At 34.8% G+C, this 61,430-nt stretch overlaps 2 pseudogenes; both read right to left on the bottom strand.

Annotated features, from left to right (window-relative positions):
* Positions 1 to 13,039: 13,039 nt before the first annotated feature.
* LOC149555328 (putative receptor-like protein kinase At1g11050 pseudogene) lies at positions 13,040 to 23,667 on the bottom strand (annotated as a pseudogene).
* A 17,765-nt stretch (positions 23,668 to 41,432) lies between these two features.
* LOC149555327 (putative receptor-like protein kinase At1g11050 pseudogene) lies at positions 41,433 to 46,353 on the bottom strand (annotated as a pseudogene).
* Between the last annotated feature and the right edge of the window lie 15,077 nt (positions 46,354 to 61,430).

Genomic DNA, 61,430 nt, shown 5'->3' with positions numbered 1-61,430 from the left:
AAAAGTACAAAGCCAATGTTTTCACCGATCTTACCTAATAGTGAAACATTTCAATATTTTTATCTTGTAAGTTCTTTTGTTTTCGGTCTCTATCCAAAATATAGAAGGTAATTTTATGATCATTTCAATTGAGGGATAAAATCAACTCATTTTTTTATGTTGTAGAATTGTTACAAACCATTCCAAAAGATTTTGGAAAGCACTGGTTACCGAATGAGAGAATAAAATTAACATTTATTCATCACATGAATCTTGGAGAATGGTGGTATATGCTTGAAATAGGAAAGCATGGAATAGAATATAAAGCGCGTTGGAAAAGAGTTGTCATTGACAATAAGCTACAAAAAGGGGACAACTGTGCTTTTGAATTGATAAATGGGATAAAACACATTTTCATGATCTATGTAAACACATAGCTGGAGAGTGGATTTGTAATAATTCATATTTTACTATCATCTAATCAATAACTATACTTCAACCTTTTATTATTGTAGAAGAAACAATCCTTGGGAGCCATTAAAAGATGCTTCTAATATTAGTAGATGCATATAGATACTATCCCTCTTTAGATATTTTTGTAGCCAAAATTAGTTTGATCAACACTTTCTTCTTTATTTTTGGGTGGGAAAATTGATTAAAAATTTCAAGGACAAGAAATGCAAATAAACATACTTGAAAACTACACCCACGTGAACCAATTAGTCATTTATTTGTTCATAGTACTTTTGAAATGGATTCTTTTAAATCTATATGTTGTAAACACATTTTGACTTCATTGAACAAATTATTGCCAATCTCTTTGAAGTTTGATCAGCCATGTGTAGAAACTCATATTGGAAACAAGATACCCCTTTTCAGTGATATGGACAATACATGGGTAAAATAGTCGTCATTTTAATTTACATTCATTTTACAATTTATACCATCAGATATGTGAAGAAAGAAATGGAAGATAATAACTTTATATATGGGAATTCTTTTACATTATTTTATCTATTTAAATATCATAAAAAATAAATTAAATTAAAATTTGTTGGAAATTATTTGATTAATGATTTTGAAAGAATTTAATTTTCAAAAGTTAGAAGAAATTATCATCTTTATACTTATTTTTATTTTTAAGAAATTTTATTATAAAAAAGAGAGTTTTTGGGTTAGTTCAATAACTAATTGCACTATATAGCTTGGTCTTTGCTTAAGCAGCATTGATTTTCTTTTGGGCAATGTTTTTATCAAAATAGCCAATGTTTTTTTAACTACATAATTTTGTAAATATTTATTGATCCATATTTCATAAGTAGTAATTCACAAGAGCTATCTTTCACTATTATGAGTAGTAGCATACTTATATAAGTGGAAGATTAGAACTTCCCAAGAAATCACCCACTTTAGTACTACTTCAACTCTAGTAATCTCAAATATGGAATCTTACACAAGATAAGGTCAGCCTAATTGGCTATTCCATTTAAAAAACTTGCAAGAAGCATTGGTTTTTAAATGAATTCATCATAAAGCTCCCCTACTCATTCATTTACATTTAGGATGTATAGTTTATAATATATCAAATTATAGATATTTTAATCAAGATTCAACCTTGTAATTCTCAATTAGCCTTATCAACCTATATTTAATGAATAATGAGCTTAGAAAAGTGGTGCTTTAAGACTCCTTGAAATGTTTTCACCCTAGCCTCAAGCTCGTCCCATCCCATTGAGCGCTCGAACATTCTCGAGCACGCCAAACCGAAACGTCCCTGAGAGTCACGAAATGCCATAGGGAAATGATCTTTGACGGGACATATCTCGAAGCTCATGTGAGGTATGGATGTGATTCTAGGTGCTATAGGACCATGTTGCAGAGACCTACAATAACATCTCTCACTTTTTAGAGATCTTACTCCATTTTGATTTTATGATGCCATCTCGGGTGATGTTGAAACTTGTAGTGTTGGCTAGTACAAGTTGCCAACTGCCAAATCTCCCTCACCATTCATCATAGGATCAAACTATCTATTCCATTAGCTCCGGGTGGCTAGGTAAACCCTAGCCCTAAGCTCATCCCATCCCGTTGAGCACTCGAATGTTCTCGAGCATGTTGAACTGAAACATCCCTAAGAGTCACTATATTTCATAGGGAAACAATCTTTTATGGGGCATATCTCAGAGTTCGTGTGAGGTATGGATGTAATTCTAGGTGTTATAGGACTGTGTTGCAGAGACCTACAATAACCTCTCTCACTTTTTGGAGATCTTACTTCATTTTGATTTTGCGATGCCATCTCGGGTGATGCTAAAACTTGTAGTGTTAGCCAATACAAAATTACCAACTGCCAAATCTCCCTCACTGTTCATCATGGGATCAAACTATCTATTATGTTAGCTTTGGGTGGTCAGGTAAACTCTAGCCCCAAGGTTTTCCTATCTCATTGAGCACTCGAACGTTCTCGGGCATGTCAAACTGAAATGTCCCTAAGAGTCACTAAATCCCATAAGACAACAATCTTTGACAGGGCATATCTTAGAGCTCGTATGAGTTATGGATGTCATTTTAGGTGTTATAGGACCATGTTGCAAAGACCTCCAATAATTTCTCTCAATTTCTGGAGTTCTTACTCCATTTTGATTTTGTGACGCCATCTTGGGTGATGTTGAAACTTGTAGTGTTGGCCAGTACAAAGTTGCCAACTACCAAATCTCCCTCACTATTCATTGTTGGATCAAACTGTCTATTCCATTAGATCTAGGTGGCTAGGTAAACCCTAGCCCCAAGCTCATCCCATCTAGTTGACCGCTTGAACATTCTCAGGCATGTCAAACCAAAAGATCCCTAAGAGTCACTAAATGCATAGGGAAATGATCTTTGATGGGGCATATCTCACAGCTTATGTGAGGTATGGATACAATTCTGGGTGTTATAGGAACATGTTGTAGAGACCTACAATAACCTTTCTCACTTTTTAGAGATCTTGCTCCATTTTTATTTTGTGATGCCATCTCGAGTGATGCTGAAACTTGTAGTGTTGGCCAGTACAAAGTTGCCAACTACCAAATCTCCCTCACCGTTCATCGTGGGATTGAACTATCTATTTCATTAGCTCCAAGTGGCCAAGTAAACCCTAGCCCCAAGCTCATCCCATCTCATTGAGCACTCAAACATTCTCACACACACCAAACTATAACGTCCCTAAGAGTCACTAAATGCCATAGGGAAACAATGTTTGATGGGGCATATCTCAGAGCTCGTGCAAGATATGGATGAAATTTTAGGTGCTATAGGATCATGTTGCTAAGACCTACAATAACCTCTCTCACTTTTTGGAGATCTTACTCCATTTTGATTTTGTGACACCATCTCTTGTGATGTTGAAACTTGTAGTGTTGGCTAGTACAAAGTTGCCAACTACCAAATCTCCCTCACCATTCATCGTGGGATCAAACTATCTATTCCATTAGCTCTAGATGGCTAAGTAAACCCTAGTCCCAAGCTCATCCTATCCTATTGAGTGCTTGAACATTCTTGAGCATGCTGAACTGAAACGTCCCAAAGAGTCATTAAATGCCATAGGGCAGCGATCTTTGACGAGGCATATCTTGGAGCTTGTGCAAGGTATGGATGTGATTCTAGGTGCTATAGGACCATGTTACAAAGACCTACAATAGCTTCTCTCACTTTTTGGAGATTTTACTCTATTTTGATTTTGCGATGCCATCTTGGGTGATGCTAAAACTCATAGTGTTGGCTAGCACAAAGTTGCCATCTGCCAAATCTCCCTCACTATTTTTCGTGGGATCAAATTGTCTATTTTGAAACGTCTAGGTAGCTGGGTAAACCCTAACCCCAAGCTTGTCCCATCTTGTTGAATGCTAAAACATTCTTAGGCACGCCAAACTGAAACATCCCTAAGAGTCATTAAATGCTATAGGGTAATGATCTTTGATGGGGCATATCTCAAAGCTTGTGCGAAGTATGGATTCGATTCTAAGTGCTATAGGACCGTGTTGTAGAGACCTACAATAACCTTTCACTTTTTGGAGATTTTAATCTATTTTGATTTTGTCATGCCATCTCAAGTGATGCTGAAACTTGTAGTGTTGGCCAATACAAAGTTGCCAACTACCAAATCTCCCTCACCATTCATTGTGGGATAGAATTTTCTATTTTCTTAGCTCTGAGAGGCTAGGTAAACACTAGTCCCAAGCTCCTTCCATCCTACTGAGCACTCAAACATTCTCGAGCATGCTAAACTGAATTGTCCCTAAGAGTCACTAAATGCCATAGGGTAACAATCTTTGATGAGGCGTATCTCAGAGCTCATGTGAGGTATGGATGTGATTCTAGATGTTATAGGACCATGTTGCAGAGACCTACAATAACCTCTCACTTTTTGGTGATCTTACTCCATTTTGATTTTGTGATGCCACCTTGGGTGATGTTGAAACTTGTAGTGCTGACCAGTACAAAGTTTCCAACTGCCAAATCTCTCTCACCTTTCATCATGGGATCAAACTGTCTATTCTTTTAGCTTCAGGTGGCTAGGTAAACACTAGCCCTAAGCTCCTCCCATCCTATTGAGTGCTCAAACATTCTTGGGAATGCTGAACCGAATCATCCTTAAGACTCACTAAATGTCACAGGGCAGCGATCTTTGACTGTGGCAACTGGATATGTCATCTCATCTAATGATGGAGACTCGTGATAGAAGGTAAAGGGGTGATCATTAACATCATTTTGAACATGTTATTTTTTAATGGTAATAAGGTAATCCTTGTTTGTAAGGTCAAGGAACTTGAGGTCACCTATAAACCCAAATTGCTTTAGTCCTAATGATCTTCCTTTATATGTTGTTTTTGTTAATAAGTTGACTCAATAAGAGTTTTGATCTAGTCATTACACCTTATATAGATACATGTTATCACTGTATGGAGTTAGTGGAAGATGTTAATGATCTTCTTGGTTGTCTTAATAGTCATTTCATGGGTTTGAAACATAACCACTTCCCTTTGTGAAGAGTTGTCCAAAAATTAGCAAATTACCTGTTTTCTTAAAAAAATATTATTTAAACAAGTCGTACATGCACTGTTATTGAAATTATTCTCCCATCTTCAAAAAAAGAATGTTGATTTTATTTCTTGAATAATATGTGTGAGTTGGATTGTAATAATTTTGCATGACAAATATGTAAATCAATAAGCTTGTTTTGAGCAAATCTTTAAAGAACCATTTAATTGTTGCAATAAGTAACATATCAATACTAACATCATTAATTTGGAATCTGTTTAACAACTAAAAAATTAAGAAAACTCTAAAAAGTAACTTAAATGTGAAAATTATTTAAGACTTTTTAGTATAAAATTGACAATATCTATATTCTTTTTTTTAAAAGTCACATATTATTATTAATATAATTTATTTTCTATTAATTACAGATTTATCAAGTTAAAAAATATGTCAATAAATGTTATTTATTAATTTAATTGTATTCAATTTTAATATTGTAAAATGCACAAGCTAAAGCAATATTTTTTTAAAATAACTAACCCGATTATAAAAAGATAAAATTGATAAATGAATGAAAGAAATAAAGTTGTCATAATGAAATGACATCTTTTTATATGTTATGAAAAAATCTAATTAACATGTGGTAATTCTAAAAAGATAAAGTTTCCATTATTGGATGATATAAAATGTCATTAATGACATGACATGACATATATTTTGTATTATTTGTTGAAGGAAATTGATTTTTAACCCTACCAAAACTAGAATAGGCTAATAGAATTAGTGAAAAATGTGAATTATAAAATCTTTAAAATAAAGATAAAATATAAGCATTTTAAATTATATCATCTAATTGGCCAATTTAATTTAAAAAGTGTATTGAATGGATTCCTTTGGCAAGAAGTAACAAAGATTTTACATCAAGTTGAAGTTATAGAGCCTTCAAGTTGTATTTGTTTTGATTGATGATGTAGGGGAACTTAAACAATCACCAGAACCTTGGAGCGACTATGAAAGTAGAGGAGGCATTGAGAAAGCACAATGAATCAATTACATTCTACTAAAGCTCATAATGGCTTTTCAAAATGATAATGTATTATCAAATTGTCCAAATGGTCCTATAAGGACCATTGGACCTAAAAGTTGTAATAAGTGGGATCATGGGTAAAAAGGGTTAAAAGCCTCAAAAGATGTAAGGGGGCTTAAAAAGAGTCAAAATTACTTAGATTTGGAAGTTTGGAATTAGTTAGAATTTAAAATAAGCAAGTTAGCAATTTTGAATTCAAAAACCAATGATTAGTTCCTAGTTAGGTCAGGAAACTTGATTTAAGGCTTGTTTATGAGTGTTAAGTTATCAGACTGAAAACTTATATTACACAACGTAAAGATATAAAAGAATCTGAAGATGAATAAGTGAACTGAGATGAAATGATGTGTCTACTATTTTTCAATATACTGGAGAAGATCTGATGCTCTGAATATATACTGGAAGACTTATATGTATTTATGTGTTCGTTGTATATCCTGAAACAGAGGAGATCGATAGATTTATATATGCAGGCAGATAAGCAGAAGTCACGACTAATAGTCGTGACTCATATTTGAGTCACATCTATTAGACGTGACTAATATTAAGATAGACCAAAACACAGATTGTATTGTTTCATTAATATGATACTTGCACCCGAGAATCATATAGTAAACCAATGAAACTAATACAAGTGCCCGATAATATAAACTGAGGTTAATATAAACTGACATCGATAATGATTAATCACTTTTATATTTAACACTGATTAATGTGAATAAATATGAATTCATAACTTATGTCACTAGTTTATATTTAGAATAATATTATGTGTGTGTGTGTGTGTGTGTGTGTGTGTGTGTGTGTGTGTGTGCGCGTGTGTGCGTGCGTGCACGCGCGCGCGCGTGTGTGTGTGTGTGTGTTTATCAAATATCTTATATATAATATAACATAAGTGTAATTATAAGAGTTATAAATAACTTTCCAACTAATCTATACATTAACACTCCCTCTTAGATTAGTAGGGTATACATGTATAAAAGGTCTTTGATCAGAAGACTTCTTTTGTTCAAAGTAAAATATAAAACATTGTAACACATGAGAGTTTGGCCTACAAGAATATCAATTTCATGATATTCACCAATCTCTCAAAAGTAATGGCCTATCAGAAACATCAACTTAATGATGATGACCAAATGCTTAGTGTGGTAATGGCCTATCAAAATATCAAGGCATGATATACACCAAGTACCCAAAATATATCTGTACAAACAACTTGTAGATAATCAAATTAATGATATCAATTGGCTAGTTGTTTGATTTACAAGATAAAGCCCTTACATGAAACACTTTCACAAAAATGAATCATGCTACAAGTTATTGTAAGGACATCACTTTACAACAACTTCTCTTTATACAAGTGAAAAACCTTTTGAAGTTCTCACTTCTTAAGAATTTAACACAGGTTATATATATATATATATATATATATATATATATATAATGTACAATAATCAATTTCTCTGAGACATGTCCTCATATTTTACAATCATACCAAGTTCTTTACGAAAAAGTTCCACCTTTTTCTTAGCAAGTGGTTTGCTAAGAATGTCTGCAATTTGATCCTCTGTACTAATATACTCTAGCTTGATTACATCCTTCTAAACCATGTCTTGAACATAATGATAAGGTATCTCAATGTGTTTTGACCTATTATGAAACACAAGATTAAGAGATAGCTTGATGCAGCTCTAGTTGTCACAATAAATAGTAGTAGATGGAAGAGGTTTCCCAAATAATCCAAATAGAAGTTTTCTCAACCATACAGCTTTTCTTGCTCCCATAGATGCAACTATGTACTCGGCTTATGTAGAACTCTGTGCTACTGAGGACTGCTTCCGACTAAACCAAGATATCATTGCTGAGCCCAATGTGAAACAACATCCTGAAGTGCTTTTATGATTCTCTAAATTTCTTGCCCAATCAGAATCTGTATATCCCTTCAAATTTAATTCAATTTTAGAGTATTTGAGACCATATCCAATAGTACCACTGAGATATCTAAGAATATGCCTTATTGCCACTAAATGAGTTTGTTTAGGTTTGCTCATGAACTGACTAAGAACATTTATATCATAAAAAATGTCAGGTCTTGTGTTCACCAAATACATTAAAGAATCAATTATTTGTCAATATAGAGTAGGATCAACACTTTCAAAATCTTCAGTTGCTTCTTTTAGTTTCAGGAGATTTGTTTCCATAGGAGTTTTCATTGCCTTGCTATCCAACATGCCAAATTTGTTAAGTAGATCCATAGTGTACTTGCCTTGATTTAGAAAGATCCCTTCAGAATGTTGCCATACTTCTAGTCCTAAGAAGTAGTGTCGTATTCCTAGATCTTTCATTTCAAATTTAGATATGAGAGCTTGTTTACATTTTTTAATTAAATGATCTTCTCTTGTAATCAAAAGATCATCAACATATAAAACCATAGTTAACATATCCCCCTAAATTACTTTGTAATATAAATTTGGATCTGCAATGGTTTTAGAGAAGTCAAGTTTGGTTAGATGTCGATCTATCTGTTCATACCAAGCTTGGGGAGCTTATTTCAATCCATATAAAGCCTTTTTTGATTTTCATACATGAGTTTTTTTATTGTACACTTCAAATCCTTCTGGTTGTTCAAGATAAACTTGCTCTTCTATAACACCATTCAAAAATGCAATTTTTACATCCATTTGATTAATTTTCCATCCCTTGGATGTAGCAATGGCTGAAATAGTTTTGACTAAGGTATATCTGGCTATTGGAGCAAAATTTTCATCATAGTCTATTCCTTCCTTTTGGGAGAATCCTCTAGCAACAAACGTGGCTTTGTATTTGTCAATACTTCCATCTGTGGCATGTTTTATTTTGAATAGCCATTTGGAGGAGACAACTGATTTATTTTTCGGTCTAAAAACAATATCCCAAACATCATTCTTCAGTATAGAGTTATATTTTTCTATCATGGCATCTTTCCAGTGTTGATGTTATGGCTTCTTTTACATCAAATGGTTCAGATTTGGAAATTTCACTCATTAATGCAATGTAACTTGAGTGTTTATTAGGACATTTCCTCTCCCTAATGAAATCTGAAGGAATGGAATTATTTTCTTCAATTAGCTTTCTAGCCCATAAAGGTCTTTTCCTTTCCTCAAAGGTGTGCGTAATGTCCATAGGTTCAATTTGTTTATCTTCCTTCATTAGAGACTCCCTCTCATTATCATAGTTTTGTAATTCTAGAGTTTCTTATGAATTTGATTCATCTTTAGATCTTTTGTAGGCCAAATCTTCATCAAAATTACATCTCGACTTAGTTCAATATTCCTTTGTCCAGGGATATAGATGCGATATGCTTTTGAGGTCTCACTATAACCTAAAAAGATTCCTTTATTTCTTGAGGGCTCTAATTTGGTTCTCTTTTCTTTAGGAATATGTACATAGACGGGACAACCAAAAATTCTTAGGTGCTTAAGATCAGGTTTCTTCCCGGTAAATACTTCTTCAGGAGTTTTAAATTCAAGATAAGAGTGGGGACATCTATTTTGAAGGTAAACAATAGTATTTGAAGCTTCACCCCAAAGAAAAGTCTCAAGACTTTGATCATGAAGCATTGCTTTGGCAGAATGAACTATAGATCTAGTTTTCCTCTCAACTATCCCATTTTGTTATAGATTGTAAGGGACAGAACACTCCCTCTTGATCCCAATAGTTTTACAATAGTTTATAAAGATATCAAAAATGTACTCTTTACCATTGTCTGTTCTTAATACTTTTATTTTCTTTCTAGAAAGGTTTTCTACAATGGCTTTGAACTCTTTGAATTTAGCAAGTATTTCCTTATATTCTTTATTTTTAAGAAAATAGATCCATGTCTTTCTAGAGAAATCATCCACAAATATGATGTAGTATAGAGACCCTCCTAGAGATGGAACTAACATTTGACCACATAAGTCTAAATTAATAAGTTTTAGAATTTCTTTAGATTTGGTTTGACTATTATGAAATGTAGTTTTGACATTCTTCCCTAGAGCACAACCTTTACAAGTCCCTTCATGATATGGATTAAGCTTAGATATACCTATTACCATTTTTCCTATAAAATATAGTCCTCAAAAATGAAGATGACCTAATCTCATGTGCCAAATTTCATTTTCTTTGAAGGAATCATGAATTAGAGCTGAATGAGAGACAGAGTTAACCTGATAAATAAATCCATGTCTTGAGCCAATTTTGTATGCATTTTTAATGTTAGAGTTCCTAGGCCAAGCTAAGACTTTTCCTTCCATAAATATAATCTTGAGTCCTTCATCTTCAAGAGCAGAGATAGAAAGTAGGTTTCTTTTTATGCTGGGTACATATAGTACCTTAGTAAGTTCAACTATTTTCCTTGATTTCAGATGAATGGTACAAGTTCCTATTCCCATTATGGGGTAGCTTGAATCATCTCCAATGGTCACTTCATCAACATAGTCTTCTTGTAGAGAGTCTAACTACCCTTTAAAACCTGTGATATGCCGAGAGGCTCCACTATCAATTACCCAAGTGCTTGATTTGGATGATGTTTCACTAGAAAGTGCTGAATAGAAGGCATTATGTTCAAAATTCCCATTAGAGTTTTGAGTGGTTGCAAACGAAGTTTGAGTCTTAACTCTATCAGGACATCTAGATGTTGGATGTCCAAATTTATCACACCTATAACATTGCATTTTGGAGAAGTCAGTGTGCTTTTTCCTTCATTTGAATTTTGTTTTCTTCTTATTTACTTGAGTGGATAGAGCATGTACTTCTTCTTTTGAGGAGGAAACATTTTGACCTTGAGCAACTTGCATGCACTCTTCTTGTATATAGTCAACTTTTAGTCATTCAAATTTAGGTAACTTAGATTGAGAGCATACCCCTTGTCTAAAGGTATCCCATGATGGTGGAAGACCTTTTACAGCCATTATAGTTAACTCCTTTCCATCACATATATGTCCTACAGAAGAAAGTTGATTTCGAAGATCGGTTATTCTCATGAAGTAAGAGGAAATTTTCTCGCCTTTATTCATTTTAATATTTGACATTCTATCCTTTAATGTAATGATCCAAACATTATTGTTTATCTCAAACATATTTTCAAGAGCATTGTACATCTCATGTGCAGTGTCTATTTCTTAGATTACAGGAAGTAGATGAGTTTTAACACCGTCCACAATAATTTTCATAGCTTTATTGTTATCACTTTCCCATTTTTCTATTTCATCATTTCCTTTAGGTGACGAGTTAGATTTTTCAATAAACTTATTTAAACCATGTTTTTTAAGTATAAGTTTTAGACGTAGCTTCCAGCCTACAAAATCTAAATCACCTTCTAGCCTATCTTCATGTCTCATGTCATTCACAATGTTATTAACAATATCTAAAGCCTCTATAATTTAGAAAATTTATAGTCTGATATCAAGATACTTCTTTTAAGCCTGCTCTGATACCATGTTAACTTATCAGACTGAAAACTTAAATCACTCAAGGCAAAGATATAAAAGAATCTAAAGATGAATAAGTGAACTGAGATGAAATAATGTGTTTGCTATTCTGCAATATACTAGAGGAGATCCGATGCTCTGAATATATAATGGAAGACTTATATGTATTTGTGTGTTCGTTGTATATCCTGAAGTAGAGGAGATTGGAAAATTTATATATGCAGGCAGATAAGGAGAAGTCATGACTAATAGTCGTGACTCATATTTGAGTCATGTCTATTAGACATGACTAATATTAAGATAGACCAAAACTCAAATTGTATTGTTTCATTAATATGATACTTGCGCTCGAGAATCATATAGTAAACCAATGAAACTAATACAAGCGTCGAATAATATAAATTGAGGTTAATATAAACCGACATCGATAATGATTAGTCAATTTTATATTTAACACCAATTAATGTGAATAGATATGAATTCATAACTTATGTCATTAGTTTATATTTAGAATATATATATATATATATATATATATATATATATATATATATATATATATATATATATATATATATATATATATATATATATATATATATATATATATATATATATATATATATATATATATATATATATATATATATATATATATATATATATATATATATATATGTTTATCAAATATCTCATATATAATATAACATAAGTGTAATTATAAGAGTTATAAATAACTCTCCAACTAATCTATACATTAACAATGAGTTATAATCATCCTAACCAATTAAGATCGGTTGGAGAAGTTGAAATCCATCATATAAAGTATGTCAAAGGCTTGAGAACAATGTACCTTAAGGCATGAAAATGCGTTTATACTTAGACTGTGGTAAATAAAGATAACCATTTGTGCAATTCATTTGTGTAAAAATTGATCTTTAAATCCCATTGAAGAAGATTTGTTGCCTCGTGATAGTTTGTGAGTAAATATTTGATCATTTGAAGATTTTGAATATTTTGAATCAATATCATAAGAATTAAAATAATTTTGTGTTGATCAAATTCGGAAAATTGCTTAATCTTTAAAAATTTACTAGTATATTTATGGATTTGATTACCATTTTATAGATACAACCCTTGATTCCTATGAAATGGTTATCCTTGGATGTATTATAGAGTATACTAATAATATCATGCAGAGTTAGGTTGAATTGTGTTGGTGATCACCACTTTGAGCGTTGATAAAGGTATGGAATTAGTGGGTAATGTGCAACAATGGGAGATCTAATTGAAGGAGGCCCCTAATTTATGTTTAGAATAGTTAGGGAATTCTTAGGAGGTGTTGTAGGCACTTAGTTTGATTTTGAGAACCTTTGGGAGTTGATAGATTGAATAGAGCCCAGTTTCATGACAATTTGGTGAGGCTTTTAAACCAAATTTGGGGCTTTTGTATAAAATTAGTACCTAGGTCTGAATTCACCATGGAATTGACTAATTGGAGACATTAGAAGACACTTTTAAAAGGTTTTAGGGATTGAGAGTAAGCATTTCATACACTTTCTTTGGGAAAGTGGGTTGTTTAAGGCCTAGAAACTAACAATTTTGTCATTTTGAGGGTTATGATCCAAAACACCTTGCATAATCTTTTGATATGTTAGAATAGAGGAAAATAAGTATCTAAAAGTGCATTTTTTTGGGAATTTATTTGGCAAGTTTTTGAGAAAGAAAGTCAATTCAATTGCTAGAGGCCTAATTGGGCTACTGCACCTAATAGGCAAGGTCAATAGAGTTTGCTTAACAAATGAGCACCTAAGACCTTTAGACCTAGTTGTTTAGGTTGATATGACTAAGTAGAGGTCTTACAAATCCTTGGGGGTCATAGAGGAAAGTAAATCTATGTTTTGGGCTAATTGGGCATATTAAATGTATTGAGGAACATTGGGGATAAACCCTATTTGGTGCAACTTTTACAAATTTGACATAAACATCTTTGAGACTTCGATCCACCATCCTATCCTCTACATCAATTGATTATTCTTTTTTTTGGCTATATCTTTATTTAGTTTTTTTTTTTTTAATATTATACTTTTTATTAAAACAATGCAACAAGGGAAGACTCGCTGTATTCACCAAACCAATCTGTGGAGTGGGGAAGGGATTATAATCCTTTGAAACCCTAACAACCACTAAGGGAGTATCAACTCCTTCCACCCTTAAGGCTTTAGTCTCATCCCTAGGGGGCACAAAGGCAAAAAATCTAACCATTGGGTGGACAATAAGGCAAGACTATTTGTAACCTAGTCTGTGGAGTGGGGAAGGGATTAGAATCCTCCAGAACCTTGAGAACCACTAAGGGAGTCTCATCTCCTTCCACCTTTAAAGTCTTAGTCTCCTCCCTAGGAGACTCAGAGGCCACAACTGCACCCCCTCTATATGAAGGGATATTGCCCTCTTCAAGACAACCATTGGAAGCTTTTGCATTCCTGGGCTTCTTAGGAGAATAAACTAGCTTCTCAATATTTTCCACAAAAGGGTAACCATCCAGAGCATTAGCCTGACTCTTTGATTCCCCCATATAAATCATAATAATTTGGGGTCATTTCAGAGGAGCAGCTCGGGTCACTCTCCCCAAGGTCAATCACACCAACTAAGGAAATCTTCTCTTTCATTTTCCCATCTTCGTGATTAGTGAATTTGCAATCAATTATGACATGACCATACTTCCTACATTTATGGTAGTATAATTCCACATTCTCTTAGATGGGAGGTTGTGACCAAGATCCCCATTTAGATCTAAAGAAATATTGTTGGGGAGGGGTTTATTTATAGCCACATTAACACTAAATCTAGAAATCCATATGAAAATCTTTTCATCTCAGTATTCTAAGGAGAGCCTAGGAATTCTAACCCAGATTGGGGCCATTGTATTGAGATCAACATTGGGGTCAAAATTTGACTTCCATTTGGTCAGAGCCAAATAGTGCTTTCCGTAACTCCATGTTCCCAAAAAAACATGTTTTCATCCTCATCAACCACAAATTTGAACAAAAAGAGGGCACTCGCCATAATAACCACCTCCTCAAGCCTTTGAGTTTCTATTTTTTTGAAACCCATCTTGTGACCATATCATTGGTTGGTCTAATGACAAAAACTTTCCCACCAAGCTCAAAAAAAAACCCCAAGAAATATTTTTTACCACATAATCCAAGAGGAGGATCTTTGGTCCATTATTTCCATGTAAAACTTTTGGAAAATCTCCAGTTGGGGCACTAGAATCGGATTGTCCTACCAATGCACCTTTCCAGTTCAATTTTGGGATCTCAACATGCTCAGTCTTCCCCATGCTTTCCTTGCAGCAAGAACTATGAAGAAACACCAAGTCATCTAGTAAACATGTGGCTTCCACAAAAGTTGACGTTTGTTAAGGTCAACGGTGACCCGAGAGACAAGGGGGTCCCCATTAGAAGAAATGACAAGAAAAAGATCCAGACAACATTGTTTCCAATTTGGAGGGGATGGTTTGTCCATGATTGAGTCCATAATGAGTGAAGGTCAATGCTAGGTTGCAAAGCTCAATATTGAAAAAATGTAATTATATTTATATATTTTTCTATTATATTCACTTTTATAATCATGATTAATTATCTTAATTAATTATTTGCATAAGATTAAACATTATTTATTAATCTAATCATTAGTTACACCATCTTACCTACATATAAATTCCTTGTATGAAATCATAACCATTCATCCATTCATCTTATCTTGTCTTATAAAAGATACACCCTTTTTAATAACCTATGTAACATGTCATAGTCATTTCCTCAAGGATACACGTCACATTTTTTCTTTGCCACCTAGTCTCCTTTAATGTTTGAGAGGGTGTAATTTGTCATAACTCTTTTTTATTAGAGCTTTTCTTACTTAAATAAGAATTGTGATCTTAACCTTTTTATCTAAATAAGACAATCTCTTAGCCTACATCAATTCATCACAAAGTTCCACTAAACATCCCCCCCTATGTTAAATCCTCTCATAAATTCATATTCATTCATCCAATATCCTCGAAATCTCCAACCTTAATCCAAGACGCTCACAATTCAAAAATAAGAATAAGACCTCTTTTAGATCATTATAATAGAAGTACATGAATGCTACATATTATAATCCATGAATACTATATGTAACATGTTATGTTATGATATTAGTTTGAAAGCAATCACATTTTTAATCACTCTATCAACACATCCAAACAATATCAAGAGGACATTAAAGCACAATTAAACATGGGACGGGCTAATCTCTAGACAAAATGCGCTAAAGACAAAACAAAGCCAAACTTTTTTTTTTGAGATTCACGAAAGCGTAGTGATTTTTTTTCAAATTTTTTGTTATTTTCAACTACGAATTATGCAGATCATGAAGATTAAATGCTGAAATTTTTAGAAAAATCCATTATGTTTTTTATTTTTTGAAAATTGATCAACTATACAGTTTGTACAGAGGATAGCTGAATCTATAAAACACTAACAAAGAGTCCAACCATACATTTATTAAAAACCAAAAATAGAATTAAGTCACTATTAGCTTATTAACCGTTGGAACTTACTTAAATGTTTCACATAGATTGGGAATTTGAAAAACAGAGCGGAGTCATAGTATCCATCCTCCAAAGCCCCCTCATTCAGAAGGGACAGAGGCCTGTCGGGAATCTCTGGAATGTCGACCTCCCCTTCCAACATCTTCAATGCTTCCGCCATGCTCGGCCTGAATGCAACCATTACATGAGCACACAGAATCCCACAAGCACAAACCTCTCCATAACATCTGCAGACCCCTTCTCCCATATTCCAACATCTACAATCTCAGTCGTTTTCCCGGCCTTGACAAGCTTCCAAGCCCAATCTGTGATTAGATAATCAGACGGGGACTCCACAGACGTATCCAGAGCCTTTCGCCCGCTCATTATCTCAAGCAAAACAACCCCAAAACTGTAAAAATCGCTTCGATCTGTCAGTTGACCATACAGAGCATATTCAGGGGCCAAATAACCATGAGTACCCGCTATACGTGTGGTTAGATGCGATTGTCCTTCCGTTGTCATTCTCGCGAGCCCAAAATCTGCAACACAGGCATTCATTTGATCATCCAACAGAATGTTAGTGGCCTTTATATCTCTGTGATAGATGGCAGGCTGAACTCCAAAGTGCAAATAATAGAGTCCCTTAGCAGTGCCGATTGCAATGTTCTTCCGCTGTTTCCAATCTAATTGCCTCTTGCTCTTATTCTCCACACCGAAGATATTTTCGTTGAGGCTGCCATTAGCGAGGTAATCGTAGATGAGGAACCGCTGGCGGCCATCGGTATCATCGCTGGCAACACAGAAACCTCTCAGAACAACCAGATTCTGGTGCCTAATGTTGTTTATGATCTCCACCTTGTTAATTATTGTTAGTTGGACAGCTGTTATTTCTGACCTGGAAATAGCAGTAGTATTTATGGGTAGCTTGGACAGCTGTTCGTCTTTATATGTATAGCACCATCAGTTATGGGTGGTTTGGACAGCTATTTGTCCACTTGCCAAAAATTAGTAAATGGTTATTGCAAGGATAATTATTTACTAATTTTAGTAATTCTCTTTTGGACACCTTACAACCAATTCTATTATTGGCTTTCGAGTTGTCTTAATCTCAGTTGTTGGTTTGATTTAATTTCGGCCGTTGGTTTACCAACAAGAGTAGTATAAAAGGAGGTCAGGGGGGCATTTAGAGCATATGAAGTTTTGGAAAAACATTTGCAGTGTTAGCAAACAGTCTTGTAGTGTTAGCAAGAGCGCAGTGTTAGCGTGGGGATAGTAGTGGGGAATATCAACGGGATAAATTAGGAGATTGTTGAAATTCTGTCAGTAAGAGGCAAAGAATTTTTGTATCTCTTGATTTGCTAAAGTTTAATACAATTCCTCATCTGCAGAACTGGTTTTCCCTTAAGGATTTTCCCACGGACAATTTGTCCGAAAATATTGTATTCATTGTGTTGTTTATTTATTTCCATATTATATAAATGAAGTTGCAGTTGTGTTATTTTTCAATATTAGCTAGGAATTTGTTTTCAGCAGTTTAATAATTATTTAAGATATGAGATTAATAATCAGTGACTACAATAGTTGATTTTTCACATGGTATCAGAGCATTGTTAAGGGTAGAAGAGTTTTGCCCTAAGAAAGAAATTTTGATCTCTTTAGATTTATTATTGCTTTAAACCCTTGAGATGGCTTCAGCTGGTTTGAGAGATCACGATAGATTGGATGGTGCCTCAAATTTTGGTGTCTAGAAGGCCAAAATTTCTTTATTGTTGGAAGAGAATGGCATCAAGGATTATGCTACCAGTGTTGTACCTGTACCAACGGATGCAACACAGCTTGCAGCATATATAAAGGACGATGCCAAAGCGAGGAGGATTATCCTTGATGGTGTCAAGGATCATATTGTTTCACATATCTCGGAGCTAGATACGACGAAGAAGATGTGGGACGCCATTTTGAATCTTTACCAGAATGCTACTACCAACAGGAAGTTGATTCTCAGAGAGAAGCTAAAGAATACCCAGATGAATTAGGGAGAAGACGTCACAAGGTACCTCACTAGGCTCAGACTTGTCAAGGATGAGTTAGCAGCTATTGGAGATAACCCTAGTGATGACGAGCTAGTGAGAATAGCCGTAAATGGGTTTACTAAACAATGGAGTGTTTTTGTTCAAGTTGTCAGTGGATGAGATACTTTACCAAGTTGGGATCGACTATGGACTGATTTCACTCAAGAGGAGTTTAGACTAAGTCTTGTCAATGGGGCCAACAAGGGTCAAAAAAATGAGGTGGAACAAGAGAACATTGCCCTAGCAGGTAAAGGGAAAGCAAAGAAGGGATTTAGCAAAGGATCAAATTCACAAAGTGAAAAGAAGAAGAAGGACCTTTCTAAGGTCAAGTGCTTTGGATGTCATGAGTTTGGCCACTATGTCAGTGATTGCCCAAAGAGGAAGAAGGGTAAAAAGCAGGTGGCAGCTTCAGCAAGTGCGAAAGAACTCTCCAGTAGAATGGAAGGTGAGTTTGCACTTATAACTTGTATGGTTAGCTCAACCTCATAATGTGTTTGGTATATAGATAGTGGGGCGTCATTTCATATGACAGAAGTTAGAGAGTACTTCTCCAGTTACAAGGAGGAGGACACCAAAATCCAGATTTCTATGAGAAACTTGTCCAAACTCAACCCTGTTGGAAAAGGGACTATTCAGTTTTAGAAGGAGAATGGAAAGATAATTCCACTTCATGATGTGTTATATGTGCTAGGCTTAGGTGTGAATTTTATTTCTATATCTGTTCTTTAGGATAGGGGGTATAATGTACTTTTTAGAGGGAAAAATGTGTTGATTAAGCACAAGGATTGGAAATCACCCATAACTATTGGAGTTAGGAGTGGTTTCCTTTATAGATTGTAGTTTGATACTCCTAAGGCACTTATGAGCAACAGTAATCCTAGAGATCTTGGAGAGCTATGACATAAGAGGATGGGCCATATTCATCATGGAGCACTTAGATTGCTTTGTGAGACAGTGACATGTCTTCTAGAGGTGAGCACAAAGCATGACGATGTATGTAAGGGATGTGTGTTGAAAAAGTTTGCGAAAGCATCTTTTCCAAGGAGTGACACCAGATCTAAGGGTGTTCTTGATCTAGTACATTCAGATGTTTGTGGACTAATGTCGACGAAATCTCTCAGAGGATATGAGTACTATGTTACTTTTATTAATGATTTCTCTAGAAAGACCTGGATATACTTCTTGAAGACTAAGGATGAGGTTTTTAGTCGATTCCAAGAGTTCAAGGCTCTTGTGGAGAACTCGACAAGAAAGAAGATAAAGGTTCTTCGATCAAACAATGGAGGTGAGTACAAAGGAAATGTCTTCCAGGAGTTCTGCACCAGAGAAGGAATCAAAAGAGAATGGACTATTCCTTACAATCCACAGCAGAATGGAGTTGCTGAGAGGAAGAACTGTTCTATATCGAAGGCAACAAGAGCTATGCTACATGATCGGGACATGCCCCGTTACTTATGGGTAGAGGCGTGTAATACAGCAATCTACATTCAGAATAGAGTTCCACACAAGGTGCTAGGGAAGATGACACCAGAGGAGGGTTTCAGAGGGAAGAAGCCAGATGTTAGTCACTTTAGGATATTCGAGAGTTTGGCATATTACCATATTCTTGGAGATACACGTACAAAGTTAGATCAGACTGCAGAGAGGGGGAACTTTGTTGGGTACAGTGAGACCTCAAAGGCATAGAGGATTTTCATTCTGGGGACTAAAAGAATTATTGTCAGATGGGATGTCAAGTTCATGAAGGACAAGGCATTCAGGAGATCCAGAGATTTGCCAGCAGATGATCAGAGTGAGCAGTCAACAGAAGCTCCAAGACCAAATCAAGAGCAACAAAGCTCAAGTACAGTTACGAGTACGAGTGTAGACTCAGTTAGTGAAGATTCATAAAGTATGAAGCAACAGGTGCAATAGGAAATGCATCTAGAAGACTTAGAGGTTGACATTTCATCCTCTACAGTTGGCAGCAGAAACCATGTGGTTCCAGATGCATAAAGGGATACTCAGGAGTTTGTGGGAGCTCCTAGGAAGAGTACTAGACAACGAAGACAACCAGCCAAGTTCAATGACTATGTGGCATTAGTTAGTCAATTGGTAGATAGTGAGTCTTCTAGCTATCAAGAAGCTGCAGAAGATCAGGTATGGTAAGATGCTATGGTTGAAGAATATTCTTCAATAATGCAGAATGATGTGTGGGAGGCAGTATCTAAACCAACAGATAGGGCTGTAGTTGGATCACGGTGGATCTATAAGATAAAGCACAGTGCAGATGGTAGCATTGAGAAATACAAGGCTAGGTTCGTGGCAAAGGGGTTCTCTCAAAAGGAGGGAATAGACTATGAGGAGACATTTGCTCCAGTTGCTAGGTATACTTTTATATGAGCTGTAATCTCACTTGCAGCACAGATGGGATGACAGATCCATCAAATGGATATCAAGACAGCATTTCTTAATGGTGAGTTGGAGGAGGAGGTATACATAGAACAACCAGAAGGCTTTGTAGCACACAACAAAGAGACCCACGTGTGCAGATTAAAGAAAGCATTGTATGGACTCAAGCAGGCTCCTAGACCATGGTATGAGCGCATTGATACATACTTGCAGAAAATGGGCTTTGTGAAGAGTGAAGAAGATGCTAACCTCTACTACTTGATGGTTGGGGGTGAGATTCTCATTCTTGTTCTTTATGTGGACAACCTATTTCTTACAGGTTCACTAGGGCTCATAGTGGATTGCAAGAGGAACCTTGCAAAAGAGTTCGAGATGAAGGATTTAGGACTTATGCACTACTTTCTAGGCATGGAAGTGTGGCAGATAGATGGAGAGATTTTCCTTAGTCAGGGGAAATATTGCATTGAAATCTTGAAAATTTTTGGGATGGAGGATTGCAAAGCCATGTCTACACCCATGATCACGAATTGGAGGAAGGTAGATACAACTAAGGAGAAAGATGTAGATCCCACTTTATATAGACAGTTGATTGGTTCACTTATGTATTTGGTCAACATTAGACCAGATATAGCATTTGCAATAAACTCTCTTAGTCGGTTCATAGTTGAACCAAAGAGAATGCATTGGATAGTGGCTAAGCATGTGCTACGTTACTTGCGTGGTACAATCGAGTATGGGATCAGATATGTTCGAGGTGAAGGTATTAGGTTGATAGGCTATACTGATGCAGATTGGGTAGGAAGTACAACAAACAAAATGAGCACTTCAGGGTGTTGTTTCAGCTTGGGATGAGGAGTTGTATCTTGGTTCAGCAGAAGCAGAATACATAGCAGCTAGCATGGCGACATGTGAAGCTATATGGCTTCGGAAGTTGTTAGTAGCCTTGTTTGGTCAGAAGGTTGAGACTACTATGATACATTGTGACAATCAGAGTTGCATCAAGTTGTCTGAGAATCCAGTGTTTCATGATAGGTCTAAACATATAGATATTAGATATCACTTCATCAGAGATTGTGTACAAAGGAAAGTTGTTCAGCTACAGTACATACCTACAAAGGAGCAGGTAGCAGACATTCTGACTAAGGCATTGGGGAAGGCAAAATTTATCTTCTTCAGAGATAAGTTAGGTGTCCTGCAGAACAACTTCCTCGCTAAGAGGGAGTGTTAATTATTGTTAGTTGGACAGTTGTTATTTCTGATCCGAAAATAGCAGTAGTATTTATGGGTAGTTTGGACAGCTGTTCGTCTTTATCTATGTATAGCAGCATCAGTTATGGATGGTTTGGACAGCTATTTGTCCACTTGCCAAGAATTAGTAAATAGTTATTGCAAGGATAATTATTTACTAATTTTAGTGATTCCCTTTTAGACACCTTGCAACCAATTCTATTATTGGTTGTCGAGTTGTCTTAATCTCAGCCGTTGGTTTACCAAAAAGAGTAGTATAAAAGGAGGTCAGGGGGGCATTTGGAGCATATGAAATTTTGGAGAAACGTTTGCAATGTTAGCAAACAGTCTTGCAGTGTTAGCAAGAGCACAGTGTTAGCGTGGGGATAGCAGTGGGGAATATCAGCGGAATAAATTAGGAGGTTGTCAGAATTCTGCCAGTAAGAGGCAAGGAATTTTTGTATCTCTTGATTTGCTGAAGTTTAATATAATTCCTCATCTGTAGAACTGGTTTTCCTTTAGGAGTTTTTCCAAGGACAATTTGTCCGAAAATATTGTGTTCATTGTGTTGTTTATTTCTTTCCATATTATATAAGTAAGGTTGCAGTTGTGTTATTTTTCAATATTAGCTGAAATTTTGTTTTCAGTAGTTTAATAATCGTTTATGATAGGAGATTAACAATCTAATCGCTTATTGCCCTTATTCTCCACACCGAAGATATGTTCGTTGAGGCTGCCATTAGCAAGGTAATCGTAGATGAGAAACCGCTGGCGGCCATCGGTATCATCGCTGGCAACACAGAAACCTCTCAGAACAACCAGATTCCGGTGCCTAATGCTGTTTCTGATCTCCACCTCGTTAATAAACTCCGAATCCCCTTCCGAAGTGCAGTTTCTGATCCTCTTCACCGCGATCTGTTGACCGTTGGAAAGAGTTCCCCTGTACACCGTCCCGAAACCGCCCTCGCCGATGACATTGCCGGCGCTGAAATTGTCGATGGCTCCGTCGATCTGGTCCAAATTAAACCAGACTGCCCCTGTGTTGGGCTTCAAAAGGCCTCTGTTTGACTTCACGAAATGCCTGTGCTCGGCTTTTCTTTTAATCCTCGTCCACCAATAGTAACAAATCCCCAAGCTACAGATCATAAGCATAGCTAGTACACTGCCCGTACAGCCATACAAAACGATTTGCGTGCGAGTTGTCGGTTTTGTGTTCACGAAGGGCACGCGGAGAATACACCCTGCAGCTCCTCTGTTCGTAGGCCCAAATTCATTCACCACGCCAATTGCATAGAGGCACACAAAATAATAACAGTAGGTACTTATTTGCTCTGTAACCCCTTTGATCATGCTCAGCAGTTGCCTCTGAACAACTTGTCCGCTGTCATGGCATCTATGGCACGCAGAGATTGCAGAGAGATCCCCTTTGCAATCCATGTCCAATGCAGTTGTTCCAACTTTGTCAATCCAGTCCTTCTTGTTCTGAATGCCTCCACACGAGCTTGGAGACGACACAAACTCAGATGTGTTGTTGAAACAGAGTTGAACCAGATTTGGTCGAAGACCCAAAAATGTTAGCTTTTGCTGGAATGTAGTCAGGCATGCAGCAGCAGAGGCAGTGTTGGGAAGTTCGAAGGCCGATTGAACTCTGAGGTAATGCGCAAGGCCTACGCCCAACATGCTTCTTAACGTCATTCCACAGTTGTTCAGTTCCCCTGCTGTTTGAATGGATCGACTGGATGATGTGTTCCATGGCATTTGAGTTACATAGTCGAAGTTAATTGGGCATTCGACTGCAACATTTGTGTTAGCCCAATAGAGTAGTAACAGCAGCATCATGAATCCTTGCATTTCCATCTTCATTTTGTCTCAGAAAGACAATGGTGTATATCCAGGGGCCGGTCTGAACATACGTACCGTTTTGGAAACTCTCAAGTGACGTTTGATTCTTTGTATGGGCCAAACAGGGTGGGAAAATGTTTGATTCTCTGTCCAATATCATTGACCAGCTGTTGCTAACATTAATAACATTTATTGATTAGGATTCAAAGGACTTGGACGGTCCCCACGCGCACTTTCCCCCAACTAGATGCTCATCCAATCGTAATTTTCAATCCTTATGATTCTTAAAAGAAGTTTGTATATATTAAAAATCATAAACCCTGGTGCACCGCCTGCGAAGGTAGCCTCGAAGGTAGTAGGTAGTGGGTAGTTTAGTTGAACGACTAAAGCTGTTGACTCAATGGGACGTTGGTCTCTTTTTCTTGGAAACAACATAATTGGGTTGGATTAAACATCTCACGGATATGAACGAACATGGAACGAATTTTCATTGCCGTGGTACAAACCAACATAAATTTGGACGCTGTCCCAATTACCTTCTAAAACATTTAAGAAATTTAGTTTTCTTATAAAAAGGATATCAGCTTTCTTATAAAAAGGATATCAGCTTGAAAGCACTTTATTTAGGTTGTGAAGTATCTTACTATGTTGTTAAGGTATGATACTAATGTTTGGACGATTATGGTTTTGGGAAAGTTTTGGTCATGGAACTATTGCATTGAACGAATCAGGTTTACTGTTTTATTTTTTAAAGTTTGATAATTTTTAGTCGAGTAAAGTGGGTTTAATCATGGAGGAAACTCCGTAGTTAAGCGCGCTCAAGGGGAGTAGTGTTGAGATGGGCAACCACCTGGGAAGCCTTGGTGCTTCATCTATGTGAGCATCACCTAGATCTAATGAGTGCTAAACTTTGTTCCATTTATTCCCATGACAGATAGATTTGTGTCAATCACTACTCATGAAACATGGGTCAATGAGGTTGACTTAAAAACTACACATTTAAACCTTGATAGCAATATCATAATTTTTATATATTTTGAAATTTTAAATAATGATATTTATGTGTATTTCTATTGGTTATCATCAAAAAATGTAGGGAGAGAAATATGAATTTTAAAACTTTAATTCTAAAAAAAAATTAAAATTCATTCTCTAACTGTTATGGGATTTAATATAGGCCATACAAGATCACTAAACCAACTTAAATCTTACAATAGTTATGTCCTTTATCTCGTCCTTCAGAACTTGTTTGAGACATTAACCTTGTTATTAAACCTTGCTTCGTAAACAAAGGAAAAGTAGATTTTTTTGTGGCGGTGAAAGAATTTGACATTGTATGCTTTGTAACCCTTTTCACCTATATTCAGAAAACTCATTTTTTAACATTGAAGGAAAGCCCTTTTTTCTATAGTTCACACCACGAATTTTTTGTTTTTCATTGTATTATATTTATTTTAGACCCTACTGATGTTCATACATTTGAGTTTTCAAGCTTCCTTGGATATTAAAACCACTTGTACTTATTTTCTAATCTTAAATCTATATTTTTTTTGCTTCCTCCAATACCCATCACAAAAAGGACTATGCTAGCAAATGTGAAAGGGCTTAGATAGGTAAGAATTATGAAATTCATTTTATTTTTTAGCTCAATTAAAAAATTCATTTTTTCTTTAAATTCCAGTTGTAGGAAAAATATTCAATTTCCCTTGAAATTCCAATAATAAGAAAAACTCACAATTTTTCTTTAGATTCCATTTATTAAGAAAAAATACCGAAATTGTGTAATGCCCCGCCTGGAAATCCTTGGAAACAAGGATGAAATACAAGCCAATAATTTTTTTTTTACAGGTATGAATGCACATGACAACATCATACAGGGATCACAACGATCGCAACGGAAGACTTCACCACCATCCCGGCAAACAACGAATCTCCAAACGCCACTACCAAACTGACACACACAAACAAAGCCAAAAAAAATAATGCACTTGATGAGGGCACAAGAAACAACGACTCATCAATAAAACACCAAGCTGGGGTAAAATGCAGAATCCCGAAATTTGACTAAGCCTGAAATCCTGAAGCCTTGAAATTTTCTAGAATCCATAACTTATCTTTGAAAGGTCTGAAACCTATCTCAAACGATTTGTCGCATATATTAAAATATATCTTAAGTATAAGAAATCAACTTATACTTGAATGATATATTTTAAACCCCAAGAGACTAACACAAAAACACGAAAACTCAATTTCAAGAGAAACCAACAGAATTCAAAATGTAACAGCATAGGGCCGAAGAACTCCAAAAAGGGTATCCAAGACAACTCTCAAAAAGTTTGGATCACGAAGAAAAGTGCCCGCTGATGGCATGCGCAGGTTTTTCACAAAAATCGTGCGACACTTTTTACTAAGGGAGGGCGATACTTCTCCTTAAGGCGTGCGACACTCTTCCAGTGTCGTACGACATTTCTCAAGAAGGCATGCGACACTTTATAGTCTCGTGCGACATTTCTCAAGAAGGCGTGCGACACTTTTCCAGTGTCGTACGACATTTCTCAAGAAGGCATGCGACACTTTACAGTGTCGTACGACATAGTTTGTATGGGCATGCGATACATTTTAAAGTGTCGCACCATGCTAAACAAATGTCGCCCATAGAAACACAAAAACACTCCCAGAAGCAAAAAGGACCAAAATTAGAGCGAAGAACCTCCACACTAGGGAATACCCGATCCACAAAGGCTCGAGGAATGAACACTCGAGTGCAAGAACAACACAGAATGAAGAACATCAAACCATCTAAACTACAGCAGCAAAGAACACACTGAATATAAACATCGCAAAGAAAAAAAGCAACATCGCAATGTACATAAATACATCTCAGGAACAAAAAAACCAAACTAAGTACGCGGTTCCTCCCAACCGTCAATAGCATCATAAGACCATCGTGGGTCCTAGCCATCCCCCGCGCGTAACATCCCAAGCCACCAACCAAATCTTCAGTACTGTCGTAATAGGGACGTCACTACTAAAACATGCACAATAACAGCATAAGAAAATCTAACATGCTAGTGATAACGCATAAGATAATCTTATAGTAGATAACATCACCTATCACATGCTAAACAGCAGTAAGCAACAGATATACTACTAAATCAAATAACATCATCTAATCATATGCTAAACATCATAATAAGGGAATGCGTCAAATAAAATAACATCATCTAAACATGATATACAAGCATCCTAATGAAAGCATAAATCACAAGAAAGCATACTCCGAAACCCAAAGTACCAAGTGAAGACATCTAGCAATGATCGCACTAGGACAAAAGATCATCTCTGTACACCGATCCCTAGCAGTGGTGAAGGTAGCTATGCCTCCCAACCATGTGGCACCCGTAGGTCCACACCTGTCATGCTGATGGAGATAATGATCCAACCAAAAATACACAAAAGAACATCCATGGCTAACACTCACGCCAGACAATATGATGGCTGCAACCAAGAACCTAAGACAATGCAAGGAGTACAAGTCCTGGTCAGACACTCAATAGGCTACTATGTAGGGGCTAACATCCTGGAGAGTCGCTTGGCATCAAAAAGCCCAAGCTCGGATCGTGTGTCCTCAAACTTAAACGGGTGCTCACACATTATGTCCTCGAACTTAATCGGGTGCTCACACATTTTACTTATCTTAAGTTTTATTAACAATCACACATTTTATTTAGTTATCACTTGCTTAAAACTTCTTATCCTCCGTCAACCTCCGGCACCATGGACGCCGAGCTGCGAGATAGAAGCCCCCTCCAGATGCTACCCTACCCTACCCATGCTCATCCTACAACAAGTGCCCGTGGGCATGCATACTCCCATCCCAACCCCAATGATCATAATTTCCAGCAAATCCACAGAAGATCAAGCCTCGCAAGTCACCCAACAAATGTACGTGCATGTACTCGTGTGTGGCGCACCACCATCACGAAGATCATAACACAAGGACAGGAATGAGAACACAATGCAAAGAAAACACCCAACTGAAAGCAACATGGGAAGGACGGATTCTACACGAATCCCAAAACCAATAAAATCATACATCATGAAATCACTCAATCGGCCTCAATCCGAGAGTATGGATTCTACATGAATCCCAATGATGTAACAAGACTAGACATCGTGAACTCACTCAACTGGCCTCAATCCGAGAGTATGGATTTTATACGAATCTTAGCATTCATAAAACAAAAGCAAAGGTCTAAACGAAAGTATAACAGGAAACAAATCACTCAACTGAACACAAAGTTGGGAGTACGAGTGCAACACGCATCCCAATGCAACAAAAAGTGCAAAAGTGGTATGACTGATATCCAAACGGATCATCCAGGTCCACAACCCACATTGTGCCAAGAAAATCTGAGGAAACAGGGCGGCACGCAAAATGAGGTAAAAACTCCAAAAATTTGGAAAACTTTAAAATTAAAACCCATTTGGCCTTTGGGTTCAAAAACCCCAAAAATCCAAAAAAAATGGAATTGGACATCGTATGCAGAAACGGCCAGCATAACGACGTAAAATTCCAAACCCTCATCCCAAAAAAAAAGGGAAATGTTCATACCCGCCCAACTGGGTAGAACTAGCATACAAAAACGGAGGGGAACACTAGTTCTCGGCCTCCAAACAAACGGCTACCAAAAACAGAAGCAGAAACCGAGCAGAAACAATAAAACAGGAAAGCCCTACCTCACAACCAAAAGGGCAAAATGGGAATCTGAACCATAAAATAAATATCTCACAGAAGTAGCTAAAAATCGCAGCAATCCAAGGTTTCCCCGAGCTGGATCCAACGAGCCCAACCTCGCGATGATCCTATGCCCGTAGCTCCCACAACGAACAAAATAGTAAATCCTCATGAAGAGGATTTTGGGTTTTACTCTCCAACTTTCCAATTTGAAAGTGAGAAGTGAGGAATTAAATTCCTCTTTGGATACTTATTCACTTTTCGAGTGAATAATCGATTAGGGCATTTAACCAGCCAATCTAGTTAAACTCCGAATCGACCCAAACAAAAATAGGCTATTCCTAGAAATAGGAATTCATCTATGGCAAAGCTGCCAGAAATTAAAATAAATCAATTAAAAAACCAGAAAACCCAAAAAAAAAACAAAAAACTCCATTAACAACTTTTGCGACAATGCGAACCTCTAAATGCACAAACACGCTTACGGTTCTAATCACATAATGCAATGAGTTCGGATTTAATAATCACCGAAAGGTTTAGATTAAACATTTTAATAAAGGATACGTCGACCATACAAGGATGACATTGGTAAAATATGAAAGGCTGAATCACTAACTCCATGTGCCACTGCCAGGGATATAAATCCTGCACACTAAACAACACGATCAAGTGCAATTGCATATAATAACATAGCCGAAGCAATAAATGCATTAAATCACCTAATTTAACCATTTATTTAATTATATTAAAATAATCTATTTACATCACTCACATTCCCATAAAGCATAACAACGTAGGAATGAAGTAAATAACCATAGCATTAAATCCATCACATAACATAATCAGAGGTATGTCCAAATACCAGATAACCAGATATCATCATAAAACACACTGTCATCTCAAAATGGCATAATCATGCAATATGATTAACTGAACAACATAGTAGTCTAATATCTATGATACTAGAATCAAAGAGTAGCATTTGACCCTTAGGTCATCTCAAATGTAAAACATCACATGAGTAACAAATATCTCTCTAATCAGAAATATAACAAGGTAAATGTCCACAGCACATAACCAAATAATCTCACATGAACAATCCATTTAATTACTTACGCATTTAATAATGATTGTTTACTCTGAATTAAAAAGGCATTTAAAATACAAAAACAACCATAGTTATAAACATGACTAACCACTGCTACAGGAACCTAGTCCAGTGTAGCATAGTAAAAAGTACACAGTGCAATCTCTGCACACATCTCAGGATAATCATGGAACAACCTCATGATACCACATCGATCCTGGTAACCACTGGCACAAACCTCAGTGAACCAAAAATCACATCATAATCTCAAAGATCAGTCAAAAGCATAAACAAAGAAACTGATACAGAAACATAAATCCAAACACCTCAATGGTGTAGACCACTCAGGGTCACAATCATGATCCATCACAACAAAAGATCAGCAAGGGTGCATCCATCAGGACGACTTACAAAATTCAAATGGGAGAGGCACTACAAATTGTATTTGAATTCCACTTTCCAACAAAACAAAAAGAAAAAACACCCAAATTGAATTTGAATTCCATTTTCTAGTAGAACAATAAGAAAAAACACCCAAATCATTTGCAAACCCATTCCATTTAATTCACCAAAATACTGTCATTTCAATCACCAAAATATTGCTATTTTGATCTGTTTCTTTTTTTGAAGTAAGAACTTTATGAGAAAATCAACCATTTCTTCATTGAATTCTAGTTACCACAAAACACCCATTCTCTTCTAAAATCATCAAAATTCTATCATTTTAATATGTTTCATTTTCCTTTTTGTAATTATAAACCAATTTTCTTTTGAATTACAGTTACCACAAGACACTCAATCTCCTTTTTTAAAATTTTTTTATGGAGATTCAGCCTTTTCGCCTAGTCTCTTTGGTTAAGAGCAAAGGACTGAGGGGTATCCATTCTGCCAATTACCACAAAAAACCAATTTTTTCTTTGAATTATCAAAATGCACTCATTTCAATATGTTCTCTTTTTAAATTAAAAGCTTCTAAAGGACATCCTATTTGCAATTCTTTTTCATTCTCATTTCTAGCCAATCACCAAAATGTGGTTAGATTCCTCCAAAAATCTTAGGAAGCCCACTACTTCTTTCTCAAAGCTAATGTCACCTAATGTGTATTGTTGCCCCACTTTTACACCTTGTCCCAATTTTACAAAGTGGAGTAGATCATAGTCTTGTGTGGTCTGGTCAAGTCAATAGGTCTTTGCCCTCTTAAGTGAGGAGCTTCTTCATCGGGTTTTCACCTGTAGCCTTCCTCCGTATCACATATGAGCCGGGTGGGTTGTTCCTTGACTATTATAAGTCGGAGGGGTAGTTTAGATCCTTACTCGATGAAGATTCTCGGATTGTACTGCATCATGTGACTTGCCTTCAATATAGCCCACTTTGAGTTAAGAAAATCAAGTCGGCGGGAAATTGGGTTCTAGCTTCTCCTCGGCGAATTTCGCACCCCGAAGACCTTTTTCCGCAGATCTCAGTATATACAGTAAAGGAATTCAACTGGAGCGAAATAGTTCATGTTTCTAAGAAATCTTTCGTATGTTGTCGCGATCCTACCACCGGAATCAATTATAACTTAATGGAATGATCAAAAGGTAGATGTGCGGAAAATGAAGAAAGGGCTTCTCCTCGGCGGGTTTCGAAATCCTAAGTGAGATTTCCGCAAAAGCACTATTAGAAGGGAAAGTTGACATATGGGTCCCACCTTCTGGCGAAGCTACTTGGCAATTTTCCGAAAAGGAGCTTTCCGAAGAGATAATATAAGACGGTGGGCCCTACCTTTTGGCGAAGCCGCTTGGAGATTTTTCGAAAAGGGTTGAAACGAAGTGACTTAAATAAAGAGAAGGCAGTGGCGGAAAAACAGAAATCGACTTCTCCATTGCGGGTTTTCTACCCTCAGAGGCGATTTTCCGCATCAGATGAGAAGACGCAACTGTAAGCATGGTAAGTATTCAGATTGATTGCAGATGGTTTTCAGAGGGGAATTGAGAGCAGATCATCCAAATTCACCAGTTATTTCAGAGAGAATTGACATATGCGGATTTTGCCCGAAGGAGTACTCCGTTTTCATTTTTTCGCGGGTTGCTAAACGAGAGGTAAGGCTGTAATTAATGAAAGTTACCGTTGAAATCAACGGGAATAGTGAAAAGACAAGGTTAAATCCGTTAGAAATTCTTACCTTCACTAACCCAACGGATTCAATCATAAATTCGCTCGTGTGGCGCGATTTATGAAATTAAACGGGCAAATCTGAAGTTTTCTATAAAGGGGAATGTAACAGATTTTCAAACTCCCGCTTTACTGTCGAATTGTTAAAATTGCTTAGTATATGCAATAATTCCCGAGTTTGCTGAGTTTGTTTTCTGTTGCATCACTATTATTCATCCGCATATCCATTATTATCCTTCAAGCAATATGGCAGCGAGATTTGCAGGTTTCGATAGCATGGGTGGCATCAAGTCCGCATGGTCGACCATAATGGACACATCACTCCGTTTCTACGACATGCAGGACTTTCAGAGGAGATTGAAAATGGAACCTATCCACCCTATCACGGAGAGACTCAGAGGAAGCGGATTGGTGGAAGCAGCTGGCTTCCCAGTAGTAGTTCAAGCCCCGGAGTTGATTCTCGAATGCATCAACAACTACAACCCGGACACCAAGCAAATCCTCTTGCCTGATCAATCAGTTTTGATTTCAATCGACAGGCAAGCAGTGGTGAACTGTCTGAGAATTCCGGAGAGAGAAGAATTCTCTGACCTAACCATGGGTGGAGCTATGTCGGAGTTCTCCTTGAAGAAGATGATCTGGAGGAAAGAAATAATGAGCTCTTGGTTTCAGAAGCCAAGAGGAGCCAAGAGTAAGGTCCCTAAAACCCTCTTCGGTATTGACCTCAAACCAGAGATTGTGGACATCCTGGTCCTGTTGCATCGGCTCAAAGGTGAGGTAGAAGCTTTTAATTTTATGGAGCAATGTTTCTTTCTAGTGCAAGTTATATGCTCAGATACTCAGTATATAGATTGGGCGCATTAGGTGAGTGAGCATCTTGCTAGAGCTCTCGCCGCAGCTAAGTTTTATAATTCTTTCTATATGTCATCCTTTTTGATATACATGTTGGCTTCTCTTCAGTTATGGCCAGGACTTCCCAGAATTGAGGAATTTCCTGAAGATGTTAAAAGTTATGAGTTTTATCCATGCTTACAGTTGCAAAACAGTTATACAGATTATGTCAGAGTGAATGACGCCTTTACTATGAGAATTTGCAGGGAACTTCAAGGATGTCCGGAGCGGAGATTCAGTCCTGAAGCGATGGCGGCAATCAGTCAATTTGGCTGTTATTTCATCCAGTTCTTATCCTTTTCTTATTTGCGTCTTGCAGCATTTGATGGTTTCCCAATGAAGCTGCCCAGATACCCAGACGACATGATCGTGCTCGTAGAGATCGTGAGACAAGCCGTCCAGGTGAACGTGCTGAGCGCCAGTATGCGGAAGAAAGGGTATGAATTCCCCATAAGAGTCGGAGCTTATAGCTGCTAGGCCAGACCGGGTGCAAAGAACATCCTCAAGGCGTTTGAAAGCAAATACAAGCTGGAAGAGTATGAGGTAGTCAGGCCCATGTTCGATCCCAATGGTTATGCCCGAGATGTGCTCCAAATTGGGAGCGTGATCAAACATGTGACTACCGTGGAAGACTACTGGGCGGACTGTAAAGACGAGCTGGAGAGCCGTGATCGGGCATTTGCAAGATTCACTGTGGAGCAGGTAAAAATGTATGGCATCAATCTAGACGTGGAAGGAATCAAAGATGACGGCCAAAATATGTATAGTCATACATATTTGACCAAGTTGCGGAACACGCCTGTCAGTTCCGAACCATACTTCAATGTCGAGGAAGATTTCGATGTTATGATGGCGAAAATCATCAAGCGGACTGGAAAATGGGTAGAATGGACAACTAAGAAAGGTCGGAGCAGAAGTAAAGCCACTCAAGCTTCACTAGCCACAGCTACCCCTGCTTCATCACAGAGCGCTACTCCCAGTACCACAACTTCAGCTGCACAAGGACCAGCTCAGTCCGCCGGAGGAGGAGATCAACCCCCAGAGAAGAACATTCTGATAGTACCAACATGCCAAGGCGGATCGTTGCCAGTCATCGGAACTCAGGCTGCAGCAGAGGAAAAGGAGGCCGAAGAGCCAAAGGATGGATCCACTTCTCCAATCCCTTTTTCTCTTTCCACTCCACCCCCATCTCCTCAGCTCGCCCCAAGTTCACCATCTCATCATAGCCCTACTCCAGCCATAAGTGCCCCATCCTTGAAGCCTACTGGCTCCTCTATTCAAATTGTAAAGATCAAGGATGATCAAAGTAGTAGCACTGAACCTGAAGAAGAAAAGGAGATCCCTAGTTCCTCTCGACTTCTCTCTCGAGACCAGAGGAACCCATTCTCTGCGACTACTGCTGCAGTGACTCAAGTAAAGAGGAAGATGTTCACCATTGAGTCTCTGGGAACGGCCTCTAAGATAATTAGCACAGAGTCTTGGCTTGAAGACACCCTAGAGAAGAAGAGGAAGAGGAAAGATGACAGCACTCCTGCGAAAGATATAGTGTCTCAAGCAGTTCATTCGGGATCGATGATGGTGAAGGCCAAGAAGCAGAGAACCCTATCCATACTAGGGCATGATACAGAAACAGGGCACCTAACCATGGAGGTGGCGAAACCAAACAGAGTGGGAAAAATTGAAGATTTGACTCCAGCAGACTTCACTCTGCATTCCATCGATCTCGGAGAAGCCAGGCATGACACTAAAGTGGGCCTATGGAAATCAAGTAACGAAGTAATAGAGGAGCAGCTGGAGAACCTCAAGGTATCAAAGATTAAGATGAAAGCTGAGATCGAAGAACTAAGAAAATTCATCCGACAGTTAGTTGTCCCATTGGCAACTATTACCGGTTTACCCGCTACAGAGGATCCTTCGGCAGAAGAAGTGCAGGCCTTCATATCACAGCTGCAGAAAGATAGGCACTTCGGTCAGATCGGGAAAGAGTGGATCGAAAGGCTTAATACTGATGGAATCGCCCTCATTGGTCAAATCGGCAATGTGCTCATCCGATTAGAAGCAGAAAAGGGCAATATTACTGCCAATAGTAATATTCTGGCGGGAGAAGAGGCGAAATGCACAGAATCCATTTCTCTTCTGAATATGATCATCCAGATGAAAGCCAAGGATGCAATTGAAGCAAAGATTCTGAAGAAAGGAGATGAACCATTGAATGAATGGATCAGAAGCATGCAATTCAAGCGGGAAATGATCCAGGAAGCCGAGAAAGGGCTTAGAGAAATAGGGGATAAAGTAAAGAAGGCCCAAGAGAAAGCTTTTGAGCTCATGCGAGGATTGCACACTGAATCACAAACCAGTGGGCAAGGGAAGTCCTTCATCGACATTGATATGATGAAAAACAACTTCTCCACGCATTTGAGCAATCTGTCTAGGATAGCTTCAAGCAGCCAAAACAAAGTGTCAGAACTACAAACACTTAGCGGATGCGTGCACGTGGTAGCTGAGGAAGCAGTGAATCAGCAGAATCAAGCCAAAGAATTTACTCAAGAACATGCAAGGTGGCTATTGAGATTCACAAATGTACACGTACCAAGCTATGATGAATTAACCCCAATCATAGCAGCTGCTAAAGCATATAAGGCGAAAACTGAAAAGGGGAAGAAGCCCAAATGATTCAAAATTCCCCCTTTTGTTTTCTATTCCATTAATCTTAGGATTTTGTAAATGTGTAGATATGATAAGTTGGCATCTCGCCATTTGTCATCTTGAGAAGATGAGCCGATTTAAATTCCATTGTAACGGTCATCTCTCTCACCCTATATGTAAGATTTTGAATGATTAATAAAGGGTCGGCAAATTTTTGGTGTGAATCCGGTTGCAGAGACAATTGAATTTGTGCCATTTCTTTACTGTCCTTTTCTTTTTATTTGTGTATGAGATACTTCTTCGATATTGGATGGAAATGGTTTAGTGAACAGAGTTTCATTTCGTTGTTTCTATTTAATTGAACTAGTGAACCGATCAGAGTATTGGAGCTAGTAGTGGGAAATATCTCGGTTAGTGTTTTGTTCTCCATATGCATTCCCTTATATTTCAGTCATCTGCATTAGATCTTATATTACATTGTTGCGTGTCGGAAATCATGAGATCGTGAAGATCCGAACGCAGTAGCACTAACTAATCATCTCATATTGCATTCGCGGTCCATATCTTGCATTTCATTCTGTTGTGTTGCGAGAGCCATAAGATTGTGGGTGCCATATACATAACATCCTAACATTTAGATTCCTGCCTAAGTTTCACTTGTCTGGGTGATACTTGGTTTCCTCTCCTGCTCTCGGGTTAAGAGCATACCCCGCATTAGTTTTAGGAATCAAACATAATTCATCGAATATCATTCATAATAGGGAGCTGTACCTACAAATTCAGAGATAAGCCAGTTAACAAGAAAACGGCTTTTCAACTGTTGCAAACAGATTTTGTTTATTGTTCGGGCATCAAGAGTCATATTGACAGAAGAAATTAAAAAGAACGAATCTGTTTACCAACATGTATATATGTTTTATTTAAAAAGTATTAAAAAATAATAAATGTATTATAAAAATTATTTTATTGTCAAATAATTAACATATTGATCAACAATAAATGTTTATATACTTAAATTGGTATAATTAGATATTTATATATATAATAATATTATAATTAAATTATTAAACTAGATCTTTTAAGGTTATAAATATTAAGTGAAAAAAATTTGGTAGAAGGTATATATGAAGCAATATTTAAAAAAATGAACAACAAGCAAAATGAGAAAGAGTTTTTAAACAAGGAACATTGATTAGTAGTCTCTCAAATCAAACATGCATAATTGAAATCCAAGAAGAAACAACTCAATTAGTAATCAATTAACATTAGAATCTAGTCAAACATTTTGAAGTAGTATTAAAAATTAGATGAATGAAAAATAAATTTTAAGAGAGATGTTTTTCAAAATATTATATTATATAATCAAACTTTTTTTCATACAAAAGTAAAATTCTAATCATTTCCTTCATTCCATGAAAAACCTTAAAATTCTCATAAAATTAACTTTAATACTTTTGTGCATCACAATGGTCCTCCCATTAACCTTGATTCTTCAAGAGATCCATAGACTAATAGTCTTATTAAATATTGCATTTCTTGTACGACTTAAAGTAGTAGACATCTAATGAAACGCATAATTCCTTTCATTATTTTACCATACCATAGGAAGAAAATCTGCTATAGAATTGTATATGGGTTGATGAATGTTATCTTCTATTGAAACTAAAGTTTTTGGCCCAAACATATTTTATTTTGGCTCTGAAAAATAAATTTTTTTAGTACTCCAAATTTATGATATTTTAAACTAGGATATTGAGAGCCATCAAGTTGCCTATACAATCTTGTTATGTCTTAACTACATTCTTGTTCTACAACTCAAATTTAATGAATTTTTTCACCATGCCTTAATTACATTCTCATTTCACCATATCTTACCCCAAAAAACATTACGCTACATGCAAGAACTTTGATGCTTGTGTCCCTTGTTTTTCTTGTGTATCTTATGTTTGATATAGATTAATATATTGAGTAATGCTTTTTGAGCTTTTCCCTATTTAATATTTAGTTGTATTTTTGCTAGTGGATTTGTTATTTTCTAGTTGCGAGAAAAAGGTAATTGATAATTTTTTTTGGGTATGTAGTCATGTCTTCTTTGATCTCTAGTTGGCAAAGAGCTTGACATGATAGATGATAGCTACATCTAACATGCATATGCATTTAGTGAAATTCTAGGTGTTTAAATTATATTACTAGAACTGACATTCTTTGCAGCTACGGTTCACCGTTTTAGCTTTATATTTTAATGCAAGTTCCTTTTAATCCTTGGTGCTACTTTTATGGACCATTTTTTTTTTATCCTTATCATTTATGGTTTAGGGCTCATTTAAGGATATTGGTGTAGAATTGGCATCTAAGTATCCTCACCTAAAAAATCAAATAAATTCTCAATTTCCTTTATCAATCAATTTACATAGTTCTTTGAAGAGTTGTCATAGAACAACTATGCAAAAAATTATTTTAAAAACTTTATTTTGGACCATGCTTTATCTGAAGTCCATCATCGAAATTTTATTAGGTTAGGGGCCCCATGAATTTTTTGATGCAATTCAACTTAAAAATTTAAGCTCCTAAATATGAGGAAATTTCCTCCTAGGTTTTTTTGCTCCAGTTTTCCTTTCAAATTTTTAGTATCCTTGAAAATTATCTTGATTATGTCCTTAATCTCCTTCAATTAGCTCCATATAAGTTCATCCATTCTTTTCCTCCTCTCCACTTCTCTTTGCAAGCCTAGATATGCAACTTATCCACCATATTTTTAATAGAAGTGATTTCATTGTACATTGTTATCAATGGCAATATTAAGCTCAACTTTCTCTTTAACTTTGGTAATAGTGTTCCTAGCACCCAAGGCCAAAATGGAATCAAGGTCCCCAAATCCCTTAGTATCCTTAACTAGAAGTACCTCCTTAGATTCAGACTCAGAGTACCGAACAATATTAACGAAATAAGTTTCTTTCCTATTATCATTTTTGTTATTCTTATCGTCCCAAATTAGATTTTCCTTGTTACTTGAGCACCTTTCATAATTTTTGTAGTAGAGGGGGAAGTTTTTTATTTTTTGATAGGAGTCTTCTCACTCTCATCGCTTGCACTAGTGTGCAAGTGCACAAGCTTGCAAGGTGCATACTTTGTTGATGTCTTAACAAAGGACCCAATTTAACCACCATAATTTGAATGACATCATTTCTTTTCATCTGCCTGAGCCAGAATGTGGTACTTTTTCTCTCTGAGTCATCTCAAAGATACCCTGTTCTGAAGAGTATATTCCCATGACCTAAAAGAAAAGAGAAAAAGAGGGTCCCCATTTTTGAAGTAAAATATAGGGTGCATGTTGCGGAACCACAATAATACCTAGATATACGAGAATTATCTAATTTGACCTATTTTATGTCTTGATCGAAGTTAGTATTTCTATTTAGTAATATTTCTTCTCCAAAAAAGAATTTGGTAGTCCTGCCTTAATCATTCTCTTTTACACTAGTTAAACACACATTTGAATGATGTGTTGCTAGGTCTTTGCATTTAATGACAAAAATAATGTGTCCCTTTTTCATTTCCATAATTTAAGATTGTTTGATTATCAAATTCTCTTTACACACTTGAATTGGAGCCTTAAAATAAGGTTTTATACAATTATTTATAGTCTTCTAGTAATTTAAAAAATATACATAATTGTATAAAATCAAGAGATATATAATAAACTTCTATAAAACAAGTGAAGTAAAGAACAAAATGTTACATAGGATAATTCATAGGTGTGAGATAAATCTATGTAATTTTTTTTATCTCTTAACTAAAACTTCATCCTTACATTATCATATCATTATATTTTAATTTATAGCTAATAACTAGTGAACATTACTTGATCTTTGATTTTGATGCATATTTTTTTGTTATAGATCAAATCTAGTATACTAGATGAAACATTTTTAATTTGGAGCTATGAACCATTGAGGTTACATCCCTTTATTTCATAATTTAGGTCCAATTCCACAAGCACATTAAAGCAATGAAGGCACAAGCTCATGAACACAATTATCCAACATGAATTTGAACGCAGGTTGCAATAACAACAATGCAACCATGCACCAACACACTAAATGGATATTACATTATTTTGTACATTATTGTTTGAGAACTCTTATATTATTGACCTAGGTACACAAGTTTTTGTTTTTATGCATCACACTTAATAGTTATAAATTACTATATAATATTTATATGTAAATCTATTTACTTTCACATAAGTTATTTTTACTTATTTGTATAATTATTTTGTACTAACCTAGCTTAAGCCTAAGGAAATTATAAATTATATCAAATTCCATATATTTTGGAACTTAGTCTAAATAGTTGTATAAAACCTTATCTTACCTTTAGGGTATATATATATATCTGATTTTCTTGTTTCTCTAATATTTTTTTTTATATGAACTCATATGTAAATTATTAGATTTTAAGCATGCATAATAATTTATCTCTTATTTTATATTGACACCTTAGAGTATTTGTTCATTATGACATCTATTAATTGAGGTTTTTCTAATTAATATTCATTTATATCAAATTATTGAATATTTTTATCCTTCATAACTTATTGAACACCTATGTATTGTTTTTACACTTGCATAATTTTAGATCTTATGATTGTAAGTGCCTTCTATATGAAGATTATTTTAGTTAACTTTGTCTTTTCTATTTTCAAACCATTCTTAAGAGATATCATTTTAATGCTAGTATTTCCCTTTTATTCCATCCAAAACCTTGATTTTTATATGCAAGTTTCTATGAAATGTCTTGGTTTTAATGTTCAATTGTAATGAAATGATAGAATACATGCAATGTCATAACTTTAATTTTGAGTTGTAATGAAATGTTAGAAATACATTCAAGTTGTGAAAGCATCGATAATGCATGTTATGTTAGTTTTATAAATTACCTAAAAGAATTGTCATTACAAAGCATATAATGATTTTACGACAATAAACACAATCAAAATATCAAGAAAGTGTTTCCTTATTTTCACAGCCACCCGTAAACATCACACACTAAGGAATAGATTAAGCTTGGAAAATAAGTCAACTTTGACTATATAACACTTTTAGCCTAGGAATTAAGCCTCTATTTGTGATTAAGCCATCATATTTTCAGCTTGTATTTTTTGCAAAAAATAATTTTTCAACCTCCCACACTCTTCAAATGTAGAAGCCAATAATAGGAATCACACCTACGAAGTCCCACTTTTCACACTCAAAAGACCAAAGTGAAAAGTGAATATTATAAATACTTCATCAGATTAAATTTTTTGAAATATTTGTGTACCATGTTTAAATAAATTATACTATAGTTTAAGTTGAATATTAAAACTTGTTAGATTAATCTTTAATTATATTGTTCCAAATATATAAGATACACATATACAAATTAAGTATACACTAATTTATGTATTCATTAATTAATTAAAAAAAAATTAAAATATTAACATTATATAAAAATACGAAATCGTTATTTGTTGTTTTGATGGTAATGGGACAAAGCTAAGATTAATTATTTGTATGTGTTGAAATTAATTATTATTATTCATTAAATTCGAGTAGAGTTGCACTAAAGATCTTTGAGATGAGAAGCCCACAAATTACTATTGTACTATATCTTGTTGCCTCATCAAAATCATTATTTTTTATTATAGAAGCAAACATGAAAATCTTTAACATATATATATATATATATATATATATATATATATATATATATATATATATATATATATAGACACACACACACACACACACACACACACACACACACACACACACATATATATATACATATACATATACATATACATATATATGTACATACATATACATATACATACATATACATATACATATATATATATATATATACATACACACACACACACACACACACACACACACACACACACACACACATATATATATATATATAATGAACATAAAAGAATTTCAAAACTTATTTTACTCAATTTATTTTCAACATGATTCAAATTGTAAATATTAATATGTGTATTCAACTATATATAGTTTTCGAGTCAAACTCATTGACCCACAATTTCATGAAACACATCTTCGATAAAAATAAATGAAATGAATAACATTCACATAAATAAAACAACAATCATCCATCTTAGTTCTACTCCAATTCAAATAGTCAATTACAGATTTTATGTTTACCGATTCAATAATGAAAACCAAACTTGAGAGCAAAAAATCAAAATTACTTTTACTATCTAACCAAGAGCTTAATGTTCTGCATAGACGGTGAAATTGAAAAGATGGAAGAGTCATTGTATCCATCCTCAAACGCTCCCTGATTCAGAAGTAACAATGGCCTGTTGGGGATCTCTGGAATGTCTACCTCTCCCTCTAACATCTTCAATGCCTCTGCCATGCTTAGTCTGAATGCAACCATTACATGAGCACACAAAATGCCCACAAATACAAACCTCTCCATAACATCTGCAGACCCCTTCTCACGTATTCCAGCATCTATAATCTCAATCATTTTTCTCGCCTTGACAAGCTTCCATGCCCAATCTGTGATTAGATAATCAAACGGGGACTCCACAGACGTATCCAGAGCCTTTCTGCCACTCATAATCTCAAGCAAAATGATGTGGAGCACACAGCAAAAGGGAAATCTAAATGATAAAGCTTTCTAATATACTCAGTTCATAACAATATAGAGAATCACAAATAGAGAATTATAACTATGAAAATGAAGAAACCACAAGATATGAACCGGAAACCTAATTCTTCTTTTCATTATTCCATTTCAGATTACATTCTCCATTCATCGATTCTTATTCATTCCTCTTACTCTACCCTATTCTACCCTCCTACTGCTTCCTTTCTTCGAATGACAGAATATAATAAATATTTCCCCAAAACTAATTTCCAACTACCACAACCGACTCACTCTAATTCCTCTAACGGTTCTTCATGACCGAAGAGTAAACATATTACTAATGCATTTATTAAATCAAAATACTAACGTCTCCTCAACCAATTACATCCATATTGACTTTTAAAAATTTATAATGCATGTAATCTCTGGAGTCTATGAATTGTTCTAAATCTTGTGATGCCCCTGCATCATACTCCCGGGGATAGAAAAATTCAAGTCCCGTTGAATTGTTGTGACCTTCTTCCAAATTTTCCAATTGTATGGTATCACAATGATGACTGAATTAATGCCACTTGCCATAACATGCTTTTGAATTTTCCAATTGTATGGTATCACAATGATGACTGAATTAATGCCGCTTGCCATAACATGCTGATTCCAAACTGTAGAACGAATACCCTTCACGGTATCTTCGTTGAATTCTAGAACAAATACCTTAGTCAGCCTCATATCACCTGCATACCAATCAACTGGATCCACAATATGATCTTCTCCCTATTTGTAAATCTCTAGAGCATCACATTCATCAACAAATACTTCATCCCTGTCATCAATAGTCTTCTCTTCAGCATCTAATCTTTGCGCTACATCTTTTCCTTCTTGATCATTTGTGTCAACATCTCCATCATTTGGACAAATAATTTTTTCAACAATACCTGTCACCAACTCTCCTTCATCTGCAAGAACCTTTTCCTCACAAGGTTCAACAAAAACCTCCTGTTGTTCACTCTCACTCTCACTCTCTAAACCAGCATTCATCTATTGTCTGTGCCCTTCCAATGGAATGTGTACCACTTCCTAATCTTTGTCTTCATCAACAGCTTCATCTTCATCTGCTGCTTGCTCCAAAAGCAATGCTATCCTCTCCCACTTTGCAATACTCTTATCTAACTCTCTTGTAAGATTCTTGTAACTATCTTCTTCTTATTCTTGTTCTTCTAAAACCCTTTGTAGGCCTCTCAACTCTTCTTGTCTCATCCATTCTATTTCTTTTTTTCTTGCTTCTTCTTCCTTCTTCTTTATTTCTCTTTCTTCTATCTCCTTTTTATCACCATACAAGTACTCCTTTAATGCCTTAATTATTTCTCTTTCACTCCTTGTTAAAACCATCTTCTCAAACCAATCTAGGGTTCATTAGACATCCAGTCACCACCTTGGAACACTCTCAGAGGATAGTTCAGCTCCAAGCATCAACAAGGGACCTTCAACCTACCAAATCCTAGATTTTCTTCCTAGACCTTTTGTTGTGCTCTGATACCAATTTGATGCAGAGTGCACAGCAGAAGGGAAATGTAAATGATAAAGCTTTCTAATATACTTAGTTCATAACAATACAGAGAATCACAAACAGAGAATTATAACTATGAAAATGAAGAAACCACAAGATATGAACCAGAAACCTAATTCTTCTTTTCATTATTCCATTTCAGATTACATTCTCCATTCATTGATTCTCATTCATTCCTCTTACTCTACCCTATTCTACCCTCCTATTGCTTCCTTTCATCGGATGACAGAATATAATAAAGATTTCCCCAAAACTAATTTCCAACTACCCACAACCGACTCACTCTAATTCCTCTAACGGTTCTTCATGACCGAAGAGTAAACATATTACTAATGCATTTATTAAATCAAAATACTAATGTCTCCTCAACCAATTACATCCATATTGACTTTGAAAAATTTATAATGCATGTAATGTCTGGAGTCTATGAATTGTTCTAAATCTTGTGATGCCCCTGCAAGGAACAATGGATCACAGGTCAACTCTTGGGGCAAGAGTTCTTTTTATTGTGGGGAGTCTGGTGTAGGAGCACCTCAAATGTTCAAGCCACAGTTGAAGATTATAAAGACTATGAAGATCCTCAAAACAAATCAGAAGGAAGGAATGTATAAACAAGGTCATCAAATCAATTGAGCAGTCTTGGAACCTATAATGATGCTAAAATAATATTAGGTCTTCAAGATAGGTTTAGGTATAGAAATGAGTTTAATGTTTAATAAAACAATTGTATGGTTTTTCAAGTTCAAACATTAAATAAAAAAAAGGTAACGGCTGGTTTAGAGGGAAGTTTAGTTTGTAATAATTTTAAAATACCCAACTCAACGATGATAGTTGGTTGGAGTCAGTTATTATAGGGTGTCTTATAAATTGAAAAGAGTCTCTGATGTAAAGAGGAGAGAAAATATTGGAAGACTAGTATGTACGGACTCATGAACAGCAATATTAAAACTTAGATATTCTGCAACTCAAATTGCATATTGTGGTCCACAAACTGATTGGTCGGCTCTACAAATGCATTAATAAGGTTTCCTTCATCATTCCAAGTACTTTGTTGATAAGTTTCATGTTATTATAGGTTTGTTGTTACGCCTGTTGCAGAATTTAGTAGATTTCTCTTAAATATTTATTTGTTGTAGTAGGTTTTAAAGGAAATGAAGATCTTTCCATGAGGATGAAGGCCTGATACTCATGGAAAGAGTTATTCTAACATGTATGATATATTACTTACCAAGCACGTGCAAAATTAAATAAGATAGAGATTCTACCCAAACAAGGGGTCTATTTGTTGATTGGAGACATTAAACAATGTCCATGTGAAGGTGAATCCATTGTTAGTTGAGATTGGAAATGTGTGTAATCAAGTGATTGAGAAAACCCTAGTTCAAGAGTAAGAAGTGCTAGGAGGAGTCTGCCATATGATTCCTTTTTAAATTGTATCGTTTATTATTTGATTGTCATTATTGTGATTGCTCCTCATCACAAAACAACCCCAAAACTGTAATCATCGCTTCGATCTGTAAGCTGACCATACAGAGCATATTCAGGAGCCAAATAACCATGAGTTCCCGCTATACGTGTGGTCAGGTGAGATTCACCTTCTGTGGTCATTCTGGTGAGCCCAAAATCAGCCACACACGCATTCATTTGATCATCCAGCAGAATGTTAGTGGCCTTTATATCTCTGTGATAGATGGCAGGCTGAACTCCAAAGTGCAAATAATAGAGTCCCTTAGCAGTACCGATCGCAATGTTCTTCCGCTGTTTCCAATCTAATCGCGTCTTGCTCTTATTCTCCACACCGAAGATATGTTCGTCGAGGCTGCCATTAGCGAGGTAATCGTAGATGAGAAACCGCTGGCGGCCATCGGTATCATCGCTGGCGACACAGAAACCTCTCAGAACAACCAGATTCCGGTGCCTAATGCTGTTTATGATCTCCACCTCGTTAATAAACTCCGAATCCCCTTCCGAAGTGCAGTTTCTGATCCTCTTCACCGCGATCTGTTGACCGTTGGAAAGAGTTCCCCTGTACACCGTCCCGAAACCGCCCTCGCCGATGACATTGCCGGCGCTGAAATTGTCTGTGGCGCCGGCGATCTGATCCAAGTGAAACCAGACTGCCCCTGTGTTGGGCTTCAACATGCCTCTACTCATTTCCACGAAATGCCTGTGCTTTAATTTGTTTTTAATCTTGGCCCAAAAGTAGTAACACATGCCCAAGCTACAGATCATTACAATACCTATTATAGTGCCCATAGAACCGTATAACACGATTGGCCTGTTAGAGACAGGATTTACGTCCACGTAGGGCACGCGAAGTATACAGCCCGCAGCTTTATTGCTCATTGGCCCATATGCATTCACCACGCCAATTGCATAGAGACACACAAAATAATAACATTGGGTGCCCATTGCCTCTGTAGCCCCTTTTATCATGCTCACCAATTGCCTCTGAACGACTTGTCCGCTGTCATGGCACGTATGGCACGCAGAGATTTCAGTGAGATCCCCTTTCCAATCCGTGTCCAATGCAGTTTTTCCTACTTTGTCAATCCAGTCCTTCCTGGTCTGAATACCACCACAGGAGCTCGGAGACGAAACAAACTCAGATGTGTTGTTGAAACAGAGTTGAACCAAATTAGGCCGGAGACCCAAAAACGTTAGCTTTTCCTGAAATGTAGTCAAACAGGCAGTGGCAGAGGCATTGTCGGGAAGTTGGAATGCCGATTCCTTTCTGAGGTATTGTGCAAGGCCTACACCCACCATGCTTCTCAATGCCGCACCACAGTTTTCCAGTTCCACGGAAGTTTGAATGGATCGACAGGATGATGTGTTCCATGGCATTTGAGTAATATAGTCGAAGTTAATCGGACATTCGACTGCAACATTTGGGATTGCCCCATAATACACCAATAGCAGCAGTGCAATGAATCCTTCCAGTCCCATCTTCATTTTCTCCTAAAATGGCTCTACTTTGGGTTGTACTGCTAATGTGGATTAGCTTCAAATGATCTTTGTCGAAAGCAAAATGAAACCCTGCGAGATGGGCCAGGTCTGGGCGTTGTACCTAATGCTGTGGAAAGTGATGATAAGCCATGTTGGATTCTCTGTCGAATACGGTTGAGCAGAGGAAGACACAATATTGTATTTCAATGGGCTGTCAATCACAAGATTCCAAAGACTCGGGGCCCCCGTTCGCTTTGTCTATCCAAAAATTGATTCTCGCGTGAATCATGATTTTTAATTGAAAATACATAGAAGTCTAAAGTTTCGATCCATTAAAAATTAGAATCACATGGACATCTTGGCTGCCCTTTGTCTCCATGACTTCACACATTGCTATTTCTTATATTTGGCAGTTAATTTTCAGTGCGCGTGACGAAGGTGATTTTAATTTTCAGTGCGCGTGATGAAGTTGATTGCTCTTTTTATCTCGCAAAGCACAAAACAAACATGGAGAGGGCCTACTGAGCACGCGGTTGGTGCGGCAAACGAAATTTATGTTTTAATTGGCCAAAACTAGATTGAATAACAGCCCATGGAACTTCAAAACATGTTCCAGAAGAATGATTCTATTTAATGGGAAAATTAATTAAGGATAGAATGTTTTGATTGGTATATTATATAATTTTGTATAAAATTGATTAATTTATATATACAAATGTATGTTTATGTATATATTTACTCTCTCGCACATACATACAAATATATACGAGGAGGTACTTGGTGACCTTGTCTAGCAACTAACAATTCTTGGGTGAGATCCTCCGCCTGCTGGCCATCCCACCTTTTTAATTTGCGAGCAGTTTTGAATTCAAGACCATGGGAAACTATCCATAACCTTAAACGATTATACTACTTATATATATTCAATCACATTTTCTCATTCATACTTTTCATTTATTTGTTCTTAAGCTTTGTTATTCTACGTCATGTGACTTTTTTGCATTGCAAAACTAGAACAAACACCGAAACTTGAAAGAGAAATCAAATTTAAAAGAGTCTTTCAAAAGATATTCACAAAAGAGACTGTCCAACCAAAGAGTTTGCTCCATAACAGATAAGTTAGTTTAAAACTAAAACAAAGGTTCACTAAATAACATACAAGCAAAGTGGACATATATTCAACACTCAAACTAGTCTAATCAGATGATGAAAACAACGATTCAGAATATTCAAGTTTTATTGAATGTCATATGGTATTACATGATTTGCTACATTGTTTCTATCTAAGCAATATATTAATAATATGAAAGTTTCTAGCAGTCAACTAGAGAGACCTCCATATAGGAAATTTTGAGTTCCACTCTGACCTATATATGTGTGGCAGGGACTAACTTTATCATAAATAAAAACTAGCAGTCGCATGCTTTTGTACATGCAACGAGTGCGTTGATAGGAGATGAGATTTAAGAGAAAAATGTAAAATGAACATTAAATAATGAAAATATATGTTTTTTAAAAATGAAAATACAAAAATAAAAAAGTTGAAAATTAAAACATAGATATAAAATTTACAATGTTTAGGAAATTTGAATATTGCTTAAGAAACGTGTTTAATAATTTTAATTTCAATATTTTATAATTAAATTCAATTTATCAAATATGAAAAAAAATCATTTAAAAAAAAATTAAAAAAATTGTTATGAAAAATTAATAAGAAGATTAAAAAAAATAATATGAGAAATAGCAACATATCTAAGAAATATTATATTGACTAAATAAATTATAGAAACTAAGAAAAACAATATTTAAAGAAAAAACTAAACTAAACTAAACTAAACTATAAAAAATAAAAATTTAAAGTGATTTAAAAACTAAAAACTAAATAAATTTAAAAAATCAGAAGTTTAACAAATAGAGATCACAACATAATCTAATGTGGAGATCACAAGTAATTATTTTTTAAATAAATAAGAAAAGAAAAATGATAATTAAAAGTAGATATTTAAATTATAATTTTATGTGAACAAATTAGATTATTAATTATTTTTAATTTAAATAACATAAAATCTTTTAAATAGATTAATAAATATTATTTATTTAAATTAAATTTATCAAATATGAAAATAAATTATTAAAAAAAAACTCATCAAAAACAAAAAAAAATTGTCTAATAAATATTATATTGGCTAAATAAATTAAAGAAACTACAAAATAATATTTAAAAAAAAAATTAAACTAATACATTTTTTTAAAAATTAAAAAAAACTAAAATCTAAATCAATTTAAAAAATCAAAAGTTAACTAAATAGATCACAAAATGAGCTAATGTGGAGATCACAACTAATAAATAGAAAAAGAAAAACAATAGTGTGGATGGATGGCCCCATGGGTTGGATGGCTTGGGTGGACACTTGGGATGATGTGCTTCACTAGGTGTCTTGGTTCATGATTTTGTTCTACTCTTTCATTGTATATACTTCTTTTTTGATGGTGTGAGGCTTGGCCTCTGAACTCCGATACTTTGCGATCTCTTGTATTATTTATCTCCTTATTTCTAAAATAAAAATAGATAAAAGTGGAGATAACAACTAATAAATATCAAAATAAGAGTTAAAAGTGGAGGGAGATAAAAACTGGCCAATAAATAATTAACTAACGGAAAGGATTTTCAATTTTTTGGCCAAATTCTTGCAAATTTTCCATCAAAAATTTAATTTCTGAGAACAAAGTTCCCACAAATAGCTTATGGGCTTAATAAAAATTGATACAATTTTTTTTAAAAAAAAAAAAAAAAAACAAATACTGTTGAAACAAACTTAACTATAACACCAATTCCTCTTATATTTTCTGATATAACATCAATTTCTCAGTTTCAACAATAGGAGTGTTGCTGCAGAGCCAAAAACATACCGTAACTTTGTTTCCTTATATTCTTCTTTGTCTTTTGCGTCCTTAAGCTACAAATGGGATGTTTTTGCCTATCTAGCAACGCTCCCATTATCCAAACTATGTTTCCTTTTTAAGGTGGATTGTGAGGAAGGAATCCCTTTCAATTTTAGGTAAGGTTTTTAGCTACAATGGAATGTTGGTAATAAATATAGAGCTGGACGTCAAGCTCGATGTGAAGAGGACAATATATATCTGGGAAGTGGCGAAACAAATATTCACTTGTCCGCCCATCAAGCCGACTTTCTCGTTCATATAAGAAACTAATTGTAGCTTGCATGGAGATCATCACACAAGGAAATTCATGCTTTGAGAGTGCCGCTGCTTTTAACTTTCTTCGTTGGGAATATTATCTAATTTACGAAAATGTATATATTCCACAAATGTATATATTAGTACAAATCAATTTAATTATATAACAAGAGCTCGTTGACAGCTGGAGTCCCTGCTTTTTGGGGTTATAGTAGAAGTTGTTGTTGTTAGCATCTTATATTGTTTATGTCAAAGCCTATTAGTCAAAGATATCAAGATGACAACCACATGACATGAATCGAGCGAATTACTCACTCCAAATCTCATAGTATTATAGGGTAGTTTTGCCCTATGCTCATTAAACTAATCATGTATTAAATTTTTTAATTTTAACTTATTTTAATAATAACTATAACATATAATGTACAATTTTGTTATTTTTAAAAATATATAATTTCTTTACAAAATAATTCTTCATATTTAGTTAACAAATATTAAGACAATAATATGAAATTTTTAATAATTTAATTTTCTTATGTATTGAAATTAGATAATTATTTTTCTAGATTGTATGTGATGTTTTATAATAAGTATATTAGAACATATATTTAAATATCTAAATATATAGATAAAAAATAAATATATTGTTTATAATTTAATACTATTTTACAAATTTGAAATTTAAATGATGAAAAAATTAAATAACTTAATTATATGAAAATTTTAATAATAAATCAAAAATTTAAAATTAAGATAATAATTTTTTTTTAAAAAATTATTAAAATAGGTAAGAATAGAAAAAAAATAAAGCAAATATGTAAAGGGTTTGAATTAATAGCAATGGACTCGTGTACATAAATTTCCCTTTTGCGGGCCTGCGTTCACAGTAACGCCTTGCATCAAGCCAAATTAATCCATGCCCACATCAATAAAATGGGGTTCATCCTAGATACTCTTCTCTACAACACACTTTCCAACACATATATGTCAAGTGTGAGAAGGTGGTGGATGCTCACAAAGTGTTTGACAAAATACCTGAATAGAATGTTTGTTCATGGACTGTCATGATTGCTACTTATTCAAGGCATGGAGCTTACGAGGAAGCATTTTCTCTATTTCACCAAATGCAAGAAATAGGCATCGAACTAAATCACTTTGCCTTGGGAAGCATTCTGCTTGCACTTGCTAGCATGCAGTGACTTCTTTAATATGGTTAGATGAAAGAATAGTTTGTGTAAAATGAGGAAAAAGTTAAAGTTACATTTGAAAACATTGAAACCAGTAAATTGATTTTGGATTGTGTTTCCAATTGCATTGTTTAGATTATTTCATAGTATTGGTTAAGTATTTTTTAGTATCATAATTAGTTGTTTAAGTGATAATTTGAAAATAATTTTACATTACACTAACTAAGAAGCCATAATAGAAGCAGGTAAGTATGAAGAAATATGTAACTGAATATAAAAACATAGTCAACAAAATATTGGACTATCAAATCTAGAAATTTTATCCAATTACACATAATAATGTGTGTGGGGATGGAGATAGAGGGGCAAAGAGAATTATGGAGTTCTAAGAAGGTGGAGATAGAGTGAATGTTTAAAATGGAGTCCTGTCTAAAGAGAGACTATATAACTTTAAAATATTTAATACATATTTAATTCTATTGTATAACTATAATCACAAAAAAAAATCATAATAATTTAAACAAGCATAATATACTCATCTTAAATATTAAATCATTACTAGTAAACCTCTAATGCCAATGTTATATTTTAGGTTTTAAAGTAATCAAACTATTGATTTTACTAATATTTGGTGGAATTTAGTTGAAATAATTTTCTAAAGAAAATACAATTAAAATTTAAAAATAATAAATTAAATATAAAATTAATTGAAATATAAATAATAATTTTAAAAATTAATAGCATATATTTAAAGTATGAAGTTAAATAATAGAAAATTGTTAATTATTTCTAATTAAAAAATATGAAAAAGAATAGGTTATATATATTTGAAACGTGGAGACCAAAAAATTGTTATACTTCAATATGCCTTGCAATTTATCAAACATCAAATATGGAGCAATTTTTTAACATTGAACAAAGCAATTAAAACTATTACAAAATAAAAGCTACAAAGATATCTAAATAAAAGTAGTGGACCACTACTACACCGTAACTTTAACAAAGAGTAGACAATTGAATAACTCTTTTACCATGTAAGTTCAAAATCACCCTCCTCACAATGAAATTAAAAATTTTAACAAAAGAAAAAAAATAATATGGAAATTTAGAAGATGACTTTTATAGTTGCACAATGCAGACATTAATTTTCATTATAATAATTGCTATTATAACTTGTTCAAATATATTAATAATAATAATAGTATTTGTCTGCCAGATGAATTTGATTAGCCCATCAAAGTCATCTATATATCCTGATCTAAAAAAATTTTAAAATCATATTTTTAGATGAATGCTAATAGAAACTTTAAGCCATAAATAAATATTTTATTAAAAACTGTATATCATATTAGAAACTGTAGAGGAGACCATTTCCAAACAAAAAATCCCAACATCTCAAATATAGTTTTGAAAAGTAGATATGGTATTGGATAAAGAAATGCCATACTTTTAAAATCTTCTAAAATATATACTACTAAAATAGAAAAATTATTAAATCACACACATTACTTTTTTCATAAGTCTAAATTCATAGGCAATAACACTAAAAATATATAGCTATAGATATTTTAATTTTATATAATTAGTTTGTAATATTTATTTTACAAGAATTCTTAACCTTTTATCATTCTGGCATGAATGATGTGTGTTATGTCTTTTGTGGTTAACATGAAATTCCAAAATAGGTGGAATGAATAATTTCATGCATCTGAATAGTTGTTCAGCTACCAAACATTATGACAGAACACCAAATAATCATTTCTTCCCAGTGTACAAGGTATTAGTAGGAGGATAATAAAAAGATGGGCCAAGCATTGTGAAATGGCAGTAATTTTAATTCTTTTCTAACACCTCTACATTTTGACTCCCACAACAAATTTGAAAATGGTGGAGGCAAAAAGTGGTGAGAAAATATTTGATGGTGGCTGCTTGAATTCTTTGTGGAGACATTCAAGGGTGGGTAGTGAAGATGAAACTTTCGACGACTGCTATTTATACCACTTCCATTGTTTCATGGGTGGGATGGGAAAATTGTAGGAGGGCCTAACATAAATCGTAGAAGCCTGGTGTCAGTGTAGGGTAGTTGAATACACCAATTCTTTGGCTTGACAAAAAGAGTTCGGTATTGTTGTTTGTGTTGAGAATGCACCCATTAAGCTAAACAGATTGAAAGCTTTGTCTTCCACAAAAGTGACATCACCTAGTCTTCCTTATGGCTTTCAGTAGTAAATATCCTGAGAAGAAGAAATGGTGCTAGTTCTCACATCCATCTTTAAATAGGGAGCTAATTGTGCTGTAAATATGGGAGATTTTGTTAATTTCTTTACTTGTAATGTTTTTGGATAGATGACTTTCCACGTGAGACTCTGCAACAAAAATAATGCTGAGGTTGAGCATTTCAAAGGAATTAATGGATGATTTCGTGGGAATGACTGTTTATTTTTGGATTGGGGATTTCATTCATTTTTTAGAGTGGGTTGGGTTGGGCAGTTCTCTTGATGGATTGAGAAGCCGGCACAAGCGCCTTCATGATATTCTGGTGCAAAAGTTTGAAGAACAAAGGAGTGGACCTCTGCCCTAGAGGACAACATCTAGATATAACATTCTTGTAATTAAGTTCAAACTAACTTCAATAACAAAGTTCTGTAAAAAATTTTGTGTCACAACCATTGTGAATTCTTTGTTTCAGTGCTTTCACTACAATCTTTAAGCAACAAGTTGTGTGGAATTGATTTGTGAGGAGACTGTATTTCATACACAGATTTCCAGCCACAAATCCCAATTGTGGTAGGGTTTCTCTAGAGGCCACCACTACATTTGGAGAAATAAATGCTCATGTATTTGCAGTGGTAGATGCTACTTATAAGCAAAGCCACTAATCCTTTATGATAGTTCTATAACTTAATTTTTTAAACTAAACATATGGTTGACTTTTGATTTGGCTTTAAATGTTTGCAAATACAGAGCCAAGAAAATGGTGTTGGTAAAATAGAAACCATAAAAATGCTCATGCGTTATTTAGCATTCATGGGAGGTCAAGCTGCAATAGAAAGAAGGACAGTTGAGCAACAAGTTCTAGAAGTAAGATGAATGTCATTTGTGCAATTATAAGTCAAGGCCAAAAAGTTTTTGATTTTGTAAAAGTTAGTGATAAGAATTGATAATTAATGTGGTTGTTTTCCAGATGCTATAGAAATGATAAGAATTGAAAATAGTAAATAATGTGACTCCTTTATAGGCAATATGGGATAAAGGAAAAAACTAAGGTTAAAATCCCAATGGAGGTGGCTTCCTTTAAAATAAAGCTGGAGTTGGTTGAAACTGATGACATTTGACAAGTAGAAGCTCTATGAGTAAAACACAAAGCTTACATTTTATAGATAAAGACAACCATGACAAGTGACTTCCAAATTGTCTTTGTTACCAATAGTCCTATGAGAGAAAAAGGGCAGAATTTGTAGGGAAATATATTAAAAATTGTATCAAAACTGTGTATAATGAGATGAATCAAACATAATCTCCCTACAACTATATAAAAGGGAAATAAACTAAAAATTGTGTAAAATGAGACAAATCAAACATATCCTCCTTGCAACTACTTCAGTCAATATAAAGACATTTTGATAATCTAATATATGTTACTAAAAAAGTTATGTGAATGGTTCCCATAATGCTTTGAAGCTGTTCCCCATGAAAAGCCTATAGAAATCAAATGCTATTATTAATCACTCAAAACAAAAATGAAAAATGAAAAAAGCAGGCCCTCAAAATCAGAGTATTTGGGTTAGTTTGGAAATGATACAATGGCTTTAAGGCCCTCATCAATTTCAATATCCTCCTTCTTGGGCACAACCATTTCCTCAAGAAACAAAATCACACCAGCCCTAGCCATTCCTTAAGGAAAGAAAATGACAAGAATAATTCCTACCCTATAATCTCTTTCAGTAAAACTACATTAAAAACCTAAGACCTTGGGTTAGCAGAGCAACCAAAAAATCCTCAACATGCTACTGGGCACAATTCTTTTTCTTCCGTCTCAAACAGAACATTTACAACTTAGAAAATAAGTTCAAGAAATCTAAAACTATAGAGGGAAAAATTAAGTTTAAGAAACCCCAAAAAGTAGAAACTTGAAAATCGCTAATAGCTGGATTTGCACAGAACAGGTATGTTAATGAGGCTTTTAGTCTCTTTCAAGAAATGCCACAAAAGGATGTATATTCCTGCACAACAATGATCATAGGGTTTTCTCAAAATGGGTTGGTTGATAGAGCCCTAAAACTATTCAACAAAATGCCTGGACGAAACTTGATTTCATGGAATGCGATGATTGCAGGATTCACACAGAATGGACATGTCAAGTCCCAGTCCAGAGAGGCGTAGAGCAAAGAGTCCACTGACAATATTGGAGTTGAAGAAGTTTCAAGAAAAAAAAAAATCCAAAATTTTGTAACAAAAAAATCATATTTACCCCTAGTAAAATTCCCACTAGCCAATCAAAAAATACAAATTATTGTTTCAAAATTAATTTAAAAATATACTATTTTTAACTTTAGAAGCTCACATGGTTTTTGATTGTGAAAAATATTAATTATGCCCACAGTGAAAACATTAGTACCCTGCCTATGCATAGGCAAGGACTAATAATACATGGATGCTAATAATAGTAATATATTGCAGAATGAGTCAACATATTTTGCTGAGTGGATCATTATTATAAAAGATGAGTACATATGTTAATTATTGTTTAAATGGATTTGACTCAAAAATTATATGATTGAATCTTAATAGCAATATTATAATAGTATAAGGATTTATTTCTTTTCAAATTGATTGTATGCATGTAGATATAAATTATCATCGTTTGTTTTATGATTGATACACTTTATTGTTATTTTTATACTATTCTATCAAAAATTAAGATCATATTTTGGGGAAGAGACCCAATAGCCATTAGGGGGTCAAATGACCATGATAGAGTATAGGTCATAGATACCCTCCAATAACCGATCACATGTGTACTATTAGTTGATCATTTTTTAGCTTTTTTGGCTAGTTATTGATCCATTTGTACACCACTATGGGGACATTTCATATTGACTACTAAGACATTTTACCCCAAGTACTCTAGTGTTTTTGGTATTTTTTGGTGAGCGACTACTGGGGGGTGAACATAATGCGTATCAGACAAGTTTTTTAAAATGAGACTTTTTGACAACTTCACACTCTACAACCTCTACAGAGAGATCTATAAATGCCCAAACACAAAAACCTTAGCTTTAAGCTCTCGAGTCACCTACTAAGGTGCACCAAAAAAATTGGCGTAATTTGACTTATAGTTTAGAAGATCTTGCTGTGTGAAGTTAGCCTGGACAACTATTGGATCTCTTCCCCTATAGATGTGTATTTATTTTGGAATACAAATTTCATTTAATGCAAGACACATTTCCATTTATAATTCATCAAATTCATTACTTTGCATTGATTATTAAAGAGTAACAATATTCTAAAATAGTTGAAGTAGATTAGTATATCTCAAGGATAATTATTTTCTACATCTACTTTTTAATTTGGCTATCTTTATGGTCCAAAAAAATAACTAGATGAGAACACTCCCATTATGTAATGTACAAGAAGGATAAAGATAGCATGTGAACTACAATATTTTTTGAATGATTTATCTCTTTAATACTTGAAAGGATTTTGGGAATATTTACGAATGTCAAAATAATGCATATTGAATGTTTTCAAAAATAATCACATTATACATAAATGATGAAAAAATCTACTAAGTTGACTTATGGTATGACTGCAATAGAAAAGTGTTGATGAACTCAAATTTATAATATTAATATATTAATGAATTTTTTTATATAGCATTACAGTTTTGTAAGATAAGGAAACACCAATTTTAATGTGACAAAGTATATCAACATATAGTTTGGTGAAGGAAAAAGATATATAAAAATATATTAAAAGAATGAAATAATATTAAATATTTGAAAATTTACAAAATTTAGTCATATTCAAAACTATATGACCAAACTCATAACTAATAAAAATTGATGCACACACATGATGCATGTGTATAATCATGACAAAATTATATATATATATATATATATATATATATATATATATATATATATATATATATATATATATATATATATATATATATATATATATATATATATATATATATATAAAGTTTTCATGATTATAGTATATTATAGATGACATTACATGTTATATACATTTAAAATATAATTTAAATTATAGTAAAAAAGGATTATAGTATACTGTGGTTCCTCTCAAATGTTGGTAAAATGGTTTTGGAAAATTAATAATTATTGATGATATATACATTCACTTTAATCAAGTTTATTGAGCATCAAATGATAAAGAACTTTGACTGAAGTTAAAGTGAGGGAGCATCAAAAGAATTGAATTCTTACTTTCCAAACACAAAGACATGGAAATGTTAAAAGGATTCCAGAAAAACCCACTACCCTTGCATCACCAAGATTTCAAAGACACAAATATTAGTCACTTTGTCAAATTTTAAGGAAATTACTAACCATGTAATCCATGATAGTTTTTCTAAATAAAAACTATATCTAATCTATGATCTTAATAAAGTATTGAGAAATATGTTATTAAGGGATCTAGTACTCAACTTCCTATCATTTCAACCAAGATATAAAATTATAATCAAGAGGGTCTTGAGATATTTGTAAGATATCTCTGGGTGCACTTTGTTAGAAATGAGAAAGCACCCACAATTATTGGTTGTGGACAAGTGAGGGTAGGGGGTGGGAGTGGGGGTGGGGGAGGGTGAATCAGTTGTGTCCCAAAAATTAATACCTTAACCAATTCATCACCTTTAAAACTTAAATCATAAAGATAAATAATGGAGCATAAGGGATAAAAACACCACAACACATAACACTAGATTCTTTTTGCATGGAAAACTTGTTAAGGGAAAAATCACAATGGGTTATCAAACCCACTAGATGATGTACTAGGACAAATACCATGTTAAATTGAATTGTAGTTCTACTTCCTTTGGGAAATGATGAAATTTCATATTTGATATAATATTATTTATTATCATATGATCATACTAACCCCAAAGTTAGTTGACCGCTCTTGTGATCTCTCTCTTTTTCATGTGTTTATTTCCCTTGAAGTATTCTATCTTGGGGATATTTTATAGTGGAAATATTTCTAGTGATGCATGCACACTTATGCTAAAGCCATTTCTCTTGTTGAGGCATTTGCAATCACTTTAATGTGGGGGCATAACCTCCACTCACTTATGTTTATTCACTTTGGTTGGTTGTTTATAAATCTTTGGTTCCCTCTACCAAACTATTAACAATTCAAGGGGACTAGTCCTTACATCTTCTTTTGAATCCCTCTATCAAGCTATTAATAGTCTAGGAGGCTCAGTCCTTACTTTTGATCCCTCTTTAGATTACCAAACAATCTTGGAATCCTAGTCATTTCTTTCTTATCCTTATTTGGATTACCAATAGACTAGGAAGGTTCATCTCATTTCTAATCCCTTAAGGATGTTAGAAAGTAAAGTCCACCATGATAATTTGTTGGGGGGGGGGGGGTGGGGGTCTCAATTATGTGCTTAAAATAACTCTCAATATCTTTATTAATTTACAAACACATAAGTAGTAGATGTAATAACCATAGACAGATAACGATACACAATAAGACTAGATATATTAACTAGGGAAACCCTTAATCAGATGGAAAAGCCCCATGGGAATGATGCCCACAAGATGATGTACTAATATAAAAGTTCCTTGTGAAAGGATAGACCTTGTTAGGAGCCAATGAAATAAAATTAGTAAATATAAGTCCCTATTAGGAGACTTTGAATCCCTATTAGGAGTTGTGCCAACCTTGTTAGGAGTTTAAATGAGGACAATTGAACCTATGGTCCAAATATACTCAGAAACAATCTTCACTAGACAATATTTTGGGTAAGCATATCCAAGAGCTCTAAATTGACTAAAAAACAACTCCTTTTTCAATACAGTGTTGAAAATATAAGAGGAGTAATTGAGAGGGGAGGAGTGAATTAGTTACCGCTAAAACAATTCATATGTGTCAATGCAAAATGTGTCACTTAAGAACTCATCAATGACTAGCTCATCATCCATAATGTCTCCAATGTGATGACCAAACATGCATAAGGATCCACATGACATGCACATGTGACCATGGTGCAAAGAAGGCTCCTCCTCAACTAATGGACTAACGCAATGAATGAGGGTATGTGTTGAAGCATTGATAGTCCCTAGAGTACTGGTCTTTACACGTTCCTTCACAATTGAAGGAATAATGATATGCTCACCCTTTGGCTTGACAATAGGCACCCTAACTATATTAGGGTCACAACATGCCTCTGATCTCTCAAATGATGACCTCCCACCTCTACCCTAAGAATCTAACATGTCAAAATAATTGGGGATCTTACTAGGGACAAATTCACAATATAATTTCTTTAAGAAATACATTGGAACCTCATGATTATTGTAGGGAGGGGCATCAAAGACCATCCACCATCTATCCCAAAATTTAGTTCTAATATCATCATGTACGCACGAGTGGATGGGGAACCTTTTAGTTGTATGTTTAACAATGTCTTTCTCTCTTGGCTTTTTAAACAATGCACATATGTTACCTTTCATTATGTCATTTTTCCTTACATATTTATATGATAATTTGTTTACATAATATCTTCTTTGTTCTTCTCTCTTAGCATGCCAAATATCCAACTTACCACTAACAAAAGCTACATGGCTCATAATGGACTCAAGGGAGGATGCCAATTGTGCTCTCATAGGATTGGTTTTCCCATAAGATTTCAACCTACCAATGATTGCTTCTAATTCATTTTCTCCTTTTTCCATTTCATTCATTATATTGTCATGGGTGCAGGAGGAGGTCTTTCGATCAGTGGAGGTTGCGAAAGTTCTTGCTCTTCCTTACAAGAGTTTTCATTTTGATCTTGTGGATGGCTTTCATTTTGATCTCGTTGATTAAGTTGGGGATTTGGTGGTAGATTATTCACATTTATTGATAAGAAACCAATTGTATTTTAAATAAATAAACAAATTTGAAGAAAAAATAAAAAAACATACAAAACAATTCAAAAACAAGAGTAAAAAGCATACTTGATGATCCCAATCTTGATCTCTAGGCATGAGGAGGCATTTTGAGGAGGACAGTGAGCAAATTCTTCAACTTCTACAAAATGTGTACATGTAGTTGAGGGCAAAGAAGGCACTAGCAAAAAGAAACAAGAAAAAATGGAATGGGCCAAGGGTTTGCAGCCCATATATAAGTTTTTTTTAAATTTCAAAATTAAAGTTGCGTGTCATCTTTTTGGCACCAGAAATTGGTGCATTCTCCCTCATATCTTACAATTTTGAGCATCACTATCTTGATGTTCTTGTCAAAATTTAGAAATTATTGATTTTAGGAAAAAAGTTGGCACCGCAGCTTGGTGCACTTACCCACATAATAGGTGGAAAGGGATTATTTCTCTCTCTCTCTCTCTCTCTCTCTCTCTCTCTCTCTCTTCCACACATCTTTCCCAAGTCCCCTTCTTTCCCCTAAATAGTAATGTTTTATATGGATCCTAATCAAAGTTTTAAAGGTTAACTTTTGCCCATTTTTACTAGTGCATTTTCCTCCCAAATTATTGGACGGGAGTTTGGTGGAAGTTTCCCTTTTGGGGATCTAGGAGAAGAACACCCATGGGGTAAAGGGGTAGTTCCTTTCCTATGATCAAGGGGTAGAAAGGGGTCAAGGGGAAGCTCCCCCAGTATGGTTTGAAAATAACACCCTAGGTTCAACAAATTTTGCACCTCGAGAACCGCACAAAACTCCATGAAATGTACCAATTTATCAATGAAATATATTTTTATATTTGCCACACACCAAATATGGTAAATACTCTATAGGTCATGCACATTATGTAAAAGATTTATTGCATTTTTTTTAGTGCTAAATAGGGTACATTCCAAAAAGGGTGCACAACCTATAAGGAATGCACCATGTTTAGTGCATGCCAAATTGGTTTGGTATGCCAAAATTGATACTTGGCATGCCATACCATATTATGTACATTTTATAGGGTGTATTAACCATAGGATGCACATTCCATATTGCTTTTGAGGGACCAAAAAATAGTTTGGAATCCTTTTGGTTCCCCATCCTTGGGAAACTACCTAGTTACATTGCGCATTAAGAAATAAGATTTTGTCACTCTCGATTACTATGGTTGAATACATTGTGGTAGTGTCTTGTTGCACTCAAGTTCTTTTGGATAGGTCATCCTTTAAAGGAAATATTGGACTTGTTTGAAATCAATGAATTCTATAATTAAGTACGATATCTCTTTTGTTTAATTTTTTCTTGAATGGGTCAAAAAAATCCTATCTATAACTACTAACTAGCAATTTTTTGATAGTTTTCCTTAAACTTTTAACTTTAAAAAATAACATACTTAATAGATTTTTTGGTTTTGAATTATATACAACCCTTTGATAGTTATGTCATGGTTTTAAAATTTTGATGAGAGTTTGAAGAAAAATGTCAACTCTGAAATGTCCATTGATAGACATTTATATTGTTTGAAGCGTTTTTGGACTATAAATTGGAATTTCT

Source organism: Cupressus sempervirens, chromosome 5 (assembly GCF_028749045.1).
Source record: "Cupressus sempervirens isolate cs-2001-9-10 chromosome 5, ASM2874904v1, whole genome shotgun sequence".
NCBI classification, from domain to species: Eukaryota; Viridiplantae; Streptophyta; class Pinopsida; order Cupressales; family Cupressaceae; genus Cupressus; species Cupressus sempervirens.
This window is presented reverse-complemented; position numbering and strand designations above follow the sequence as displayed.